Raw genomic sequence first — 62487 nt, forward strand, 5'->3', positions numbered from 1 at the left:
AGTACCTATTATATTCTTAGCATAATTTATTGGATATATTTTCTATAGTATTTTTTATTTGAATTGTGCATCAATGGATGACAACAAAACTAACAACAAACCTAATTTCACTGGTGTGGTCTGAAAAGAATGAAGTGTACGCAAATTTTATGTTTATATCTTGTAAAGATAAAAATATTATTTCCGTGCATGCTAATGGATGAGGTAGTCGTAAATCCAACAATTACGATTAAGAGTTAGTCCCTCCATTTCCTTTTTTGTATTATGAGTTTTTTTCTTTTATTAGTTCATTAAAAAAGGTCATCTTTCTATATTTGGAATTTAAACAACTTGTAAACTTTTCGTTTACCTTTATAGCCACATAAGTCTCGTGTTATGCTCAAGATCACAAGTTCCAACAATCGACTTATTTCTATTTTACAGCTTTTCTGTAGTACTGCTATCTTTCAATTGGATATGTCCCAGTCGAATCGGTAACGACGACAAAACATCCCTGCAGACGTACTACTTTCAATCAGACCTTCACTCCTTTATCTTCTTTATTGATAGATAGCGAGGTCGATTGAGTTCAGTTTTTAGCTCTAGCAAGCTTGTGACTGCCTGAACAGACTAGTCTATTGTATATAGATAAAATCAGGTGCCCTCGATTTTATGTGCTCGAAGGCTCACATCCAGGAACAAAAGGCTCGCGTCGAGGAATAGACTCACTATGGACCGAGTTCGGGCCTGTGGACAGAATACGAGGCTCGAAAATCTAAGTGTTCGAGGAACGACGGAGCCTAGTATGACCAACCCCGAGATAATGCCGTTGTGGGCTTATAACAGAATGAGCAAGATTCCTGCCACGTCCCCAAGATCGTAGCGTAAATCCCGGAATAGATTTTACGAATCCGTACTAGGCGGTTAGACAGCTGTCCCAATAAGATTCTTTACTGTAAATAGAAATGTATCTTATTTAGGGTTTCTCTATTATATAAAGGGGACCCCAATCATTGGCAAAAGAATACCTCTCTTACTTTTTTGTTCATTGTTCATCAGAATTGTCCTTTAACTTGATTGTTCTTACTTTACTGTTCTTGACCCACCTCGAGGCCACCTTTGCTCGAGGTCGAGACTAGCTTGCACATTGATTTGATTTTACTTATTTCCTTCATTTATACTTTTGTTTTCTTGGTTATTAATTTTTTTTGGTAATTAAATTTCTTATTACCAGGGAAAATATTTACAAGTATAGCAAGAACCCTCAAAACTCACATAGATTTGGACATGTAGCCCCAAATCTAGTGCCCTCATATCTACATAACTACTCAACTACAAACTATGGATAAAAATTGAAATTCTGTAAATGTCTCGCTATCTTAGAATTCAACATTCCACGACAGTGCACTTCCTGAATTATCAGTTTGATCATCTCCTTATTGCTTCTTTGTGTTCCTCTGAAGGTTCTCCAGTTTCGTTCCTGCCAAATATAAGAAACAACACAGGCGAGTAACATTCTGTATGTTGCACACATTTGATTCTTTCCTGATTCATGCCTTATTGCCCACTATTTTTCAGCATCCCAACCTTGTACATTCCTTTGTATCCCCACCCATTGTAGTAACTTACTCCATATACTTGTTGAGTATTTGCATTGAAAAAACAAGTGTTCATGGCTTTCTTCTACCTTTTCACATAATGAGCATGCTGAACTTATTGCTATGCCCCATCCTAGTACTCTGTCTCTCGTATACAACCTTTCCAGAATTGCCAAGTACAAAATGAATCTCCATTTAGGACTGCTCCAGTTATTACACAATAATCTCATCCACTCCACTTTAGGTAGATCACCTCTCAACTTGTTATATATCAATCTGATGGAGTATTCCTTCATGCTCAACACTTCTTCAATTGCTATGTTGACCTCAGTTAGGTTTTTACCAGCTCCCAAAATATTTTGCACTAACCATGAGGCTTGTTTAGCTTTCATTTTCCATATTACTTGTTGCTTGATACAGTAAGTATGAATCCACTGTATCCACAATCTATCCTTCTTCTTGTTTAGATTCCACAGTTTCTTGATTAGTGCAGCTCTATTCCATATAACCATATATGTGATATTCAAACCCCCTGCAGATTTTGGCCAACATAGTTGTCTCCAAGCTACTAAAGCTTTAGCTTTGGTTTCTGTTTCACCTGTCCACAGAAATCTCTTGCAAATTGTCTCAATTCCTTGTCGGATCTTCTTAGGTAAAGGAAATATCTGTGACCAAAATGATTGAATAGATAATAAAACACTCTTGCTCAGCTGCAACCTGCCTACATAAGACAGAAACTTTGCTGTCCAGTTTTTGATTCTGCCTAACATTTTATCCAGTAAAGGTTGACATTGATTAATAGATAACCTTTTACTACTCAATGGGACTCCCAAGTATCTAAAAGGCAAAGAGCCTTTAGACTAAACCACATATCTTTAAAACTATAACTCAAGTTTAATTGTTACTCGTATTTTCGAGGTAAACAGTTTGGCGCCCATCGTGGGTCTAAAGATAATAGTGATTATTTCAGTACTGATTCTGATAACACACGTTATTTTTACACTTTTTCTTGTCAAGAATTTTTGTTCTCAGGTTAAAACATGTCAAACTCACAAAATGCACCTGTACACGATAATGATGGTCTTGGATTTCATGGGGAAAACAAAAATGTAGGGATTGATGTACCACCGATAAACCCTGGGGAAGTGCCAAATGTGGAACCAGTTGATGTTAGTTCACATATTGCTTTAAATGCGGATCTAGGCGCAGACCCCGGAGGAAGTGTATGTAGGGAAGTCAGGTCTAGTGGCCAAGGAACACAGGGTATAAGAGATGGGGGATTCAGCCTCCAAGTGATATTCGAGATGTTATAGGCTCAACAGATTGCTATTGCTCAGCTTCAAAGTCAGCATAAAACTCCAAGTATATTCGAACCAGGAAACACTCGACGTATTGAGCCGATATCGGAAAGATCAAACGATAAGGGCTCGGGGACTGATCCCACAATTATGAGGATGCTCGAGGAACTCACCAAAAGAATCGAGTCCGGGGAAAAGAAAATTGAGGATAATGACAAAAAAATGGAGATTTATAACTCCCGTGTTGATCAAATCCGGGAGCACCCCCGATCTTGAAAGGTTTGGATGCCTCATACAAAAGCCATTCCCTCCGAGTGCGGCTTTGAAGCCCATTCCTAAAAAATTTCGCATGCCTGATATACCTAAATACAACGGAACAACCGATCCTAATGAACATATTACCTCATACACTTACGGGATTAAAGGAAACAACTTGAATGACGATGAGATCGAATCAGTATTGTTGAAAAAAATTGGGGAAACTTTGTCAAAGGTAGCCATGATTTAGTATCACAACTTGCCCCCGAACTCTATCGATTCATTTGCTATGTTAGCAGACGCCTTCGTTAAAGCACATGCTGGGACCATAAAGGTGGCAATAAGGAAATCAGACGTTTTTAAGATAAGACAGAGGAATGATGAGATGCTAAGGGAGTTCGTACCCCGATTTCAAATGGAGCGAATGGAATTACCACCGGTTTCGGATGATTGGGCAGTACAAGATTTTATGCAAGGTTTGAACAAGCGGAGTTCGATCGCATCATGACAATTGAAGCAAAATCTGATCGAGTACCCAGCTGTAACTTGGTCAGACGTACATAATCGTTACCAGTCAAAGATCAGGGTCGAGGACGGCCAGTTGGGAGCCCCCTCAGGTTCAGTTCATCGTAATAGATTGGCAGTTAAGTCCCGAGGGATATGGATAGGGAGCCAAGATCAAACAAGGAAGGTATCAACCATATGTCGATCAGAGAAACAATGGTTCGAGACGTAACATTCCTCGAAACAATCGAAGAAATGATCGAGGTCAAAGCTCTCGGGTAATTATGAGTAAGAATGGTTTTGATAAACATACCGACCCCGCTGAAACACCTTGATTATCGAAGTATAATGTCAGCGTAGATGCATCGGGGATCGTGTTGGCTATTGGAAGAATCAAAGACACTAGGTGGCCCAAGCCAATACAAACCGATCCTTCTCAAAGGAATCCGAACTTGATGTGTAAATATCATGGCACACATGGCCATAGGACTGAAGACTGTAGGCAGTTGAGGGAGGAAATAGCTCGATTGTTCAACAAGGGTCATCTTCGAGAATTTCTCAGTGATCGAGTTAAGAACCACTTCAGGGAAAGAGATGCAAACAAAAAAAATCAAGCAAGAATAACCACAACATGTGATTCATATGATCGTTGGCGGTGTCGATGTCCCTCAAGGGCCTATATTCAAATGCACCAAGGTGTTGAGTTATGTGCCCGAGGGCGTCATATCATTCAATGACGAGGAAGTGGAAGGCATATCCCAGCTACACAATGAGGCCCTGGTAATTTCTATTTTGTTAAATAAAGTTCATGTTAAACTTGTTCTAGTAGATCCAGGTAGCTCAGCAAACATAATCAGATCAAGGGTCTTAGAGCAGCTCGGCCTACAGGACCAGATTGTACCTACATCTCGAGTCCTAACTGGCTTCAACATGGCAAGAGAAACAACGAAGGGGGAGATAATTGATAGTTTATAAGAGTCCACCAAACTATAGAGTACCAGGTCCTCTATGAGTTTCCACTAAGAACGTTAATGAAAACAGTAAGTAAATAAGACAGGGAGTTTTACGTGGAAAAAGCCCTGCTCAAGGGGATAAAAAATCATGACCTACACTGGTAGGATTTCAACTTCACTACTGAGAAATCTTCAGATTACAACCTATACAATCTAGGAATTAAACTCTTAATCCCTCACTAACTTGTAATACACCTATTACAAGCCACTTTGCAATACACATATTACAAAGACTTTAACTCATGACTAACTCTAGTCACGACACAAATACAAAGGGTTTATGGTTTTACAAAGGGGTTCCTAAGCACTACTTCTAGCTAAGCAAATTAGGAATTACAATGAAGAACAATTACAAAGTTACAACTCAACTAAGGACAACAAATACTAGATTTAGGAACTGCTCCATAGTAGCGTTAAACTTTGTTCTTGATGCACTTGAGAATTGAATGCACAAATCTCAGAAGGCTTGAATACTTGAAGTGAATTCTCAAGTGTTCAAGTGATGTTCTATTGTAATACTCTTGTTAATACACATTTGATGACATCACTTGAACGATATAAGCATTTGGTTGGTCAAAGGACAAGTGACTGCATAACTATGCTGCACTGTGTGCACTGTTTCTGTGGCAGTCACTTTCCAGCTATACACAGTTGACTTCCGTACTGCTGTCAGGGAAACACAAGGGATCAGGTCCCTGTGTTGGTTCTCTATCTTCTACAATTGTAGCAGTTCACATTAGCTGGAGTCCATTGATTAGCAATGTATACCAAGTGTATCAGGTTCCCTCTCGGGTTATTGACAGTAAGTTTGTTAGATCATTAAAACATAAGGCTAAGACATTGAAAACCCATCAATTTTCCCCTTTTTAATGATGACAAACTTAGACATTGATAACATATTTTTAGAGCAGAAATAACCAGATGAAGCAACAGGAACTTCACAAGTTCCCCCTGTCTTTATGCTTCCCCTTTAATCAGATCCCTATTTCAATTATACTTCCCCCTTTTGGCATAATTAAAAATATACAAGCATGCAAACAACATAAAGAAGTCTAGCCTAACTAACTCATGCCACATATGTGCACACAATATGATAAAAAAGAGAAACAAAGAACATAATCATTTAGATAGCAAAAGAGGAGAGTTTTTATATATAAAACATACGCCTTTGCTATACAGCAAGGGCAATGACTGGACTGTTGTCATCGGGAACAGTACAGATACATCCCATCCACATCAAAATAAAAAGAAAAAAAACAACTGCCAAGTCATTAAAACAGGAACAGATAATCCAGAAACTGGTCACTGAAAGGGGTTGCTTAGGGGGCACTAGCAGTAGAGGGCTTGGAAGCTACAACACAAGTTTAAAGAACAAGGTCTATTCGGGCATTCATCGATGTTTGCTCGGTGAACAGTTTCTCTTTCAGGTTCTCCACTTGTGCCCTGAGATCAACATTTTCTTTTGTCAAATGAGCTATCTCCTCATTTGACCCTGGGGCCCCGTGGGCCTGCTGACCTTCCAGGATAGCGTTCCTCGCCTTTAACTTTTGAATCTCCTCAGTTGCGCTATTTTGAGCATTGATGAGCTGAGAGATAGTTGATGTACTGCATAACCCCCCCATTCTTCTCGATGCACTCGCGTTCCTTCAAAGTTATGTGAGAGAAAGTCTGCTTCTTGGTCCCTACTTGCATTGTCCCAGTGGCACTTTGAAGAACTTAAACACATGCGTAAGAAGAAACCCATACGGAAGACCATGATTGTCATCCTTGAAAGTTGCTACTTTCTGCATATGTTAAATCATGATGGCAGGAAAACTCACAAGTGTAAGTCTATCCAATTGCTCCATTAGATACAAGTCAGACCTGGAAGTCATGGACCTCCTCTCAGCACGGGGTAGAAGAACCTTGTTCACCAGCTCGAAGAGCAACTGATAAACAGGGAGCAAGGCTTTCTTGTGAACCCGTTCCCCTTTCTGGTTTGCATTATCCTTCACGATAGCATTTCTGAAGTTTGACCCACACACATCCTTCACTGTAGATACACCAACCATAAGGACTTTTACAATATCCCCAAGCAGACCTACATCAAACACAATATCCACCCCATTAACCAAGGCACAAATATGGTCGGTATCAACAAGAAAGAGGTCGTCATAGAAGCTTTGAACTCATAACTCATACACCTTGAGTGCATCCATTTGGAATAAATTCCCCCACCGTTGAAACTTAACCATTTCAATTACTTGTCTCATGCCAGCCATATCAGAAATTGCTGGGTCAAAAGTGCGACCCAACAAGACCTTTTGATGCCTCAATAGTTCTGTAGCAGACTTAGTCTCACTTCTCACTTTCTTTGCCAAACCAGGTTCCTTTACAGGTTCCAACTTTCTCTTGCCAAAACTCACAACACTTGAGCTTGCTTTTCCACTAGACTTGACCAAAACTTCCTCATCACAAACTGATGGTTCACTCACAACATCTTTCAACTTTGAACTGGGGGTTGTTTTCTCCATTGAAGCTGATTGCTTCTTCTTCTGGGACCTTTTCGCCAAGGAACTAGGTTCCTCTATTGCTTCCTCATCCACTTCCACCACAGGGACATTCTTATCATATACTACCTCACCATTTTTCACCAACCTCTTCTTTTTCTTCTTACTGCTCTTTTTGTTCTTTTGAGGGCAGACACATAATCCTCTTTTGCTTTCAACCTAGTAGTAGGTCGCTTGGTAAAGGACTCAGGAGTGATTACTAGCCTTCGCTTGACAATAAATGCATCTAGAGTAATGTTGTCTTGATCTTCCTCATCACTAGACCTCATCTCAGGAACCAGAATTTCCAAGGGCTCAATAGCAAAGTGTGGAGAAGATGCAAGAGCAGAACTGACCTGGGAGGAAGATCCTTGACCTATTTCCTCTGAAGGGGGTCAGGTTCTCCATGAGGAGTCCCAGTAGTTTCTACTGGTGCAGAGCTTCCAACCAGCACCATGGCTCCTTCTTCCACTAACTCATATGTCTCATTCCTTTGAGACTTGGATACACCAGAAACTACCTCATGCACTATGCCATCTGTAGGTACAACAAAAATGGTTGTGACGATTTCCTCCTCTAGAGACTCCATGGACACCACAGAATCTGAAGCAATAATGGCGGAAGGTTGATTAACCCTAGCCCCTGAAACTTCTGCAAACTTTGGAGCTTTACCCTATTTTCCACTTTTGCCTTGGTCGGTGAGAATCTCAGACGATAGAGACGAAAGATCATCGATTTTTTGGGTTTCTGAGTTCTCATCATTTGGAGGGAGAGGGAGGTATGAGATAGTCGCATTAGAACTTGATAGTGAAGGGAGATTTGGGTTGGAGGTGGTTTCAGTGGTTAAGACTGGAATGGTGACATAGGATTCATCAAGGATGGATGACTCAAGGGTTTTCTCTGGGTTAGTATCGACTGAAGAAGGGATTTTGGAGTGATTGTCAGCCATTGAAGAGATAGAGTTGAGAATTTTTTGGAGAAGGTCTGATGAGGGAATATGATCGGTGAAGAGAAGAGAGGGTTTTAATGAGAGAAGATAATTATGAGGGTGAGAGATAGGAACCAGTTCAGAAATGACGGTAGTGCGTGGGAAGTTACAACGTTTCATAAGGAGATGAAAGGATTTGAAATGAAAAGACGTGACAATAGTCTGAAAAGGTAGATTACATGGCAGTTGATATTTGCACCTTTTTAAAGATTTGTATTAAAGAATGCACAGGACTACTAACCTTTGGTACAAGAACCAGGTTCTTGACTTGTCTTTGAAAATTTCAATCCTCTTTTACCACTCATGCAATGCATCTACAACTTCTATAATCATCATGCGTGTCTACCTGCAATGATATTGAAGTGAGTTAGACTTGGCCATAAAATACTTTAGCTAATATTACCTAAAGGTGACTTTCATAGCCACTGATGGGAATCAGGTTCTCAATTAGGCTTCAATAGCCCCAGCTTCACCCTATTTCTTTCAAAATACTCCCTACCCAATGTTTTGGTGAATATATCTACAATTTAGTCTTTTGTACTGCATAACTTCATACAGATAAGCCCTTTCTCCACTTGTCCCTCAGAAAATGATGTCTCACATCAATGTACTTGGTTCTTTTTTGTTGAACTGGATTTTTGGCCATGTTGAGTGCACTGGTGTAATCACATAGAAGAGGCACACAGTCAGTGTATACACCAAAATCTTCCAACTATTGTTTGATCCATAGGAGCTAAGCATAGCAAGAAGTTGCAACTATATATTCTGCTTCAGCTATTGAAAAAGCCATTGAGTTTTGCTTCCTTATGTCCCATGAGATGAGACATGATCCTAGAAAGTGAGCCATTCCAGAAGTACTTTTCTTGTCCACAAAATAACCTGCATAGTCAACATCAGCATACCCAATAAGATCAAAACTGTCACCTGAGGGATAGTACAGGGCCAAGTCCCGTGTTCCCTTAAGATATCTCAAAATTCTTTTGGCAGCCTTCAGATGAGATTCCTTGGGATTTGATTAAAATCTTGCACATATCCCTACACTAAAGACAATATTAGGTCTGTTGGCAGTGAGGTAGAGGAGAGACCCAATAATGCCTCTATACTTAGTCTGATTCACAGGAGATCCAGACTCATCCATGTCTAGTCGAGTATCCGTTGCAATGTGAGTGTCTATCACTTTTGATGCTTCCATATCAAACATCTTCAAGAGCTCCTTGATGTATTTCTGCTGGCAAATGAATGTACCCTTTGTGAACTGCTTCACTTGAAGACCCAAGAAGAAATTCAACTCACCCATCATGCTCATTTCAAACTCACTTCCCATGAGTTTTGCAAATTCTTCACACAATGAATCAACTGTTGCCCCAAAAATGATATCATCAACATATACCTGAACAACGAGCAGGTTCCTCCCCCGTTTCTTCCGGAACAAGGTGTTGTTAATTTTTCCTCTTGTAAAACCATTTTCTAAGAGGAACTTTGACAACCTTTCATACCAAGCTCGAGGAGCCTGCTTCAACCCATACAATGCCTTGTATAGTTTAAACAAATATTCAGGGTGTTCATGACATTCAAACCCTGGAGGTTGCTTTACATATACTTCTTCCTTAAAAAATCCATTCAGAAATACACTTTTGACATCCATTTGGAACATAGTGAATTTCATATATGATGCAAAAACAATTAGGGTTCTAATAGCTTCCATGCGAGCAGTTAGAGCAAACGTCTCATCATAGTCAATCCCTTCCTCTTGATTGTAGCCTTGAACCACTAGACTGACCTTGTTCCTTGTGGTATTTCCATGTTCATCAAGCTTATTCCTGAATACCCACCTAGTTCCTATAATGGTTCGATCTGAGGGTCTGGGTACCAGGTGCCATACCTTGTTCCTTTTGAACTGATGTAACTCATCTTACATGGCTATAATCAAGTCTGTACCTTTAAGGCTTCCTTGATATTTTTGGGTTCTATTTGGGAAAGCAAGGCCGAGAAGGCAAGTGAATTTTTGGCTTTTGATCGGGTTTGCACACCTGAAACTAGAGGGGTAATTATGTTGTCAATAGGATGTGAGCTTTTGTATTTCCAGTTGGATACTTGAACCTCATTGGTAGATAAGCTAGGAGGATCTACTAGTTCCCTTGTGTTCTTCTCTCAGCTATTTGAGGAGTACCTTGCACTGCATCAACCACTCTTTCTTCAGCTTCACTAGTTGTAATTGTGGTACCTGGTTCCCTTGAGGAAGAAGCTGCATTGTCTCCACTTGGCTCCTTCACTTGACTCATCATGTCTGCCTTTCCATTTGTCATGTCGATGACTTCACCTGGAACCAGTAAAGGTTCACCATCTTGATCATCCTTGTTGATTTTCTCACAGGAGGGATATGACTCGTCAAAGATTACGTGAACACTTTCCTCAACATACTGAGTTCGCTTGTTGTATATCTTTTAAGCTTTGCTTTGAGAATAATATCCCAAAAAGATTCCTTCATCACTCTTGGCATCAAATTTATCAAGTTGATCCTTTCCATTGTTGAGAACATAACATTTGCACCCAAATGTTCTTAGGTGAATCAGCTTGGGTTTCCTTCCATTCAGCAACTCATATGGAGTTTTGTTTAGAAGAGATTTGATCATGCACCTGTTCACCAAGTAGCAGACAGTGTTAACAGCTTCAGCCCAGAAGTTCTTTGCAATTCCATTATCGATCAACATTGTTCTTGCCATTTCCTCAAGAGTTCTATTCTTCCTTTCCACAACTCCATTTTTCTGGGGAGTTCTTAGAGCTGAGAAGTCGTGGGTAATGCCATTTTCATTACAGAACTCATCAAATTTGGCATTGTCAAATTCTGTTCCATGATCTGATCTAATACATGCTACTCTAGACTCCATCTTCACTTGGATTTTCTTCACAAAGGCCACACATACCTCAAAGGTTTCATGTTTTATTCTAAGAAACAGAGTCTAAGTGAATCTGGAGTAGTCATCCACTATCACAAAGATGTATCTTTTACCTCCCATGCATTGCACTCTCATAGGGCCACACAGATCCATATGAAGAAGATCAAGTGGCTTTAAGGTGCTCACATCTTTCTTAGGCTTAAATGAGGACTTCACATGCTTCCCTCTAGCATAGGCATCACAGACTTTCTGTTCTTTGAACTTTGACATGGGCAGACCACAGACCAGGTTCTTCTGAATTAGTTTATTCAGAAGTGAAAAGCTTGTATGCCCTAGTCTTCTATGCTAGAGTTCAACATCATCATCAACAACTTTCAGGCAACTCAGATCACCACTTTGTATAGACTCAAAACCAGCAACATAGATGTTCTTGTATCTCTTGGCCACAAGTACCACTTCACTAGTTACCAGATTAGTAACTGTGCATATCTTAGACAAGAACTTCACCTTGTTTCTTTTGTCATAAATATGATAAACACTCAAGAAACTATACTTAAGACCATTGACATAGTACACATTCTCAATTGAGTGAGTCAGAGACTTCCCGACTTTTCCAACTCCGAGAATGTACCCTTTTTTCCCACTACCAAAGGATACACTCCCTCCTTGTAGGGCTTTTAGTGAAAGAAAGTTCATGGTGTTCCCAGTCATGTGCTTTGAACATCCACTATCAATGAACCATTGTTGACTGCCTCCTTTCACTGTTCCCTGCACAAGGAGATCAAGAGTTAGTTTTAGGAACCCAAATAAGTTTGGGTCCCTTGTAATAGGCAAAAGGATAAATAAGATCTATCTTAGTCTATGCAGGTAACATGCATTTTTTATAGGTGGCACCTGGTCCCTTTTTAGTAGTTACCTTTTCAGCAAACACTTTATTTTTCTGAATAGACTGGACCCTGGCTTGGCAATTTTCCTTGAAATGCCCATTGTTCCCACAGTGGATACACAACCAGTTATTCGGTTTAGTAACATACTTGCTATGGGGGTTGTAAGGAGTTCTCTTCCTTTGAAACCCTATTCCCTGCTTGTTTCCACCATTATTAACATACATGGCAGTAATAGTTTTCGAGGACCAGGTCAACTTAAGAGACTTTTTAAGATCATTTTTTACTCTTTCTAGTTCAGCTTGGAGATGCTTGTTTTTTTCAGTTTCAACACACATGCTAGTTTTCACAGCTTTCAACTCGTTTTCAAGCCTAATGTGTGCCTCACTTTCCACCTCTTTTCCTTTCTCAGAATTTCCAGGTCTAGACTCAGTTCCTAGTCCTTCTATAGTTTCCCTCAGGTCTAGAATCACTATTAAGAGATCATCTCTCTCCTCCTCAATTTCATTCACTCTCTTCATAATGCCTCTTTTTCTTTAATAAAATTCTCAATGATTTCCTTATAGTCAATAGCTACAACCACCAAGTCATATCTTTCATGTTCTATACTAGCAATATTTTCAGTTAAAACAATTTTTTCATTTTCTAAATCGCTTATGGTTTCCTTCAGATCAACTACACACACTACCAGATCATATCTAGTTTGTTCAGCTTCTCCTAGTTCTAAGGTCAAGGCATCTTTATCCTCCACTAGACTATGATAGGAATCAATTAATACATTTGCTAATGACATCAGTTTCTTAGGGGTGTAGGATTTCAGATTTATTTGAACATCCCTGAAGTTTACCTCATCATTGTCATCTTCTTCATCATTGTCATCTTCTTCATCATCATTTGATTGGGCCATCAATGCAAATATAGAATCATATTCATTTCCTTCACTTTCAACTGCCATCATGGAACTGTCACCTGCATAAGTTTCTTCTTCAGACTCACTGGAGGAATCTCCCCATGCTGCAAGAGCTTGTTTCACCACTTTGTCAGCAAATCTCTTCCTTTTGAAGTGCTTGTCAGGAACCGGGTTCCTCTTTACTGCTTTATCAGGGTTGTATTTGGAGTGTTCTTGCTTCATGAGAGGACAATCTTTGATAAAATGCCGCGACTTTCCACATTTGTGGCAGAGATCATAATTCTTTAGTCTGCTGGAGTTGCCCCTTTTTAGTATTCCTCCATTTCTTCTGACCATCTTTTGAAACCTTTTGGTTAAGTAAGCCATGTCACTGTTCTCCTCACTTTAATCATTGCTTTCAGCTTTGAGTACCAAGTTTTTTTCCTTCTTTGGTTCTCTTCTTTCACTATCTATCTTCCTCTTCATCTCGTAGGTTTTTAGATTTCCAACCAGCTCCTCTATCGTCAGCTCCTGCAAATCCTATGATTCAGTAATAACATTCACTTTACTCTCCCATGAACTAGACAGAATACTATGAATTTCCCTCATGAGCTTGTTCCTGGGAATGACTTCACCAAGTGAGTGTAGCTCATTTATGATGGAAGTGAACCTTGTGTGCATATCTTGAATAGATTCATCGTCTTTCATCCTAAAGAGTTCATACTCGGTGGTGAGCATATCAATCTTGGATTGCTTTACTTGAGTGGTTCCCTCATGTGTTGTTTGCAAAACTTCCCATATCTCCTTGGCAGTTTCACAAGCAAAGATCCTATTGTATTCATCAGGTCCTATTACACACACCAAAATTTTTCTTGGCATGAAATTTTTTCTCCACAGCTTTTTTGTCTGCGTCAGTGTATTCTTTTCTGGTCTTTGGCATCGTCAGTGGAAGATCTCCGACATTCTTCGTTGGGATTTAAGGACCATCATATATGACATCCCACAACACAGAATCTTCAGCCATGATAAAATCATGCATTCTTGTCTTCCACCACCTATAGTATTGCCCATTGAACCAGGGTAGTCTATACGTAGATTGACCTTCTTCAAATTTGGTGGAGCAGCCATATGAATCCTTTCTAGGTGTTAGCCTGATAGGAGGAACCCACTCTGATACCAATTGATGGTTTATATGAGTCCACCAAACTATAGAGTACCAAGTCCTCTATGAGTTTTCACTAAGAACGTTAATAAAATAGTAAGTAAATAAGACAGGGAGTTGTACGTGGAAAAATCCCTGCTCAAGAGGATAAAAACCATCACCTACAATGGTAGGATTTCAACTTTACTACTAAGCAATCTTCAGATTACAACTTATGCAATCTAGGAATTAAATTCTTAATCCCTCACTAACTTGTAATATACCTATTACAAGTCACTTTGCAATACGCCTATTACAAAGACTTCAATTCATGACTAACTCTAGTCACGACATAAACACAAAGGGTTTATGGTTTTACAAAGGGGTTCCTAAGCAACGCTTCTAGCTAAGCAAATTAGGAATTACAATGAAGAATAATTATAAAGTTACAACTCAACTAAGGACAACAAAATACTATATTTAGGAACTGGTCTGTAGTAGCGTTAAACTTTGTTCTTGATGCACTTGAGAATTGCATGCACAAATCTCAGAAGGCTTGAATGCTTGAAGTGAATTCTCAAGTGTTCAAGTGATGTTTTGTCGTAATACTCTTGTTAATACACCTTTGATGACATCACTTGAATGATGTAAGCACTTGGTTGGTCAAAGAACAAGTGACTGCAAAACTGTGCTGCACTATGTGCACTGTTTCTGTGGTAATCACTTTCCAGCTGTACACAGTCGACTTCCGTACTGCTGTTAGGGAAACACAAGGGATCAGGTCCTTGTGTTGGTTCTCTATCTTCTACAGCTGTAGCAGTTCACATTAGCTGGAGTCCGTTAATTATCAATGCATACCAAGTGTGTCAGGTTCCCTATTTGGTTCTTGACAGTAAGTTTGTTAGATCATCAAAATATAAGGCTAAGACATTGAAAACCCATCAATAATCTTACCAGTGAACGTGGACGGAACCATCCAAGATACAAAATTCTATGTCATCGAAGGTGACATGAGATACAATGCACTACTCGGGAGGCCATGAATTCACAACATGAGGGTAGTACCTTCAACCCTTCATCAGATGATGAAATTCTCAACAGTGGATGGTGTGAAAACGGTTTATGGAGAATAATACGCTGCAAAGGAGATTTTGTAGTCGAGGAGGTAACTCCGGCACCGGTGTCTTCGGCCTCGAAAAAATCGAGCACCAAAGATAAGCTGGAAGGCAAATAGTAATCACCGCCCCCAGCCTCGACCAAATCGAGTGAACAGGTAATCGAAAAAGAAGAAGAGGATTTTCTTACTCCTCGAACTTTCGTCATTCCCGAACAATCAGATGCAACCAAGTCAACGGTCGAGGAACTGGAATAGGTCATACTGATCGAGTACATGCCCGAGAAAAAGGTATACCTGGGAACGAGTTTAACCCCCGAACTCAGGAAAAAACTCATTCAATTTCTTATTGATAACATGGATTATTTTGCTTGGTCCCATTTAAACATGACAGGGATCCCTCCGGAAATAACAACACACCGGCTAAGCCTCGACCCCAGGTTCAAACCAATAAAGCAAAAAGGAAGGCCACAGTCCGAGGTGAAGCATGCATTCATAAAGGATACGGAAATTAAACTTCTTAGAATAGGGTCTATTCGGGAGGTAAAATACCCCGAATGGTTAGCCAACATAGTTGTAGTCCCTAAAAAGGGGAACAAACTTAGAATTTGCGTAGATTATAAGGATTTAAACAAGGCATGCACTAAAGTCTCTTTTCCACTGCTTAACATCGATCGCATGATCAATGCCATGACCGTCCACGAGATCCTTACCTTTCTCGACACCTACTCCGGGTACAATCAAATTCAGATGAACCCGAAGGACCAGGAGAAGACCTCGTTTATCACTAAGTTTGGAATATACTGTTACAATGTAATGCCCTTCGGGCTAAAAAATGGTGGAGCTACATACCAATACCTAGTTAACAAAATGTTCGAGGAACAAAGAGGTAAATCAATGGAAGTTTACATTGACGGTATGTTGGTTAAGTCCCTGCGCGCAGATGACCATTTAACTCATTTGCAGGAAATATTCAAAATCTTAAGGAAGTACAACATGAAGCTTAACCCAGAAAAATGTGCCTTCGAGGTCGGTTCAGGCAAGTTCCTCGGCTTCATGGTATCGAATCGAGGGATAGAAATCAACCCTGAAAAGATCAAGGCCATATAAGATATCACTATCGTAGATAGTGTGAAAGTTGTACAAAGGTTAACAGGATGGATAACTGCCTTGGGTCGATTCATTTCGAGGTTGTCTGATTGAAGCCACAAGTTCTTTTCCTTGCTTAAAAGGAAAAGAATTTTGCATAGACCCCGGAATGCCAACAAGCATTGGAGGAATTGAAGTGATATTTATTGATCCCACCTTTGCCTCACACTCCGAAAGTGGACGAAAAGCTCTACTTATATTTGGTAGTGTCCGAGATAGCGGTAACTGAGGTACTAGTTTGAGAAGAGCAAGGTACACAATTTCCTGTTTATTAAGTAAGTCGTACTTTAGGAGATGTTAAAACTAGATACCCACACTTAGAAAAATTAGCACTTGCATTAATAAGCGCATCTAGAAAACTAAAGCCATATTTCCAATGTCACCCAATATGTGTGTTAACCACCTATCCTCTTCGAATGTTTTGCATAAGCCTGAACTATCAGGCCGATTGGACAAATGGGCAGTCGAACTTGGCGGATACGATATCGAATATCAACCCCGAACAACTATCAAATCTCAAATCTTAGCTGACTTCGTAGCCGATTTTACACCGACCCTCGTACCCGAAGTAGAAAAAGAACTTCTGCTAAAATCAGGTACATCATTGGGGGTATGGACCCTCTTCACGGATGGTGCCTCGAATGTGAAAGGGTCCGAGCTTGGCATCGTTTTGAAGCCGCCTTCATGCAGCACTATTAGACAATCTATCAAAACTTCTAGGTTAACTAAGAGGTCGAGTATGAGGCCATGATTGCAGGTCTCGAGCTAGCGAAAAGCCTGGGGGCAGAAGTCATTGAAGCCAAGTACGATTCCCTGTTGGTTGTCAATCAAGTAAACAAAAGCTTTGAAGTTCGAGAGAATAGGATGCAAAGATATTTGGACGAATTACAAGTAACCTTGCATCACTTCAAGGAGTGAACTCTAGATCACGTGCCTCAAGAACAAAATAGTGAGGCTAATGCACTTGCCAACTTGGGGTCATCAGTTGAAGACGATGATATTGTCCTAGGGACCGTCGTCCAGTTATCGAGATCTATGGTCGAAGAGGGTCATGCCGAGATAAATTCTACAAGTTTGACTTGGGATTGGAGGAATAAGTATATCGAATATTTGAAAAATGGAAACCTCCCATCGGATCACAAAGAGTCAAGGGCTCTACGAACCAAGGCTGCTAGGTTCACATTAGATGAAGATGGAACATATATAGAAGGATGTTCAATGGACCATTAGTGGTATGTTTAGGTCTGGGGGACACCGACTATGTTCTATGAAAAGTCCACAAAGGCACTTGTGGGAATAACTCCGGCACCGAGTCTTTGATTCACAAAATTATTAGAGCAGGGTATTACTGGGATAACATGGAAAAAGACAATAAGGAGTTAGTCAAAAATGTGATAAATGTCAAAGGTTTGCACCGATGATTCACCAGCCTGGAGAACAACTTCACTCAGTTCTGTCCCCATGACCTTTCATAAAATGGGGAATGGATATCGTTGGCCCCCTACCAATGGCCCCAGGTAAAGCTAAGTTCATTTTGCTTATGACTAAATACTTCTCTAAATGGGTGGAAGCACATGCCTTCGAGAAGGTCAGTGAAAAAGAAGTTATTAACTTCATTTGGGACTATATCGTGTATCGATTCGGGATACCTGCCGAAATCGTATGCGACAACGACAAGCAATTCATCGGCAACAAGGTAATAGAGTTCCTCGAAGCACACAAAATAAAAATGATTTTATCAACACCATATCATCAGACCGGGAACGGATAGGCCGAGTCAACAAACAAAACTATCATTCAAAACTTAAAGAAGAGGTTGGACGATGCAAAAGAAAAATGGTGAGAAGTTTTACCTGAGGTTCTTTGGGCGTATCGAACAACATCAAAGTCCAGTATGGGGGCGACCCCGTTCTCATTAGTATACGGCTCTGAGGCCTTGATTCCGGTCGAGGTCGGGGAACCCAACGCCAGATTTTGACATGCATCGGAGGAGTCAAATTATGAGGCTATGAATACCAGCCTCGAACTACTAGATGAAAAATGAGAAGTCGCACTCGTACGGATGGCAATGCAGAAACAAAGAATCGAGAGATATTATAATAGAAGGACTAACCTTCGACACTTTGGAATCGGGGATTTAGTTCTACTGAAAATCACCCTCAGTACGAGACCCGAATGATGGGAAACTAGGCCCGAATTGGGAAGGACTGTACCGAGTCATCAGAGTTGTCGGTAAAAGATCTTACAAGCTCGGCACGATGGAATGCGGACAGTTGCCGAATAATTGGAATGTATCACTACTCAAATGATATTATTGCTAAGGTATGACTTTCTCCTTTTTTCCATTTGAATTCAAGTCTAACTCGTTGCAAGTGTTCTATCGAAGACATCGAGGGCACTTTTCTACATGAAGACCTTAGGTTTTAAAGCATGCATTGCACTATTTTTTCCTTAGATCGGATTTTGTCCCAAGTGGGTTTTTCCGGCGAGGTTCTTAACGAGGCAATAACTATGTGCTACCTAAGAAGAATCCAACAGTATCCAAGGCTTCTTTACAATCAACCTCGAATACTGGGGGCATCACCCTCGGGGGTTATATCTTCAAGGAAAATACTTCATGCCAAAGAAGGCCTCAGTAGGAAAATATTGTAATGGGCCAAACGGTCGGATGAACCACGTCCATATAAAATAGTCGAGCCCCGATGGCAAAATATGTACGCATGTATCAAATTATTCAAAGAAGCATTCTTTCTATATCAAAACATTTTGTGTCTCAAAGAAGTCTACTATTATACGAGCTACATATTTGTAATTTTATAAGAAATGGCTCAAGGGCCAAAAACACAAATACACCTCGAATACTCGGGGATTTACATCGATAGTCAACATACTTGAGTCATCTAAACTTGAATTCATAAGACCTCAAAGAGGCATCCCCTCGACATAAAGGCCAAGGCCATCATACTTGGGGACTAACCTTTCGAACAAACCCAAGTCCAAGAGACATACCTGAAGGCTACGACCATATTAAAGACTACAGTCATATAAAAAGGCTACGGACAAAATAATGCGGCTCGGAGACGTCCGACTTCCGCCATAAGTTAAAGGCCTTCAAATACTTTGAAAAACGGGTTAAATAAGGCTACCCTCAGCAAAAGCAAATAAAAAAGGGCTTCGATAAAATTGTCCCTCGAATAATTTAAAGGCTTCGATAATGCCAGCCTTCGGAAAGGCCTCAAGAGGTACTAACACGGATGGGTTCTGATCGATTGAACCCTCGATAAATCCAACGGGTACAAAAAACACATGCTAAGGCATAAAGAAATTTTCACTAAGTCTTTTAGCTGAAAAGAGGGAAAATTTATAGCCGTCTTAGAGGCCGAATTGGCCCAACTTAAATATCCTAAGGGCCAATATAAAAGAGCCTAAGGGCCGAAGCATGTAGAGTTCGAGAACTTGCTCTCACTCAACTCGGACTCAAAAGTCCCATCATCCCGAGCTCGTATCAAATCGACTTAAGCATAGCTCGAGGATTAACAAAAACCTTAAGAGGTATTCTATCATAAGTTCAAAGATTGTCCATTGATCACTAAAAAACCTAAGGGTTTGTTCTATTCTAAGTCCGAACCAGTGTTCACTTGATCATTGAAGTTATAACATCAAAATTTTTCACAAAGTGAAGGCAAAGTAGAATTCAATAAGAATCGGAGATGAAGCAAAAGCAATTCCTTATATTTATAAAGGGTATTTACAATACCTATAAGGGGCCTTACAAAAAACAAAGCAACAAAAAACAAAATCCTAAGGGTCTAATCTACTCTAGGAGTCACATCTTCGGGAACCTCCTCCTCACAGACTCCATCCTCATTTCCCCCGCTCTCGGAGCCACTAACAGAATCTTCATCATCAGAGGAAATGAGAAACCTGGCATTGGTTTCCATCGCCCTTGCTTGAGCTATCTCTTCTATGAGTTCGAAACCTCGGGCATGGATTTCTTCAAGGGTCTCCCTCCGAGATTGGCACTTGGCCAAATCATTACTCTATTTTTCCCGGTCGGAGGCCTCCCTTAGCTCTGCTTGTATAGCCTCAACATCTTTTAAGTACACGACGATAGTCTTATCAGCCGTCGCCTTCGTCCTCTCCACTTTGTCACTGACTTCAGCAACCTCGGCCCCAATTTCAGCGAGTTTGACTTCGAGCTTCTTGGCTTGTGCCAAATTTTTCACTTTAATACCCCAGAGCTGGGTCTCAGCCGAGGCCAGTTGGGCTAGAGCAGCCTCTTTATCAGAAGTAAGCCAATCCATGTTCCCCTTCCATAGGGAGCAGTCAGTCGTAACCTAATCGACCTCGCCCTGAAGCTGCCCGATCAACTATAATTTCTACTGCAATTGAGACAGTGAAGTGTTAGTCTCCACAGTAAGGCCAAGAAGACCATACTCTTTCAAAATCACGGTTACCTGCTTGTCTAGCTCGGCCTCATTTTTACGAGCTTTGGCCAAATCAGCTCGAAGGTCTTTGAGCTCATCCTTCTTTTGGCTACAAAGGAGCCTCAGGGCCTTCTCCTCATCCGAAGACTTCTTGAGCTCGGCCTCACATTGGCTCAGCTCGGCCCTGAACTTGGTAATGGCCTACATAAAAAGCAAAAAGATATCAGTTAACACAGAAGGAGAAGAAAACAAAAAGGTTTTGCAACAATAAAAGTTATTGCTTACCCGAGAGAAGAGGCGATGAGCCTCTTCAAAGAGGGTATATGCTCTATTGAGGTCGGCGGCATTATCGACCCAGTAAAACTATCCTGAAAAGGATCTTCTTCGAGGACCTTGCTCGGGTCGGGCGTGCTCATAGCTTGAGCGTCCTTTATTGCCTCCTCGGAATAAGATGGCAGAGAAGGGGAGTGACCTATTGTCATGGACCCGAGCTCGTCGCTCGGGGCGCTCTGATTAATCTCGGGATTCTCGGTACCTGCCCCCTCCGGTGTACTTGTCGAAGGCGTGGGAATAATCTTGATCTCAGGGGATTTGGGGGCCTTGCCCAAGTGTTTCTTTGACGTTTCCTCACCGCGAGGCAAGGTCTCCGGCTCGGAGAGTTTGGCGGCCTCAACCGGTTTCCTTGTTCGGGTCACCAACGCCAATTCTTCGCCCTCATTTTCATCATCATCCAGGAACTAGTGGGCTGAATCTACGTCCACGTGAATGAGCTTCCTCCTTGGCTTTCGAGTAGGAGCCTCCTTATCCTGGGGGTCTCCGGGTTTCGAAGCCCGTTTTCTCTTGTTATCTTTCCCCAATTTTGGAACCAGGGACTCGGTCTCTTCCCCTGGTAGGGTTGGCCTCATTTCGGAGACATATCTGAAGCCTGCACAAATAGGCATAAGTGAGATGACATCTCCAATAAAAGTAAAGCATCAAAAAACCTAGAAAGTGAACTTACCATGGTGTTTGGCCATCCATTTGCCTTTCGATAATTCACGCCATTTGCGCTCGTTATATAAGGAGGTCGCGGCCAGTTTTCGAACCCAATCCTCGAGGTCAAGGATCGCATGGGGCATCCAAGCGATAGATGCAAAAAGGCAAAGGCATTACTAAAGGCAGGAGCAGAGTTTATGAAGATACTGGTAAAGGAACTCCACTTACGCTCGAAATTCCACTCCTCCGGGAACGACATTTTTTCCCAAGGGATGATGTCTGAGGTCCTCACTCTGACGAACCGGCTCATCCAACCTCGGTCTTTGTCCTCGTCGTTACTAGCAAAGAAGGCTTTGCTTGATAAATGTTGAATCTTGATCAACCCTCGAAAAAATTGAGGACGATACAACCGAATGTGATGGTTGAGGGTAAAATCTAATCCCTCGACCTTGCTAGAGAAGTAGCGCAACATAATCACGATGACCCAAAAGGAGGGATGGATATGGCCAAGAGTAACCTTATACCTTTTGCAAAAGTCGATCACTATTGGATCAAGGGGACCCAACATGAAGGGGTAAGTGTAAACACTTAAGAACCCCTCCACATAAGTAGTGATGCTCTCCTCGGGGTCGGGGATCTGTACAACAACCTCGTTCCCCCATCCAGAGTCCTTCTTCATGGCCTTGAGATGCTTTTTCGATATCGAACTAATATATCGAGATACATGTTCGCATCAGCCTGGGATAGTGGGAGGATTTTCAATGTTGAAATCTTTCTTTATCACACAGGGGCGGGGAATGATCTCATGAAGGGCCGGCGCCACAACTTTGGCCGGCTGGGAAGAGGAAGAAGAGGCCTTCTCTTTTTGAGAAATTATTTTAGAGGTTTTTGCCATGATTTTAAGTCAAGAGATGCAGAAGGTGGCGGAGCTTGGCGCTTTCCGGTATTAAAAGGGCGAAGCTTGGCATTTTCCGGTACTAAAAGGGCGAAGGAAGCAAGTGATGAGATAAGAAGATGAAGAGAAAGAAGGGATTAGAGAGATTGCAAGGAAGAAGTAGAGTTCTTGATTCAAAAAAGGAGCCCCATATTTATGGATAAGCGGCGACGGTTCGGCGGCACTAGTGGCCGACCATTACTGGCACACATTTAATGTTTTGGGGAAGCGAACCGACGGGACGTTTCGGTCACTTCGAGCGCCTACATCACGGGAATGATGTCATCATCAGAGACTTCGGAAAATTGAGGTTCAAATCTTTTCTTATCATTTTACTCTTAGACACGCGGAGTTTATCTGTATACGGATAAAATCAGGTGCTGTCGATTTTATGGGCTCGAAGGCTCACATCGAGGAACAAAAGGCTCGCGTCGAGGAATAGACTCACTATGGACCGAGTTCGAGCCCGAGGACAGAATACAAGGCTCAAAAATCTAAGTGTTCGAGGAACGACGGAGCCTAGTATGACCAACCCCGAGATAATGCCATTGTGAGCTATTAACAGAATGAGCAAGATTCCTGCCACGTCCCCAAGATCGTGGCATAAATCTCGGAATAGATTTGTACGAATCCGTACTAGGCGGTTAGACAACTGTCCCAATAAGATTCTTTACTGTAAATAGAAATGTACCTTATTTAGGGTTCCCCTATTATATAAAGGGGACCCCAATTATTTGTAACCATGACCAATCATTGGCAAAAGAATATACTTTCTTACTTTCTTGTTCATTGTTCATCAGAATTATCCTTTAACTTGATTGTTCTTACTTTACTATTCTTGACCCACCTCGAGACCACCTTTGCTCGAGGTCGAGACTGGCTTGCATACTGGTTTGATTTTACTTATTTCCTTTATTTATACTTTAGTTTTCTTGGTTATTAATTGATATTGAACTAAATCACATATCCTTAAAACCATAAATCAAGTTTAATTGTTACTCGTATTTTCGAGGTAAACATCTATATTCAATCAAAATACTTGTTTCGTTAATTTTAACTCGAGTCCAGTCAAATAAGCTGCTTAAAATATATAATATTGAAAATCGATAGGTTGATAGTATGAGCTAGGTGTGTCTTTTACTAATGATGATTGAAGTGTAACAAAATACCTTATAATCTAAACATGGTTAGTGAAATTAAAACATCTAGCTAACCAATAATCTGTTTTCTGCTGCAGAGATACTTTAGTAACTATAGTATGTCAGTGATTAAGAATTGAAGTGGTCAAACAAGAATATTAATTTGGTGTACCAACTCGTAATTAAGTAAACTAATCCCACTAATAAATATTGAAAACCTGAACAGCCACCTAATATGACCATGTAAATTTTTAATGGAAAATATTCTCAGGTCAAAGTAAACGTCATTTTACTGAACTTATTCCTATCTGTAACGTATTATTGATGTTCGTACTTAGGGGTGTTCATAATTCGGTTTGGATCAGTTTTTCCCAAAAAAAGACCAAATCAAGTAAGTCGGTTTTTCAAATATTAGAACAAAACCAAACCAATTAAGTCGGTTTTTCTCGATTCGGTTTATGTCGGTTTTTCGATTTTTTCGGTTATTTGTCGATTTTTTCTTAAATATAAGACATACACTACCAAACACATATTCCGGCGACCATTTTTTCAATGTAACACTATCAAATCAATTGCCCTTTGAGAAATCTATTATTTATCAAAATATATTGATGATAATTGAATCAAATAGTGATGAATAATTTAAGGACTCAATTAAACATATGTTATTTTTAACACGAAATGAATTCTTACATAAACAAAAGAAAACTACCAATCAAACTAGAATGTAAAGGTAAAGAACTATATTAAAAGTACAAACTATTAACATTTACCATAAATTTTTTGAAACTTTGTATAATAATATACATATATATAGATGTAATAATAAATTTGAAATAGCTACTTCTATAGTTGGTTTGGTTTGGTTTTTTCTGATTAAAACCAAAACCAAACCAAATTTGATTGGTTTTTAAAATTCAAAACCAAAACCAAACCAAACCAAAAAGTATCGATTTTTTTGGTCAGTTTGATTTAGGGGTGTTTAACGGGTCGGGTCAACCCGGTTCCGGACCGGTTAAAGGGGCTGGGTTGGGCCGGGTTAGAGGGACATGCGGGTTAGTCCGTTTACCATTAAAATACCGGTTACCCGGACCGGTCCAACCCGTTAGGTGAACAGTGCCCGTAAACCGGTTAACCGGCCCGACCCGGTTTAACGGTAAAAAAAAAATATTTTTTTTTAATTTTTAATTTGGGCCAGATCTGACCATTGGCAACGATCCATTTCAGAAAATGGTCGTTGCCCAACGGGTGAATTGCACAAATAGCCCAATTTTGGTTTTTTTTTTAAAAATTAACCCCCTTTCAAAATCTATAAAAACTATAAATATCCTCTTCTTCCTCATTTCTTCACTCATCTCTCAATTCTCAATCTCAATTCTCATATTCTCTCATTCTTCAATCTTCATTCTTCACCTATTAAAGTGCAATCAACTATTTGGCTATTTTTTTTTTGGAATTTAATTTATCGTAGTAATTATTTTTTGAAGTTTGAACAATTGAACTTCAAAATTGGAAGAATTGACGTTTCTTCGTGGTAACATTTGAGTTGCGGAATCATCAAGTGCTCAATTTATTGCCGAATTCGGTGCACTCCCTTCAATTCTTTCTCTTATTTACTATTTTACTTGCATACTTATTTGTTTTGTTGCTAGTAGTTAAATTTTTACAATATGTTTAATGCTGCAAAAAGAGTTTGTAACAAGGTTACTAATCGGGGAAATAAAAAAAGAGGTAGTACTTCAGGTTCAGCATCTGGTATTAATTTAAATATCTCTCCAAATATTCCTGAAACATTACCTGATAATAATATAGACTATGAACAATTGCAGGAAGATTTTGGTATAGATGATAATGAATTAGAAATGGAAGATGAGATACCACTTACACCTAGTAGTGTTGGAGCTGCTAGCAGGGGTGGTGGTCGTGTTGCTAGTAGTAGACCACCTGTGGCTCCGACTAGTAATCGTAGAAAAAGAAGGTTTGGAAATTCTTTGAGGAAATAGAAGGTACTGATAGAGTTAAATGTAAAATTTGTAATGATACTTTCAAACATAAGATTGGGGGTCAATTAGGGGGGACTGAGATACTTAGTAGACATATGAGAATTTAGCATCCTATAGAATGGGGATCTGATGGAGATGGAAATCAATCAACTCTAAACCCTACTACTGGTGGTCTTGTGAAATATGATAAAATGAAGGATCGTGAGGAGTTAGCAAAAATGATTGCTTTGGGTTGTCTACCTTTTTATTTTACTTCTTCACCATATCTTATTATGTATATTCAAAGGATTTACAATCCTTTATTTAAAGGTATCCCTAGAAGTATTTGTAGAGCTGATATCTTTAGACTTCATGGACAATATCAAACATATATACGTTATTTGTTTAGCCACCTTCCTTGTAGAGTTTCTCTAACTTCTGATATTGGCCATGTTGTTAATGGAAATGATTATTTGACAATTACATGTCATTGAATAGATGATAGTACTTGTATGCAAAAACGTATTATCGCTTTTAGATATGATAAAAATTAGAGTCATACTGCTATGTTTATAAGTAGTACTATTTGTGAAGTTGTTGAATTTTATAATCTAAAGCAAAAGTATTGTGTATGTCTTTTGATAATGTTTCTAACAATAATGCCGCAATTTCAATATTAAAACTGCATTTGCAACCACCTCTTGATGAAATTTTTCATGTTAGGTGTGCATGTCATGTTTATAATTTAATTGTTAAAAGTGGCCTTGATTTATTTTCAACTGAGATTACTCATGTTAGAAGAGAAGTTGGTGTTATTCAAGGAAATAATAGACAATCTAGAATAAAGGAATTTAAGAATAAGTGTATCCAGTATAACCTTAAACCCGTATTCATGCCAGACGAAATTGTTAGTAGATGAAATTATACATATATATTTTTAAAATATTGCTACAAATATAGATTCCCAATAACTGAAATTGCTAATGCGCATTGTACTTGTCACACCTCCTTTTTTCAGCACCCGCGGGGGTACAAGGGAGTTTTTCCAATTAAAGAACAATCGAAACGGGATTTGTTTATTTTATTCAGAGTCGCCACTTGGGAGATTTATGGTGTCTCAAGTCACCGGTTGAATCCCGAATCGAGGAAAAGAATGACTCTGTTTAACAGTCTGCGCGCCAGAAATCCGGATAAGGAATTCTGTTAACCTGGGAGAAGGTGTTAGGCATTCCCGAGTTCCGTAGTTCTAGCACGGTCGCTCAACTGTTATATTCGGCTTATTTATCTGATTTTTAACAATTAAGAACTTATATGTAAATTTTAACATTGAACCGCTTTTATCAATTTTATTATTATTGTTATTATTTTACGGAGAATTGCAACATTGTGGAAATGCATCTCGAACCACATCACAACCAGTGTACACGTGGTCGTCGACACATTTCGACTCTGTCGAGATTTGGATTTGGGTTGCATAAATGCACACCCGAGTTTAGGAAGGTAAGATTAATTAAAGCGCGTCCTAAAGAGACTATCGTATCGTTTTTTTTTTGGGAAAAGGTCGTGAAAATTCACTAGACGGCCAACTCCAAAGTCCATCCGGTTATTGAGTCTTTTTATTGAGATCCCCGCAATTTGTGATTTATTGTGGCGAGGCACATCTCCTTTATTTTAAGGACAATCCTAAAGTGACTACATTTTCTATTTTTAGTTTGTCTCTAAAATAAAAGAAGAAAAATCCTAGTTAATTACATGCTTGAAAAGGCCATCACTTATTTATCGGATTAAAGCAAAACGCAACCGAAAAATTGCAATCAAACTTGCGTAAAAGGAGATTATTTCATACCCTATTCTATAAGCCAATACTACTGAAATTGAAATTATAAATAAAGACGGAATTGACAAACAATATATTTTAAAAAAAAACTAATCATCCTATAACTAATTTAAACCCACCTTGTTAGATGAAATGAACCGATGGAACTAATTGTTTTCAAATACTTGAAACTAAACCAACTTTAATTACTAATGATTACGAAAGTTTGCTTAAGCCTGATCATTAATTTAAATAACCTATGGGATTAGTGTTCTTAGCCTTACTATATTGAATCGCGCTTCAAATATATTAAGCCTACGGATTATACGAAATTACTAACCAATTATATTTGCCTAATACTTATGGATCTTTATTACTAACAAGATTCAAAAATCACAAACTTCAAGTTACTTCTATTCCTATATTCGCGAGTTCAAAGCTAGATTTTACCAACCAATTAAATCGATGCACTACATTAACTAATTACCAATTTAGAGTTGGATGTGATTCCGAAGCTACATTATTTTAAACATATGAATTAACCAAACTGAAACTGATAACTATGCAATTCCTACGGAAATACGTCCAATAGTTCAACAATCTAACAAATCTGCTCAAATTAAACAGGCATACTGTATTGACATATATTCACGTCATTTTAAGGATCTTAGGTCCGTAATCTAACGTTATGCCCTATCTAGCTGCTAATCAACAATCTTACAAAAACAGTCTTAATACAACATGCCTCTACCCTTCATATAATTGGAAACACATAACTAATATCTAACTAAAATACAATTATTCTATAATTAAATACAGAAATCTTCTGTCCATTTTATTTCAACTTTAATAATCAAACGTCGAGGTGATTCAAAGTAGTGTACCTGATAATAGAACAGAAGAAGAAGGTGAGGATTAGTAGATCAGTAGCAGACAACAGCAACAATAACCAGCAACAACCAACAAACGGAACACCCAGTGACAGATTTGAAAACCAAAATAAAAATCCAGCAATAACCAGTGAAGTAGTAGCAAATAACCAACCAAACTCAAAGAACAGACCACATGAAAATCCAGAAACACCAACAATAATTAACGGGCAAAAACAAAGTGAACCTTTTTTTTTAGATTGAAAGACCAGTTAATGTTTAACCCTTAATTCTCTCTTAATGTTCAGAAAATTCTTTCTGTTAAACTCTCTTCAAATTCGAATCCTCAAAAATCTTTCAATATTTCCGAATTCTTCTCCTAATATTCCCTCCTTATCTGTCTATAACTGACTTTATTTATATCCCAACACTGGCCCTACCCCCTTACCTTATCAGATCCTGCCCATCATTTTCCTTTACAGCCCATTATCAAGTGTTTTGTGCCCAAATGGTATGGCAGCTTACAATAATCAATTAATCCCCCATGCTTCTATGTTTTGTTCCCCACTAATACTAATTAATTCATTAGTTTAATGGTTTTTTAATAATTAGTGGACAGAGCACTCAAACCACCCATTTCTTCCTGTTTTCAATTCCCAGATTACCCCCTAAAGTCCTAAAATTACTGCAATCTAACCTAATGAACTTAAGGTTCAAAAGTGATCCTAGGTCCAATTCACATCAGATCCTAACCTGTTATGCAACCCAGCCAATTCCAACAAACACTGAACTTAAGCAAGATCAAAAAATAAGAGATTCAGTGATTCAGGGAAACAAATACACACATATTGAAAGCCTTTGAATTACTACCATCAGAACAACTCATAGGAGAATTACTGATATTGAAATAACTTCGAATTTTCTCAACTAAGCAGAAGAAAGCAGAATCCCAAACAGGCTTAAACATACAAGACGAACTAACTGATGAAGTTATTTCGAATGATTCACAAAGTTAGTAGTGATAATCGACAACAACAAACAAAAATTCTACTGAAAGTGGACCAAATAAACGGTCTGATGAGAAGGAGAAAAACAAAGTAACCAAGCAATCAAAAGATTAATTAAGCAAAACAACACTAAACCTAAAACAGGTAGCAACAACTAAGAACAGAGGATGAAGAAACTAATTAACCCAACGTGAATTACAACCAGATAAAACAGGTCAAGAACAACAACAAAAATGAATGGAAAATAAAAATAGAAAAGATACCCGGAATTAAACCACAAGGACCCTGCTCCGTCAACCTTGACTTCGAGTTTTTGGGGTCAAACGGACCTTAATCGAGTGTTCTCGACTGAGAACACTCGACTAAGGTCAGTCGAGACCTCAAGTTTTCCCCCAATCTAGACGAGCTCCGACTTCTTGGCATCTAGGGTTCCTTTTTGTTTGATTCAGTATTCGAGCGGTTCTCATGAGATTCGAGCGGGATTAATGGTGGTTTAAGCACGAGGGAGCTCAGGTGGGTGGTTGGTGTGATTTTGGGACTCATTAGGTGATTTAGGGTTTTGGCTCGAATCTTCGATTGAATATTTGAGAACACTGGGGATGATTCGAAGTTAAGTGACAAGGGATTCGTGTTCAGGGTGGTGTGGAGGTTCAGTGGTGTGGCTATGGCAGCCGGCGGCGTTGTTACCTCCGGGTTTCAGGTGGGAGGATTTGGTAGCGGCTAGGGTTATCGAGGGAGGAGTTTGGTTGGTCTCTGAGAGGTTAGAGACGAAAGGGGTAATGGCTACGGGGGGGGGGGCGGGTAGTGATTTTAGGTTTATATAGTGGAGTGGCTGAGGAATCTTGGCCGTTAGATCAATCATGATCAACGGCCTAGATCATTTTAACAAGAGAAAACGTCGTCGTTTGGTCTAACAGGGGGTCCGGTTTGACCGGGTAATGGGTCGGGTACAGGGGACGGGTATGAAAGATGTGATCTTGGCCGTTGATCTATTTGAGATCAACGGCCCCACTCAACTGTGACAAAAACGGTGCCGTTCGGGCACCTCTGAGGAGACGAACCGGTTTACCCCTTGGGCCAGCTCGTTTGGGCCTGCTTTCATTTTAATTTTTTTGCCCAAACCGAGTTTTCTTTATTTTTTTTCAACTCTTTTTCTTTTTCTACTTTTAATTATAATCAATAAAATTCTAAAAATAATTTGTAAAACCAAAATTAGCCTACAAAAATGTTAATTAAACCTTAACAACAATTAACACACAAGGTCAAACAGTTAATTAAAAAATAAAATTACACAACGGCACACATAAATGACAAAATGCAACAAATACATATTTTTGTGATTTTCTTTCTTTTAAAATAAAACATGGTTTAATTAATTCCAAAATGCACAATTAAATCTTGAATGTGCATGCAACATGTATTTTTGTACTTTAATTAATCACAACAAGGGTAAACATTTACGGACAAAATAATTATCAAAATGTCACGCAAATTCTCAAAATTGTACACAGATGAAATTTGTTTTATTTTTGATTTCTTTTGGAGTAGTTTTCGTGAAGCAAAAAATCACGTGCTCACAGCTGCCCCTCTTTATCTGAAAACACGAAGAGTTTTCGTGCAAAGATAAAGTGAGCGATTTTTGCCCATCCGAGTACTCTGTGTGAAACATTTTTTTGAAAAAGATTTAACCGAACCTTTGCTTCAAAGGTTTTCTACATATCCCTGGCTAGAAGGGAATCAGGTTAATGTAGTTCGGGAAGTTGTGGTAGCTGGGACTACCATGGAACTACAATTTTGCCGTTACTGCTGTTGCTACTGCTTTTCGATCTCCTTATTACACCGTGCCAAAAGAAAACAAGAAGTTAGACTAAACTAGGAATTACAAAATCTTATCTATCTTCCACTTGCTCTAGTTGCCTTACTTTCTGGTCGGCTTGTGTTCCCTCTGGTGCTTTTCTTTCGAAAACTGCTGGGGATGATACTGGCCTTTTGCCTTTCTGAACACAAGTTTTATTATTCCGCTCTGTCTGCTGGGGACACTGCTTCCTACATTAGAGCTTGTTATGCTGGGGATTTTTTGTTGTAACCTTCCTCATTACTGACTTCTGATTTGATCTTGAAATGTATTCCTCTGTTCTGCAGGCGGGCTCCTGACTCCAACTTGACTTTTGAAAGATGACACAACCTCTATTCTACAGGCGGGCTCCTGACTTCTCCAACTTTTTAAATGTAACAACCTCCGTTCTTCAGGCGGGCTACTGACTTCTCCAACTTAAAACTTAACAACCTCCGGTCTACAGGCGGGCTCCTGACTTCAACAAATTCTTCAAAATAATTCAGCCTCCATTCTCCAAGCGGGCTCCTGACTTCTCCAATTTCTTAAAAATAATTCAGCCTCCATTCTCCAGGCGGGCTCCTGACTTCTCCAACTTTTTAAAAATAACACCTCTATTCTCCAGGCGGGCTCCTGACTTCAACAACTTCTTCAAAATAATTCGGCCTCCATTATCCAGGCGGGCTCCTTACTTCTCCAACTTCTTCAAAATAATTCAGCCTCCATTCTCCAGGCGGGCTCCTGACTTCTCCAACTTTTTAAAAATAACACCTCCATTCTCCAGGCAGGCTCCTGACTTCAACAACTTCTTCAAAATAATTCGGCCTCCATTATCCAGGCGGGCTCCTAACTTCTCCAACTTCTAAAAAATAATTCAGCCACCATTCTCCAGGCGGGCTCCTGACTTCTCCAACTTTTTTAAAAATAACACCTTCATTCTCCAGGCGGGCTCCTGACTTCAACAACAACTTAAATGTAACACCTCCATTCTCCAGGCGGGCTCCTGACTTATTCAACTGCTTCCTTCAAAACTGGTGTTTTATTCCTCTGAAAAACTGTTAGGGATAACACCGATATTTTATTTCATTAATATGTCATTTTCCTCTTTCAAAGACTATTTCCTATAAAGCTGGTGCTTTCACTTCCCTGAAACCTGTCGGGAATAACACTGTTGGAGAATTATCTTCCTCCTTTTAACAATGGTGGGGATGATATTGATTCAAAGGTCATTTTTTTTTTACACCTTTGGGTTATCTTGCTACTTCCAAGATTGCTTTTCTTTTAAAACTTGTATCTCCCTTCTCGTATACTGCTGGGGATTTTACTTCCTTCAAAACTTGTGTTATCTTTTCTCTTTCCCAAATGGCTATCTGATTTCAAGAAGATTTTCGTAATGAGAGAAAATTTTCTGCCCCAGTTTGATAATCTTCTTTGTGACCCTGTCTTCCTGCTGTCAATAATTTCCTTTCCCTGCTTAAAATCAAAGAGAAATTTGTTAGTTTAAAACGTGGTGAGTGGTCGTGCCACTTCTGCTGGGGATGGTTTTCCCTTTTTCCTTTCCCTGTTTTGCTACAAAACTTGCTGGGGATGATATTATTTGCTGAGGATGATATTCCTGCTGGGGATGGTTTTTCTTTTCTCTTCCTTCCCCGCTCTGTGTTGTCCGACCATTGTGGAGCTTGGTCGAGAATCTGTCGGAGTTGTTCCTGTATCTCGCAAATCTGCTGGGGATCCTCTTGGAATTTGATCCATAACTTTTAAACTGTCATTTTTCCGTTTTTCTCCGACTTCCCCTGGAAATTTGGTCCTCTTGGGATCTAGACCCATTCGTCATTTGGTCTTGCGACAAACTTCTTTTCGCTTTGTCGCCTTATCTTTGGCCGGTCCTATTCGCATTTTGCTTTGCACCATTTTGGCCATTGGTAGTAAGCTCTGAAAATCCTTTTCAAAAACAAACTGCTAGGGAAGTAAAGTCTTTAAACCAAGAAATAATAAAGTGATGATTTCAAAAATAGAAAAAAGAAGAAGTTTTCCTGAACAAATGCTGAGGAAAAAGAAAGAAAAGAACTTATCTGAGATATAACCGATCCCAACGATCATGTCGTGCATTTCGGATTGATCAACCCAGTCTATTCGTATCAATCAATCTTTCGGATGGCCTCATCTTGCTGGGGATAAACAGGCACTCAACTCTTTGCCAAATGCGGATCCTTTCCGCCAATCTTGTCTTGTCGCCTCATAGTGCTCTTCGAGGGGTTTCCACTAATAAGACTCTCTCATTTCTCTCAACTCCCGTCGCCTTATGGTGCCTGTGAAGGTTTTCACCGATAAGACTCTCTCATTTTATTTCTCTCAACTTCCGTCGCCTTATGGTGCCTGTGAAGGTTTTCACCGATAAGACTCTCTCATTTTATTTTATTTTTCAGCTAGGGATTGGAGTGCTGCCGATATGACTCTCTCTGCTGGGGATTCTTTCGGCTATCAATTCATTTCTAGTTTATGATCCTCTTCTCTGCTGGGGATCAGAGTGTTATTCCCGACTTCCGTTTGCATGACTTTGCACTTCTCGGATACTGATCGGGAGGTCTTTTTTGGACATCAATATGGGTTTTTATGTATGGCAAAAAGAAAAGGGGTATCAAGAGGGTTCAAAATCATTTTGATGGGTAAAACATTACAACTCTTGAAATCGAACTTTCTTCCCAAAATTACAAACACAACTTCTGCCCCAGTTTTCTTGCTTGGGGATTTTTTTATTTTTTGTTACACTATGATCGAGCCGTGAGGCGCCTACGTATCCTTCTTTGAGAAATCAGGTCAAACGTAGTTCTCAATTCCTTTGTTTTTCTTGTGACTTTTCTTTTGTCTTTATTATCATTATTTTTCTCTTTTTCCTTTTCTTTCATTTTAATTACTGATTCCAAAAGAGGGATATGAAAGAATAAATAAGGCTCAAAAGGGGAAGCAAAGGTTAAAGTGTTTGTATAGAAGAAAGAATTGCCTCCGTCATTTCATTCTCCGATAAATGCCAACCACAAACAAACAACAATTACAATCAAAAGAAATCATACATAATATCTCTTAACTGCGTCAGAATTGATATCCATGTCGACGCATTTCCCGTCGATATCTGTTAAACATAAAGCGCCATTGGACAATGCTCTGGTTATAATGAACGGTCCTTGCCAATTCGGGGCGAACTTGCCTTTTGCTTCTGCCTGATGTGGCAGGATTCGTTTTAACACTTGCTGCCCCACCTCAAATTTTCTGGGGCGCACCTTCTTGTTGTAGGCTCTCTCCATTCTCTTTTGATATAACTGGCCATGACACACAGCTGCCAATTTCTTTTCATCAATCAAGTTCAACTGCTCCAAACGGGTTTTGACCCACTCATCATCATCAATCTCAGCCTCAGCGACAATCCGAAGGGATGGAATTTCAACTTCCGTCGGTATTACTGCTTCAGTTCCATATACCAACAAATAAGGGGTTGCGCCTACTGAAGTCCGGACAGTGGTGCGATAACCCAACAATGCAAATGGTAATTTTTCATGCCATTGTCTGGATCCTTCTACCATCTTCCTCAGTATCTTCTTGATGTTCTTGTTGGCTGCTTCAACTGTTCCATTCTCCTTGGGACGATATGGTGTGGAATTATGGTGTGTAATCTTAAACTGTTGACATACTTCTTTCATCAAATTGCTGTTAAGATTAGCACCATTATCCGTGATGATCACTTTTGGGACCCCAAATCTACAGATGATATGGGAGTGAACAAAATCCACTACTGCCTTCTTAGTTACCGACTTGAAAGTTTTAGCTTCAACCCACTTAGTGAAATAGTCGATGGCCACCAGAATGGACCTATGACCGTTGGTAGCTGCCAGCTCAATAGGTCCAATCACATCCATGCCCCAGGCAACAAATGGCCATGGTGCTGACATTGTATGCAATTTTGTCGGCGAAGAATGAATCAAATCTCCATGTATCTGACATTGATGGCATTTCCACACGAAACTAATACAATCACGCTCCATAGTGAGCCAATAATACCCCGTTCGAAGAATCTTCTTCGCCAATACATATCCGCTCATATGTGGCCCACAAACTCCAGCATGTACCTCTGTCATAACTGTCGTGGCTTGACTAACATCTATACATCTCAACAATCCCAAATCTGGGGTTCTTTTGTACAGCACTCCTCCACTGAGGAAGAAACCATTTGACAATCACCGAATGACTCTTTTTTTATCTCCGGTGGCCTGCTCCGGGTATATCCCCATCCTGAGGTACTCCTTGACGTCATAAAACCATGGTTCGCCATCCACTTCTTCCTCTATCATGTTGCAATAGGCATGCTGATCACGAACCTGAATGTGCAATGGGTCAACATGAATTTTGTCTGGGTGGTGCAACATCGATGCTAAAGTGGCCAATGCATCGGCAACCTCATTGTGAACTCTTGGGATGTGTCTGAACTCCACTGATCGAAATCGCTTGCTCAGATCGTGCAAACATTGTCGATATGGTATGAGCTTCAAATCCCGTGTTTCCCATTCACCCTGAATCTGATGCACCAGGAGGTCCGAGTCTCCCAAGACCAAAACGTCCTGGACATCCATGTCTACAGCTAACCATAAGCCTAAAATGCATGCCTCATACTCAGCCATGTTGGTACAATAGAAACGCAGCTGAGCTATAACAGGATAATGACGTCTTGTTTCAGAAATAAGTACCGCTCCTATTCCAACACCCTTCGCATTTGCGGCTCCATCAAAGAAAAGCTTCCAACCTGGTTCCTCAGGTAATTCCAACTCATCTATATGCATTACTTCCTCGTCAGGAAAATACGTTCTCAACGGCTCGTATTCTTCATCAACAGGATTCTCAGCCAAGTGATCGGCCAGCGCTTGGGCCTTCATGGTTGTCCTCGTCATATAGACGATGTCAAACTCCGTGAGTAATATTTGTCATTTTGCTAACCTCCATGTGGGCATAGGTTTCTGGAAAATATACTTTAGTGGATCCAAGCGGGAAATGAGATAAGTAGTATATGAGGACAAATAATGCTTCAATTTCTGGGCCACCCAAGTTAGGGCGCAACATGTCTTCTTGAGTTAAGTGTACTTAACCTCATATACTGTAAACTTCTTGCTGAGATAATAGATGGCTTGCTCCTTCCTTCCTGTAATGTCGTGTTGTCCCAACACGTAGCCAAACGAATTCTCCAGGACCGTTAGATAAAGAATTAACGGTCTCCCTGGCTCAGGTGGAACCAACACAGGTGGATTTGATAAATATCCTTTGATCTGGTCAAATGCCTCCTGACATTCTGCTGTCCATTCTATCGCAACATCCTTCTTCAGTAGCCGAAAAATGGGTTCACAGGTTGCTGTGAGTTGAGCAATAAATTTGCTGATGTAATTCAACCTTCCCAATAGACTCATTACTTCTATCTTGTTCTTCGGCGGTGGCAAATCTTGGATAGATTTGATCTTTGATGGGTCCAACTCAATACCTCGCCGACTGACGATGAATCCCAACAGCTTTCCAGATGGAACACCAAAGGCGCATTTGGCCGGGTTGAGAATATCATACCTTCGAAGTCTTTGAAAAAACTTCCTTAGGTCTACTACGTGGTCTTCCTCATGCTTGGACTTTATGATCACATCGTCCACGTACACCTCAATCTCTTTGTGGATCATGTCATGTAACACAGTAGTCATTGCTCTCATGTAAGTTGCCCAGCATTCTTTAAACCAAATGGCATTACTCGGTAGCAATACGTTCCCCACGACGTAATGAATGCCGTCTTTTCCGCATCTTCTTCATCCATCAGAATCTGATGATACCCAGCATAGCAATCTACAAAAGATCCGATCTCACGTCCGGCACAATTGTCGATCAAGTGGGTAAAGGAAAGTTGTCCTTTGGGCTTGCCCTGTTCAGATTGCGATAATTGACACACACCCTGATCTTCCCATCTTTCTTCGGTACCGGAACCATATTAGCCAACCAATCAGGATATCGAGTGACCATGAATAACCTTTGCTTGTAGCTGCTTGGTTACTTCTTCTTTAATCTTCACACTCATGTCTGTTTTGAACTTCCTCAATTTCTGCTTGACGGGAGGGCATGCCGGGTCAGTGGGCAATTTATGAACCACTAAATCTGTGCTTAACCCCGGCATGTCATCATACGACCATGCAAAAACATCTTTGAACTCAATAAGTGTTTTGATTAATTCTTCCCTGATATTTGGTGCAATGTGGATGCTTATTTTAGTTTCCCTGATATCGACTGCATCCCCTATATTGATGGCTTCTGTGTCATTTAAGTTGGCCTGGATTTTTCTTCCAACTGGCTTAGCTCTCTGTTTATTTCTTCGAAGGCTTCATCTTCATCGTATTCCGATTCATTATCATAATCGACCTCTTGTATGGTTAGTTCGGAATCAGATTGATCTTTTAGACTAGGTTGAAGATCCGTTGTGCATGCCATGTCATTAAGACCAGTATAAAGAGAACTGTTCAGAAAAAGAAAAGAAGAAAACAAAATTAAAAATAAAAAATAAAATAAGGAATGAAGAAGAAACTTTTTTATTTTATTGAATTATGGGATAACAAGGTTTCACACTTTGATGAACGCAATAAAAATAAAAAAGAATCTGGATTACAACCCTGGAATAATCCAGAAAACAAGAAGGAAAATCATAGCCAACTACCAGGACTCTTTCCAAGTAGGAAGAGGAGTAGATGTCCAATTGTTGACATTGGCCCTAGGCCCCACAAACTGTATGTCTGCCTTACTAGATCCCTCTCCAGCTTCTATCATGTTGACATCAACGAACATTCTTTCAAAGCCCTCATTCAAATCTCCATCTGGCCCGATCAGAGGTCCGAGAACTTTCGGGACCGGCAACTTTCTGAACCCTGCTTTGACAAATGATCTAGATAGGCGCGGGATTGGCTTAGGAAGGACCCAGACTCTTTTCTTCAACTTGCGGGCCCGCTTTACATCCGTTGTGGTAGGCTTGAATCCCAACCCAAAAGTATCCAGATTCTTGGGCAAAGAAACTGGCTGGACCATTCCCTGCAGATCAACCCCCAGACCTTTTCCTGGTACAAACCCGCTGTTCAACATCTCTGAGGCTATCATGAAGGTTGCAGCTGTGATTCTGGGAAGTGGAAGGCCCCCATCCTCAGGGACTTTATCTACTGAGACTGCGTCAAAAATCTGATAAACCTATGGGCCCTTGTCATCGTCGGTTTCTATGAAGGGCACAATAGCATCACTGACGGCATGTGTGCCGTCATCCCCGTGTACCACAATCTCTTGTCTTTCCCATTCAAATTTGACCATCTAATGCAGTGTAGAAGGCACTGCTTTGGCTGCGTGGATCCAGGGTCGTCCCAACAAAAGATTGTACGACACCGCTATATCTATCACTTGAAATTCCATGATGAACTCGACTGGACCAATGGTTAATTCCAGTACGATATCACCCACTGTGTCAGTACCGCCCCCATCAAAACCTCAGACGCAGACGCTGTTCTTGTGGATCCTATCATCAGTAACCTTTAGTTTGTTCAGAGTGGCCAAAGGACAGATATTGGCACTTGACCCATTATCAATTAGTACTCGAGTGACCACCGAGTCTTCGCATTTCACAGTCAGGTAGAGTGCTCTATTGTGTTTTGTGCCCTCTACCGGTAACTCATCGTCAGAGAATGTCACTCAGTTTACCTCGAAGATCTTGTGTACTATTTTCTCCAAATGGTTCACTGAGAGCTTGTCCAGGACATGGGCTTCGTTCAGAATCTTCATTAAGGCCTGACAATGATCGCTTGAATGGATCAACAAGGATAGCAACGAAATCTGGGCTGGGGTCTTCCTCAACTGCTCGATAATTGAGGAGTTCTGTGCTTTCATCTTCTTCAAAAACTCCTCTGCTTCTTCCTCCGTTACTGGCTTCTTTATTGTTACAGGATTGGCCCTTCTCAATTCTGCGGGAACAAAACACCTTCCCGAACGAGTTAACCCCTGAGCCTCGCATACTTCTTCCACAACCTCCTTCCCCTTATGCATCACTGCCACTTGACTGTAGCTCCATGGCACAACTTTCTCATTTGTTATCGGCAACTGCATTACTGGCCCGATAACAACTGGTTCCACGTGAACCCCCTTCACCACCAACACTGGTTTGCTTGATACTCCCTGCAGCACTGCCCTGACTGACTTTGGCTTCTTCGCAGCAACAGACGAACCTTTCCCCACTACCACAAATGGCTTGTCATCTACCTTTCCCGACTGTACCACTGCCTTTCCACTGGTCGACTTTTCGTTAGGACTGGCGCGAATCATCATTACCGTTTGTGAGGGTGTTTTAGGTTTCCCTCCTTCGTGCACTAGTTCGATCATGTGGGCCTCGTGGTGCACTGGTAATAGGTTTTCATTGATGTTGGGTGCCTCTGGTGCCTGAACCTCGATCTTATTTGTGTCAATAAGATCTTGTATGGCAGTCTTCAACTTCCAACACTTCTCAGTATCATGCCCGGGAGCCCCCGAACAATATTCACAGCTTACTGGGTGGTCCAGATTTCTGGGAAGGGGATTTTGCAATTTGGGTTCAATAGGACTTAATAGGCCTATCTGTCTCAACTTGAGGAACAGAGTAGTATAGGTTTCTCCCAACGGAGTGAATGTTCTGGGCTTCTGTATCCTTTCATTCCTCAAAGCCTGATTTCTGCGGAAGCTTGGCCCTGAAGGATTCCTATAGGCCCTTGGTGGTGGATATGTGTTTTTGGGAGGTGGATATGTATGTTGGGGAGCTGGCGCACGCCATTGCGGGCGAGCCGGAGGCTGGGTGTAAGTTTGGGCGTGATGGACGGAGAAATACGGCTCTTGTGGTGGATAATAGGGTTGTGGAGGGTTGTATAGAGTGAGTGGATAGTTTGGGTAATGGGGTCTGGATTGGTAGCGAGGGGAAGGACCTCTTGATCTGGACCAAGTACCTGCTTCGACTATTGCGACCTCCTCTCTCTTCTTTTTCCCGAGCGCACCTCCCGTGCCATTTTGGATAGCCTGAGTTGTGGCCTTGATCGCCGAATAACTCATTATCTTGTTGGACCTGAGTCCCTCTTCAACCATGTCACCCATTTTTACTACTTCATTGAAAGATTTACCAACTAACGTCACCAGGTGACCAAAGTAAGTTGGCTCCAACGTTTGTAAGAAGTAGTCCACCATTTCACCTTCCCTCATTGGCGGATCGACTCTTGCCGCTTGTTCTCTCCAACGGAATCAGAATTCCCTGAAGCTCTCCCTAGGCTTTTTCTCAAGTTTTAACAGTGTGAGACGGTCGGGGACGATCTCAAGGTTATACTGGAAATGACCTGCAAACGGTTGTGCTAGATCATCCCAGGTATACCACCTGCTAGGATCCTGCCTCGTGTACCACTCTAATGTGGAACCGATTAAACTTTGACCGAAATAGGCTATCAACAACTCATACTTTCCACCTGACCCTCTCATCTTACTACAGAAACCTCATAGATGCGCCATGGGATCACCATGTCCTTCATATAGATCAAACTTTGGCATCTTAAAACCTGCTGGAAACTGAACATCGGGGAAGGGACATAGATCTTTATAGGACACACTGACTTGGCTGCCCAATCCATGCATATTCCTGAAGGATTGCTCCAGGCTTTTCACTTTACGAAGCACTTCGTCCTGCTCCGGATTCTTAGCTGGCCTCTCAGTTTCTGTCTGGAGCTGAAGGTGAGGGGTGTAAGTGTATGGCTCGGGTGCTTTGAAGGTGAGTTCAGGAGGATAGTATTGATTGTCGTGAACCTGAAACACTGGTTCATCGAGTGATTTTTGCAATGCGGCGGGTGGAGGTGCCACGAAAACAGGAACAACTGGTAAAGGAGGATTTTGTTTGGGTGGTGAAGCTTGGGGATTATAGGAAGTTTCCCCTTGATAGTATTGGGCAATGGGGAAGCTCGTTGATGGACCAGTGGAAGGGTGTTCCGGAGTCCAAGCTGGTGAAAGGGTAGGAGTAGGGGAAAGTATTGGTGGTGTTTGTCCCTTAGCCCAGGCTAGGTGCATCCCAGCTATCTCTTGTCTCAACCTGTCTACTTCCTCCTTCATCATTTGCATCTATGTCTTTTCCTCCTCAGCACTTTTGTCCGAACCAGACATACTTTCCGGAATGGGCCCTTTTGATCTTGTGTGGTAATGGTAATCTGCCAGAACGTTTTAACGAGCTAACTGTTTTGAAATTTCTTTCTCTGATATAAACAACAAACTTGTTAGCGTTAGAGTTTAACACGTATTGCACTTTCACATTGGGGAATGCAATGTTCCTAGGCAGTTTAACCATTTCTAACATGTTTTTGCTTTGACTGTATGCGTCATTCCGGCTTATGTCCTTTCTTTATTCACTTTGCCTTTTCTTTTTATCTTTTAGTGGTGGTCAAATCTTATGTAGATTGCCTATGTATCATGTCCCCGCATGAATCAGACCGGGCGTAGTTCTGACATAAGTAAAATAAAGACACAATTTTGCATTTTATTACCAAAATATGCTATTACAAGCTATTATTTGAAAAAAAACTCCACACTATTAACATTGTTTGATATGAAAAGAGAACAGAAGGGTAGACAACAGACTTTTAAAAACAAACAAGTGCAGACTTGAACTAGGGATACATTAAAGCCTTGATTTTTGGTTCCCGCGAGGCATCGTTCGGCCTTTCCGCGGGCTTTGGTGCCAGGCCTCTTTGCAAGCTTTTTAATTCCTCCATGATCCGGTGGACATAACCCATGACTGAGGCAAAAAGGGTATCACAGGGCATTTCCTCACATGTTAGGCATTTCGTGGTGATGTAGCGCCCAATCTCATCGATCCTACCCCTGATTCTGTCCCTTTCCATACACAGCTGTTCTATTCGTTGATTCTTTAATCCCAATACTTGAGTGTTGTCAACGAGCTGATCTTGGAACCTCTTCATTTGTTCTTCCATTCGGGCTATTGAATCATAGCAGCGATCCCTGTCCGTTCTAGCATCTCGGGCTTGTTTAAAGACTCGATCTCTAAGAGTGGAATTTGTTTCTCTTAATATTGCGATGCTCCCTTCATAATCCCTTCTCACTTGCCATAGGTGCTTTTTCTGTGCTGCTGTACCTTTTACCCATCTGGCCCGCATTCTTGTTATGCTAACCTCAGATCGTTCCAAGTCTTTTCGGCTTTCAATGATCTGATTCCTTAACCCTGCTATCAACCTTTTATCGGACCAGCTTCTCCGTTGGTTGTCGGTATCCATTATGACTCGTCGGTTTTGAGCTCTAAGGGAGTCATTTTCTTGGGCTGATTTCTTTCTGTCCCCTTCATCGGCCGCGGTCTGAATTCTCTTTCAAATTGAAGATCTATGACCTACTGCTTCAACTTGCCTATTGTGGCCCTGTATTCTTTTTCCTTTTCCAACCAGTCCCAATGCTCTTGTGAGGACTTGGCAAATTCTTGAAGGTGAGGTCTTTTAGCCGGCCTTCTAGACGACACTTCCCCTTTGTACCAAGCCTGATATCCGGGTGAAACGTCCCCTTTTGCCCGATTCAGTACCCAAGTATTTGCCTCCAAGTATTGACATTGGCTCCAAATCTGGCGGACCCTTGCTTCAGGAAACTGGGCATCGAAACTGATCTCAATCACTTGGGTGCTCAGGTCCTCATCTTTCGGCACTATCTGACACCTCCCAAGCTGCCTCAAAACCCGATACGGCGCATAAGGTTGAATGCTCTTAAGCCCCATCAAAAGAAAATGGGGCCTAGCTGCTGGCATATATATGACTTCGTTGATCGGTAACCATCCTAGTGTCCATTGTATTTGACTGGCGCTGAGGGTCCGGAAGTATGAGGTCCATGCCGAGACTCCTTCAGGTAAGCGGACCTCATTAATTCTGGTGTAGAACTCCTCTATGCAGGTTTTCTCAGAAGATCCATGGCTCAGGAACTGGGCTCGGTGACATAGGTGTTCGGTCATCCACATTTGCAATAACAAGTTACACCCTTCGAAAAAGTTCCCTCCGGCTTTGCAGGCCGTGAGAGCTCGGAAGATATCAGATACAATCATGGGCGCAAGCGTGCTGTCATCTTGAGTGAGCAAAGTACTGATGACCCCAACTATTTTTATGTCAATATTCCCGTATTTTCTTGGGAACACTAAAAGCCCTAAGAAGGTTATCATGAAAGCAACCCGTCTATGTTCATCCCACTTTTGACGGTTGCTTTTGCTGCACAACTTGTTTTCTGGCTTGTCGAATCCTCCTACGTGACCGTATCTTTGGTATATGAAGCTAAGAGTGCAAAAACCTTTTGCCAAGTCTGGGTTATGGATCGTTCTGACTATCTTTAATGAGTCCAAAAACCGGTGCACCGCTACGGCTCTTCGAGCAACCAGGCATTTACGCCTCAACGGAACCTCAGCACTGCCGATGTACCCTGCTATTTCCTCTAAAGTCGGGGTGAGTTCAAAGTCCGAGAAGTGGAAGACATTGTGCGCAGGTTCCTAGTAAGTGACCAGTGCCCTTATAATATCCCCTCGAGGCCTGATACCCAACAAACCCGTGAGACCTTTCAGATGTTTTTTGACTTCGTCTCGCCCTTCTTTGCCTAAATCATTCCACCATAGCCGCAACTGGAGGGGGATTTTATTCATGATTGAAAAAGGTTCATTTTGAGTCGTGTTCATTCTGCACATTTATTAATGTGATTAACAAAAGAAAATTTATTTGACTCAAAACGATTTGATTACTTTTCATAAAAGAAAGACCAGATTTTCCGAACACGACATTTCAGCACTTCAGGGACGAAGATTTTAAGGTTGTGCGAGTTAACCGATCAATAATAAAAATGACAGAAGTGGCCGTTTATGCAAAGTCAGCCTTCCGGCGTTCCTTTTGGGAATATTCGGCTATTTTTGATAAAAACGGCATCACCCGACTCTATGACGAAAAATTAAAAAATCTTGACATTTTTTGGCTATTTTTGCAAAATGGGAGGTTGGACCCGACGAGGGTTGCCTACGTATCTCACGCCCTGTGAGAATCAAACTGGCGTAGTTCGCCCCATATAAACTAAACATTGTAAACAATACTCCTTTCTTTTCCAACAAATCAAACTAATTTTTTTTTTTTTAAAATTTCGGCAAGGTTTTGACACTACTTGGACATTGGTTTTATTTTTCTAAAAAAAATAAGTGGTTATCTCCCTACACTGCTATATTTTTTTTTCTCTTTTTTTCAATTTTTTTTCCAAAAGTTCCTGATTTCAGAAGCCGGTCAGCATGCAGATCTGAAGCAAATAAATGTGCAAAACAAACAAGATGCAGCAGGATGATCTTTTTCATTTCAGGTTGCTTGTCCTAGACGGACCCAACCCCTGTGTTGAGTCCCCTAAGCCAAATGCAACATGATGAAAATAAACGTTCCTACTAGGGTCCGGCATGAAGTCAAGTTATTCTAGGTTCAACCTGGGTATATGTTCTAGATAGTGTACCCGAGCGGACAACTCAAGTTGAGGAAGGAGCTCCTTTTCGGGAACCAAAAGGCCAGCCGGCTTAGAAACTTTTCGAGCCTCTTTTATTTAGGGTATGACACTAACAGAATAGGGAGTCTCAACCAGTAAGCACATCCCCGGAGGTAAGAAGAGAAGGTTTCGGCACAGTTTATATGTACAGTTCAAATAATATCAAAGTAGTAAAAAGCATCATTTTGCACATTTTAGGCTAAAACATGTAATAAGATCAAATAATAAATAAAACCAAATATAACAATTCATCTAAGCTCGAATTCTGAACCCTGAACCAGAGATTCTGAGTGCTCTTATCCCCAGCAGAGTCACCAGAGCTGTCACACCTCATTTTTTCAGCACCCGCGAGGGTACAAGGGGGTTTTTCCAATTAAAGAACAATCGAAACGGGATTTGTTTATTTTATTCAGAGTCGCCACTTGGGAGATTTATGGTGTCTCAAGTCACCGGTTGAATCTCGAATCGAGGAAAAGAATGACTATGTTTAACAGTCTGCGCGCCAGAAATCCGGATAAGGAATTCTATTAACTCGGGAGAAGGTATTAGGCATTCCCGAGTTCCGTGGTTCTAGCACGGTCGCTCAACTGTTATATTCGGCTTATTTATCTGATTTTTAACAATTAAGAACTTATATGCAAATTTTAACTTTGAACCGCTTTTATCAATTTTATTATTATTGTTATTATTTTACGGAGAATTGCAACGTTGTGGAAATCCATCTCGAACCACATCACAACCAGTGTACACCTGGTCGTCGACACATTTCGACTCTGTCGAGATTTGAATTTGGGTTGCATAAATGCACACCCGAGTTTAGGAAGGTAAGACTAATTAAGGCGCGTCCTAAAGAGACTATCGTATCATTTTTTTTTTTGGGAAAAGGCCGTGAAAATTCACTAGACGGCCAACTCCAAAGTCCATCCGGTTATTGAGTCTTTTTATTGAGAGCCCCGTAATTTGTGATTTACTGTGGCGAGACACACCTCCTTTATTTTAAGGACAATCCTAAAGTGGGTACATTTTCTATTTTTAGTTTGTCTCTAAAATAAAAGAAGAAAAATCCTAGTTAATTACATGCTTGAAAAGGCCATCACTTATTTATCGGATTAAAGCAAAACGCAACCGGAAAATTGCAATCAAACTTGCGTAAAAGGAGATTATTTCATACCCTATTCTATAAGCCAATACTACTGAAATTGAAATTATAAATAAAGACGGAATTGACAAACAATATATTTTCAAAAAAAAATTAATCATCCTATAACTAATTTAAACCTACCTTGTTAGATGAAATGAACCGATGGAACTAATTGTTTTCAAATACTTGAAACTAAACCAACTTTAATTACTAATGATTACGAAAGTTTGCTTAAGCCTGATCATTAATTTAAATAACCTATGGGATTAGTGTTCTTAGCCTTACTATATTGAATCGCGCTTCAAATATATTAAGCCTACGGATTATACGAAATTACTAACAAATTATATTTGCCTAATACTTACGGATCTTTATTACTAACAAGATTCAAAAATCACAAACTTCAAGTTACTTCTATTCCTATATTCGCGAGTTCAAAGCTAGATTTTACCAACCAATTAAATCGATGCACCACATTAACTAATTACCAATTTAGAGTTGGATGTGATTCCGAAGCTACATTATTTTAAACATATGAATTAACCAAACTGAAACTGATAACTATGCAATTTCTACGGAAATACGTCCAATAGTTCAACAATCTAACAAATCTGCTCAAATTAAACATGCATACTGTATTGACATATATTCACGTCATTTTAAGGATCTTAGGTCCGTAATCTAACGTTATGCCCTATCTAGCTGCTAATCAACGATCTTACAAAAATAGTCTTAATACAACATGCCTCTACCCTTCATATAATTGGAAACACATAACTAATATCTAACTAAAATACAATTATTCTATAATTAAATACAGAAATATTCTGTCCATTTTATTTCAACTTTAATAATCAAACGTCGAGGTGATTCAAAGTAGTGTACCTGATAATAGAACAGAAGAAGAAGGTGAGGATTAGTAGATCGGTAGCAGACAACAACAACAATAACCAGCAACAACCAACAAACGGAACACCCAGTGACAGATTTGAAAACCAAAAAAAAATCCAGCAATAACCAGTGAAGTAGTAGCAAATAACCAACCAAACTCAAAGAACAGACCACATGAAAATCCAGAAACACCAACAATAATCAACGGGCAAAAACAAAATGAACCCTTTTTTTTAGATTGAAAGACCAGTTAATGTTTAACCCTTAATTCTCTCTTAATGTTCAGAAAATTCTTTCTTTTAAACTCTCTTCAAATTCGAATCCTCAAAAATCTTTCAATATTTCCGAATTCTTCTCCTAATATTCCCTCCTTCTCTGTCTATAACTGACTCTATTTATATCCCAACACTGGCCCTGCCCCCTTACCTTATCAGATCCTGCCCATCATTTTCCTTTACAACCCATTATCAAGTGTTTTGTGCCCAAATGGTATGGCAGCTTACAATAATCAATTAATCCCCCATGTTTCTATGTTTTGTTCCCCACTAATACTAATCAATTCATTAGTTTAATGGTTTTTTAATAATTAGTGGACAGAGCACTCAAACCACCCATTTCTTCCTGTTTTCAATTCCGAGATTACCCCCTAAAGTCCTGAAATTACTGCAATCTAACCTAATGAACTTAAGGTTCAAAAGTGATCCTAGGTTCAATTCACATCAGATCCTAACCTGTTATGCAACCCAGCCAATTCCAACAAACACTGAACTTAAGCAAGATCAAAAAATGAGAGATTTAGTGATTCAGGGAAACAAATACACACATATTGAAAGCCTTTGAATTACTACTATCAGAACAACTCATAGGAGAATTACTGATATTGAAATAACTTCGAATTTTCTCAACTAAGCAGAAGAAAGCAAAATCCCAAACAGGCTTAAACATACAAGACGAACTAACTGATGAAGTTATTTCGAATGATTCACACAGTCAGTAGTGACAATCGACAACAACAAACAAAAATTCTACTGAAAGTGGACCAAATAAACGGTCTGATGAGAAGGAGAAAAACAAAGTAACCAAGCAATCAAAAGATTAATTAAGCAAACAACACTGAACCTAAAACACCAGCAACAACTAAGAACAGAGGATGAAGAAACTAATTGACCCAACGTGAATTACAACCAGATAAAACAGGTCAAGAACAACAACAAAAATGAATGGAAAATAAAAATAGAAAAGATACCCGGAATTAAACCACACGGACCCTGCTCCGTCAACCTTGACTTCGAGTTTTTGGGGTCAAACGGACCTTAATCGAGTGTTATCGACTGAGAACAATCGACTAAGGTCAGTCGAGACCTCAAGTTTTTCCCCCAATCTAGACGAGCTCCGACTTCTTGGCATCTAGGGTTCTTCTTTGTTCGATTTGGGATTCGAGCAGTTCTCATGAGATTCGAACGGGACTAATGGTGGTTTAAGCATGAGGGAGGTCAGGTGGGTAGTTGGTGTGATTTTGGGACTCATTAGGTGATTTAGGGTTTTGGCTCGAATCTTTGATTGAAGATTCGAGAACACTGGGGATGATTCGAAGTTAAGTGACCAGGGATTCGTGTTCAGGGTGGTGTGGAGGTTCAGTGGTGTGGCTATGGCGGGCGGCGGCGTTGTTGCCGCCGGGTTTGAGGTGGGAGGATTTGGTGGCGGCTAGGGTTATCGAGGGAGGAGTTTGGTTGGTCTCTGACAGGTTAGAGACGGAAGGGGCAATGGCTATGGGGGGCGGGTAGTGATTTTAGGTTTATATAGTGGAGTGGCTAAGGAATCCTGGCCGTTGGATCAATCATGATCTACGGCCTGGATCATTTTAACAGGAGAAAACACCGTCGTTTGGTCTAACAGGGGGTCCGGTTTGACCGGGTAATGGGTCGGGTACAGGGGACGGGTATGAAAGATGTGATCTTGGCCGTTGATCTATTTGAGATCAACGGCCCCGCTCAACTATGACAAAAACGGTGCCGTTCAGGCACCTCTAAGGAGACAGACCGGTTTACGCCTTGGGCCAGCTCGTTTGGGCCTGCTTTCATTTTAATTTTTTTGCCCAAACCGAGTTTTTTTATTTTTTTCAACTCTTTTTCTTTTTCTACTTTTAATTAACAATCAATAAAATTCTAAAAATAATTTGTAAAACCAAAATTAGCCTACAAAAATGTTAATTAAACCTTAACAACAATTAACACACAAGGTTAAACATTTAATTAAAAAATAAAATTACACAACGGCACACATAAATGACAAAATGCAACAAATACATATTTTTGTGATTTTCTTTCTTTTAAAATAAAACATGGTTTAATTAATTCCAAAATGCACAATTAAATCTTGAATGTGTATGCAACATGTATTTTGTATTTTTTTAATTAATCACAACAAGGGTAAACATTTACGGACAAAATAATTACCAAAATGTCACGCAAATTCTCAAAATTGTACACAGATGAAATTTGTTTTATTTTTTATTTCTTTTGGAGTAGTTTTCGTGAAGCAAAAAATCACGTGCTCACAGTACTGATCCAAATCGTATGTTAACAACTACTACTTGGGAGGTCATTAATGATGTTGTTAAATTTTTACATAAATTTTATACAGCTACTGTTGAGTTTTCTGGAGCATATTACCCTATTGTTACTATGGCTTTAGTACATATAGCTGAAATTTCTTTTCTACTCTTTGAATTTAAGAAGAAAGAAAAATATAGGGATATTGTTGAAAAAATGCAAGCAAAATTCAAAAAATATTTCTTTCCAATTCCTCCGATTTACTTAATTGGTGCTGTTTTAAATCCTTCTATTAAGATGTGTGATTGTCACCAATTAATGAATGCTTTATATACTTATATGGAGATTGGACCAACTGAAACCCCAGATTTATATACTTGTATGAACAAGCTAAATGAATATTTACAATAATTATACAATTATTATGCAAATGTAATTGATGATGATGCTCTTAATGTAGGCAATGTTAATCCCATTATGCATTGTACCACTTCTGCTACTGTGGATGATGAAGAAGACCTTGATAGTTTTAATATTTTTTCTACATTTTCTAACACTCAAACCAGTATCATGAAGATTGATGAACTTCAATTCTACTTGCAGAAGCAAAAAGAGCCTCGCACAAAGGAATTTTCACTGTTGGGATGGTGGCATGAGAATGGAAAGCAATTTCATGTTCTTTTCGCTATGGCTCGGGACGTGCTGAATGTGCCAATTTCAACTGTTGCATCAGAGAGTGCATTTAGCCAAGCAAGACAACAACTTGGAGACACCCGTCACTCATTGGGAAGCAATGCTTTGGAAGTTTTAGTATGTTTCAGAGATTGGATTAGATCGGAACGAAGAAATCAAGGACGTGAAGATGTTGATAGCCCAGAAGACGAGGAACTTGGAGATATATTAACACATGGTAACCCATCCGAATTTAACACTCCAGAAGAAGGTCACTCAGTTCATATTGATTATGAAGAACTTACTAAGGCAATGCAAAACCTTTGAATTTATTCTTTTTTGGTTAATTTACTTGTTAAATGTAAACCTTTCAATTTGTAAGTTTGAATTTTGAAATAAATGTAGCACTTGAAATTTATAAGTGCAATTTTTTTCCATCTTACTTGTATTCTTTATATTAATATAACTTACAATAGTTATACAAAATACAATAAAATTTTTAAAAATACACTAAATCCGGCCCGGCCCCCTCAACCCGTAACCCGTACGGTTCAATTTTTACCCGGATGATCCCGAACCCGTTAAACCCGTTAAGAATCAACCCAGAACTGGCCCGGATCGTAACCCGTACGGGTCCCAAAAAAGCGGCCCGGCCTGCCCCACCCGTTTAACACCTATAATTTGGTTTGGTTTTCGGTTTGTTTCGATTTTTCGGGTTTTATGAACACCCCTGTTCGTAGTTACTAGATAACGTGAATTGGTATCTGAGAGCATAATCTCTTCCACTTGTGTGTCTGGGGTGAAGAAAAATGAAATAATTAATTATACGAAAAAAATTAGTTGATGTTTGGCTTTTTAGTGAAAAGTGTTCCCGAAAGAAAATATATAAAAAGTATATAATAATATTAGTAAATCGAAGAGTGTTTTGATGATATTTTGAGTACCAAAAATAAGTAATGTATAGGTATTATATTAGAGCAAGTAATATGAAGTGAGAGATTAGTTCAAAAGATAATGTAAATTGATTTTTCTTCTTGAACTCATTTTTGGGCAGAAGCCATTTTCCTTATAAGCTATAACTATACGGGACAATTGATTTTGTATTTTTTTGCAATTTATTCTTTTAGTTTTATATTTTTGTTACAAGATATATTTATTTTTACACATAAAAAATCTAAAAATAGCACACTAAGAAATCTTTACAGTTGTTTTCTTCTATCAAATTGTAAATGGGCATAGGAGAATAGGGGCGGATGTAGAATGATACCAATGAGTTAAATGAACCCATAATTTTCGACAGCGGAGTAAAAATTAATATGTAAAAATTCATTAAAATTGCTACAAATAGATATGAACCTATAACTTTAAAAATATAATATGTTCAGTACTAAAAAACTTAAAAGTTGAACTCATAAAATTTAAATCCTAGATCTGCCTCTAAACGGAAACACATATCATATTGTTTGGTTAAAGAAACTTAATTGTATAGTAATATCAAATACGCATTCAAGTCTTGAAGATATACTTTGGGAATAAGAAACAAAGAAGATGGGTTACATGATAGCAATCACCTATTAGTGCAACCAAAAAAAAATTAGTATAATCCCACGGGTAGGACTTGAGAAGGGTAATTAATATGTAGGCATACCTTATATAATCGATTTTTGTGTATGCGATATACTATGCATTGAGTAATGAGTTACATATCTTGTTTAGTATGAGATGTTCTGGAGTCAAAGAAATCTAGCTTACTTGTTGTGCTTTCTTCATATGTTTGTCCTTAATGTTGATCACACAATTACTAAGTACACTTAAGATTATAAGTTTGAAAGTTATGTGGAATTAATCAATTAACATTCCTTGAATTGGGCCAGCAATTATTTCACAATTCTCTTATCAAATTTTTAGTTAAGACATAGGTGATGTGCAAGTTCATTAATGATAAATTTTCATAAAGAACTATCTTTTAGTAGTAATTAGTCATCTATAGATACCATTTGCTATATTACGGGTTATAGATACCTTTTATGTGGCTATATGATGTATTTGATGCATTTAAGCTATTGTATTCATGAATACAGTAGCAAAAATAGGCGTGAATCAGAGAAGTCCAGCTAATCAGTTGTTGTATTCGAGTGTATTCGACTGTATTTATGGCGTGGAACATAGGATTACAGCTGGACAGATTACTGTATTCGACTGCACTCACGGCTTGAAACAGGGGATTACACTGTTTTAAAACGGAAAGTGTATCAATTAACATAAAAGATTACTAATATAACTCAACAAACTCAATTATAACACACAAAATTTATATTTTCGGTTATAAAAAATTTTCTCAACTGGAAAAACCCCCAAAAACATAGCAATCTTCAGATAAGTTATATAATACATCTGAATACATAAATTATATTAATTGAAAAAACATATGTCACACTACAAAACTTCACTAACCTTCTTAAATTAATAAAAAGATTTCGCAAAGCTTGAAAAGGGTTTTCCAATACTGAAAGTGACAAAAATTCGTTTTAAAAGGATTAACTCAGAGTCGCCACCTGACATTGATTTCGGTGTGCGAGGTCACCGTTTTTAAAATGATTTTTCCTTTCAAAACACTTTGAACTCTAAAACTAGGTCAACATCAGAGATTTCGGTAAAGGGGTTCATTTGGCTCGGGGAGAAGTGTTAGGCACTCCCAAGTCCCGTGAAAGTCACGGTTGCGTACTCGATCTAGTTGGCTTTTAAAATATTCGATTTGAGGTAATAGCACAGAAAAGGAAAATAAATATAAAAAGGCTCGAGGTCGTCCCCACCTAATAAAAGAAAAATAAAAATAAAAGCTAGCCTACATTATACTTCCTCCACTATGTTCGTCACGGCCTCCAAATACATGTACTACGGGGCATATCCCGGATAAATATATACAAATCCTTCGGGGTATTCCCCGGATAAATTTAACTAAAGGAACGACCTCTCACCTCAAAACTAACAAAAATCTTAAAGCTCGCCTGCCCAAGTGTGGTCGGCCTAAACATACTACTACCATTTTAAAAGTCCAATCAATAAGCAAGATCTAAACGATATGCAACTCAAAACGTCACATACCAAACAAAAATCCAATTGAAATTGTCACAGAACCCAATGTCATTTTGGCCTAATATACTTTCATTTTTATGTACAAAATCCACGATCTATAGCTCTTCTTAAGTTTGATGGCACAAATTAATTCACTATAACTCTCAACTATTCTTGTTACTTAACATACAATATCCAGGATATTCAAAAGAACGACAAAGAACAAATTTAAACAAAGAAAAGAACATTACTAAATCATCTAAAACAAGGCAAATAATCTGCAAAACAAAACAAGCCAACAAGGAATTTCAAGATTCAACAAGAAAAATGTACCCAAGCACGGAAGCAACAGAGAAGGGTTAGAGTGAACCTCAATACGTTTTCAAATGTCGAAAAATTCCAGCAACTACCACAGATAGGATTGCGCGGCTAACAACGATTTTGAACAAGACCAACAGACCGCACCTCGAACGGAACCTCGGATTTACAAACGGACAGCTCGTCAACTCGACTCGAATCTATGGTGGCGTTTTGGGCGTTGTTGCAGCAGATTTCAGATGCGATTCGAGAGCTATTTCGGACAAGGCTTCGGCTACGTTTTGACTGATTTTTGGTGAGTTTTGGGGCTGAAGTTTGCTGCGTTTCAACTGAGTTTTTTAGAGCTGATTTGACGGATTTTGGTGCTGGTTTGCGGCGGGTGGCGGCGATGGAGGTCTCGCCGGAGATGGAAGCCTTCTCTTTTTAGTTCCTGGAGCTTCTACGGTTGAAGATGAAGAAGCATGAACAGCCGAAGCTTTTGGAGATCGGGCCTTTTCCACTGGGAGATGGGGTTGTCTTGTTTGTTCTTGAAGATGAAGTTTAGGGTGTTGTTTTTGGTGAGGGTAACGGCTGGATGGCTGCTTGTGGCGTGGAGAAGATGGTCGTTGATGGAGTTCGTTTTAGAGTTAGCGGCCGAGAGGGGTCGTCGAGTTCTGTCGTTGATGTTCATAAAAAGAAGAAGGTTCCCCTAGGGTTTTGGTCTTGTGTCCGTGAAAGAGAACGGCTCATTCTCAAAATGTCCAGGTCTAGGTTTTTTTGATTTTTTTTCTTGTATATTATCTTAAATGGGTTGGGTGTCTAGGTTTGGGCTTTTGAGTTAATGGGCTAAGGGATTAGTTTAATTGGGCTACAAGCAAGACTAAATTGGTCCAAAAACTAATTATATTCTCTCCTCCTTTTGTATGTAAAAATAATAGAGCAAACAAGATAACTATTAAAAATACTACTTAATCTTACTTAAGAAAATAACTATTAAAATAATACTAATCGTTTAAAACAAACTTATTTTTGGGTATTTTTTCAAGATTAAAAATGACTACAAAACTTTAATGAAACTATTTTCGTAATTTTTATTTATGTGATAAAAATAATGTAAAAGAGTCAAAATTAGTTGAAATAACTATATTAGGCCTAAACTAAGTATTTAAGTGCTAAAATATGTAAAATCTTGGGGAGGGTCAAAAATCACATGTCTACACATAGTGAAATAATAACTCATATTTATGGCAAAGCACAAAGGTTGACACGATATAAACGATTGAAATACATGAAGCCACTCCGGCGAATCTGTGGCGGCCTAAGAGGAGAATTGGTTCGAAAGTTTTGTAACGGAGGATTTCAGGCTGGACTACTTGATCGGAACGCCGTCGATTTTGATGAGGCCTTTCCACTCTTAGGGCTTGATTTCCATGGCTGTTGCTTTGATTTCGATGGTCGTTGCTTTGATTTCGAACCTCCATCAGAAAGAATGAGAGATTTAAACAATACATTCCATAGGGATAAAGAACTCATGATTATACAATAGTCCTCGGCCACAAATTTGGCACTGACCAATCTGTCTAGAAACACCTTGTACCTTACATTGTCAGTGAATATCGACACATCGACGGCGAATCTGTGGCGATCTTACCTCGATTTTGATGAGGCCTTTCAAATCAGACACTTGCACTTCAAATCAGTTGTTGTATGCTATATCCTTTTGGAGAAGCTTCAAATTAGTTAGGAGCTTCGATTTTGATCGGCGTTTTTGCTTCCATATTTCGTCCTCACCTCTTCTCCAAACTCATCCTTGTTTCAATAGGGTTTGAATGGCAGAACTGATCCGCATAAATTCTGGAGGGTATTAAGATAAAGGGTTATGTTTTACAATGGGATGTATCAAAGTAGAGATAGAAAGAAAATAGTGTAACTGATTAGCGTATTTAGTGGCTTAGGGCTAGGAGGTAACCAAAATTAAATATTTTGCTATAAACCTTAAAAGGTATCTATAGAATAGAATTTTTTTTAAATGGCATTTATTTAGCATAAATAAGATGTTAATCTTTGCTATAGTAGGTAAAAAATGCTTCATTAATTTGACAAAGATGATGCATTTTGTTGGGCTCAGGACTATGGCCCATTATTCATATATAAATATTACAGAATTTAGTCACTTTTTTTTCCAAAGAAATTTCTCATTAGAGCTATCAATTATTAGTTCCAATTGATTTCCTAAGTGCAAAATAGATTTTTACCACCTTTCTAAGTATTGTTTAATATGTGGACAGAAAGCTCTTGATTGTTTTAAGGCCTTTGATATCTTGCATAAATACATTAATATCAAAATTCACAACATTTATGTATTGTGAACTCTGTAATTTCACAACCTAATGCTTGATTTTTTTTTCTTTTAACGGATTGAGGGCAAGGGCGGATTTACATGGTAGTTTATGAGGCACGTGAACACATGAACTCTCTACTAAATTAGGTATTTTATGTATGTATTTTTCAGAATTAATCTAATATTATTTTTGGTACTATGCTCCACAAAGGCTGAATGATGCACTTGTTTAAATATTGAGGTATTTACCCAAAGGGACATGGATCAATTCCCACCTAATATTTTTCTTCTCCTTTCTGTAGTGGTGTATTAATATTTTAAAAATTTTAGATCCGCCTCTGACTGAGGGTCAGTTCGCTTGATGATCGCTTTCATAACATGTATAGGTGGAAATCTTTGTACTTAGCAATGGAATATGAAATAGAAACTAAAATTTGAACACAAAGCTCAGAAATATTTAAACTAGCCTAATACTAAATGAGGCATAGATACACATTAAATATAAGCAACTTGGGAATCACTTAATGCAGATCCACTCAATTGTTTATGTAAATTTAAGTTGCATATGACAAACATGTATATAGGAATATTTCCAGCAATAACGAAATTATGCATCTTTCTTGTCAATATAGTAGTTTGCTATTAGTGTATTGGTTAGTGATTGTGAAGCTAAATAGTAACGCAAGCAAGATTTTGTAATAGTTGTGTTGGCCTATATGACAATTCATTTTATAAAGGTCATACATTCAAGCCGTAAAAGTAGCCATGTTATAGAAGACACTCTTCTAGTGCTTGCTTTTAAGAAGATGATGGGTGTGTTTGGCATGAAGGAAAATATTTTACGAAAAATATTTTTTAATTTTCTCATGTTTGGTTGGTTTAAATATTTTGGAAAACATTTTCCTTATGAACTCATTAAAATATTTTCCTTATCAAGAGAAGGGAAAAAATATTTTCCAAAACTCCTTCTCAACTTTTCCTACCCTCACCAACCCACCCCACCCCACCCCACCCCCTCTCTTCAAAAAAGTTTTTTTTTTCTTTTCAAATTTCAGTTTTTCCTTACCACCCCCTCTACCCCCCCACCCCCCACCCCACCCGCAAAAAAAATATTTTTTTACCTTAATTTTTTTTTTTTGCAATTTCAAATTTCTATTTTTTCATTTTTCTGCACCACCCACCCCAACTCCTCCTCCCCCCACCTACCACCCGCACCGGCACAATTTAAAATTATTTTCGTTTTATTAATCGGTTTAAAGGTTCAAAATTTTACAAGCTCCAATTATGGGTTCAGAGGTTTATGTATTTGGAAGTTTACGGGTTCGAAATTTCGCGGTTTTGAAAGTTTAGCGGTTCGAAAGTTTACGAAATTTGTGGGTCCGGAAGGTTGTTGGTTTGAAAGTTTATGACTTCATGTTTATTATATCTAAATTTTTTATGAATACTCTTAAGAATTCATTTTCCTTAATTTGCGTATCAAACACCGAAAAATGAATAAGATTACTACTTGTTTTCCAAGAAAACATTTTCTTGAAAAATATTTTTTACGGAAAACATTTTCCGTTATACCAAACACACCCGATGTGAAAAAGACATTTAAATCTTTTTTCTTGTGAAACATAATAGATGGACCAAAAATTTCCTAAGTTGGAAGTTGTCTTGTGTTTTGGAGGGCCGAATCATTGTCCAAGAGTAACACTGTTACTTCTTGTGTCATTGGGTACAAGTTTAATGTTGCCAACACCGGTTGTTCAGCACTTATATTGACACATGCTTAAAACGAAGCCACTTGGTATCTACACAGAGGCAGATCGATCCAGGAATTTAATGCGACGGGATCATAATATTTTATTCAATCAGTACCTTCTAAAGACTTTTAGCATTAAAGAAGCGAAATGATTTAAATTAATCATTTTCAAGGTATACACATATACATATACAAAATTTCTGCCGAAGTTTACGAAATTCAGTAACCCCTCAACCTAAACTATAGTTCCGCCTCTGTATCCACAGTGGAGCCAGAAATTCTAACAAGGAAATTCCCGAAAATACAAGAATGCCAATCTATAACTTGAACGTGCAGTGTAAATCAATTTTTGAACCAATTCGTGAGTACAATAAAGGCTTTAAAAGCTTCACTTATGTTAAAAGAAATTCAGTAATAAAGCGCAGCTCGATGCACTAAGCTCAATGTATTAGGTCCAGAGAAAGGTCAGACTACGAGACCAAACCACATTAATTAGGTCTTATGTATGCAGCCTTTGCAGTGACCTCTTGGTCACACAATGACAACTTTATTGTTGCTCGTCCCTGTTGGGAATAAACCCCTTACCAAAATAATATTCACGGTAATAAAGCGGAATAATAATGTAGCACCGAGATACGGTAATTAACAAGAATAAAAGAGTAACAATGACACCAAGATTTTTACGTGGAAAACCCTTCTGAATAAGGGAAAAAAAACCACGACCCCGAGAGGAGCAACTGATATCACTATAGTAAGGAATTTTACACTTTGTAGGTCGGAGGTAAATACTCCAAAGACCACTACAACACTCAAAAGAAATAACCCTCTTTTGATATTCCCACCTCACTACAATATCGCTCACTCTCTATTTTCCTCACAGACTATTTTCTTATACCTTGTCTGTGAAACCTCACTCTTTCTTTCTCTCTTTGTTGGTGTGAAGAAATGAGAGTTGAAGCTCTCCTTTTATAGCCAAAGCTTCACCCTCTAAAGCCTACAATATTTGACAATTTACACACATTTTTCACAATTCAACAAAGTTGGCTACCAAACCAAAGAAATTCAACAAGGTTGGCTACCAACCAAACCAAGTCAACAAGGTTGGCTACCAAACCAAAGAAAACTCTTATTAGGCACATGCCTAATACTTCTTCAATGAGATGGACATCATCAATCTCCCCTCCAGTCTCATTCATCCAGAGGAGGTAGCACTGTCTTCTAGTTTGAATGCATGCCGACAAGTTCTTTGCATAGCTCGAACTTGTTCCTTGGTACCACCTTGGTCAGCATATCTGCGGGATTCTCATTTGTAGAAATCTTCAAGACTTTTAGAGATTCATCATCTACCATTTCTCGAATCCAATGATATCTCACATCAATGTGTTTGGTCCTTGCATGGTACATAGAGTTCTTGCTAAGGTCTATTGCACTTTGACTGTCACAATAGACGACATACTCCTTCTGATGCAATCCAAGCTCTTGAAGGAATCGCTTGAGCCATATCATCTCCTTGCCAGTTTCTGTAGCAGCAATGTACTCTGCTTCAGTTGTTGAAAGTGCAACGCACTTTTGCAACTTAGACTGCCATGATATAGCTCCCCCTGAAAATGTAAACAAATATCCAGTACTGGATTTTCTATTGTCAATGTCACCTGCCATATCAGCATCTGTATAGCCCTTCAAGATTGGATCAGATCCTCCAAAGCACAAACAATCTCCCGTGGTACCTCTCAGGTACCTGAGTATCCACTTGACTGCTTCCCAATGTTCCTTTCCAGGATTTTCAAGAAACCTGCTGACAACACCAACTGCGTGAGCAATATCAGGTCTAGTACATACCATTGCATACATCAAGCTTCCGACTGCTGAAGAATAAGGAACTTTAGCCATGTTCCCTTTCTCTTCCACTGTTGTAGGACACATCTTTTTACTCAATATTAGATGACCAGCAAGAGGTGTGCTGACTGGCTTAGCATTCTTCATGTTGAAGCGTTCTAGTACACGTTCAATGTACTTCTCCTGAGATAGCCACAACTTTCTACTTGTTCTCTCTCGAACTATCTTCATCCCTAGAATTTGTTGTGCTGGGCCCAAGTCCTTCATATCAAATGACTTGGACAGATCTCCTTTCAACTTTGCTATCAACCCCTTGTCTTTTCCTACAATTAGCATGTCATCCACATACAACAACAATATAATAAAGTTATTCTCAGAAAATCTTTTGAAGTATACACATGGATCAGAATAGGTCTTTAGGTATGTTTGACTTTTCATGAATGAATCAAACTTCATGTACCACTGCTTTGGTGCCTGCTTCAATCCATAAAGACTCTTATTCAATTTGCACACCATGTGTTTCTTTCCAGCTACTTCAAATCCTTCTGGTTGCTCCATATAAATCTCCTCTTCCAAATCTCCATGAAGAAATGCAGTTTTCACATCCAACTGCTCCACTTCAAGATCTAGGCTAGCTGCTAAGCTCAAAATTGTTCGAATAGAAGTCATTTTAACAACGGGGGAGAAAATTTAGTCAAAATCAATACCTTTCTTCTGTTCGAAGCCTTTAACCACCAATCGAGCTTTGTATCTGACCAGCTTGCCATCTCCATCTTTCTTGAGTTTAAAGACCCATTTGCATTTGAGTGGTCTTTTACCCTTTGGAAGTTCAACCAGCTTGTATGTGCCATTTTTCTGGAGAGATTCCATCTCTTCTTGCATAGCTTTCATCCACTGGTTCTTTTCTGGATGGGACAACACCTCCTTAAGACTTTCTGGCTCCCCCTCATCACTGATGAGGACATACTCTGTGGAAGGGTACCTGCGTGACTCTACCCTTGGCCTCTCTGATCTCCTCAGAGGTTGATGTTGTTCTTCTCCCTGAGTGGGGTGCTCCACTTCCTCGACACCTTCATCAAGTTGCTCCCCCTGCTCAATAACCTCACCAGGTTGCTCCCCCTGCTCGGCAACCTCGTCGGTCGTACTTTCTGCACTTGTGGGATTGTTAGAAGTAGAAGGAATAGTAACAAAGTTAGGAATTATACCATTCTTCGCCTTTTCTGACATATCAGCAGCAGTTCCAACTTCACTTTCTCGGAAGACTACATCTCTACTTCTGATGACCTTCTTCTTTACAGGATCCCACAGTCTGTACCCGAACTCTTCATCTCCATATCCGATAAATATGCAGGGAATAGATTTATCATCCAGCTTTGTTCTCTGCTCTTTTGGTACATGTGCAAAAGCTCTGCAACCGAACACCTTCAAATGCGAGTAGGACACCTCCTTGTTGGTCCAGACTCTCTCTGGGATTTCAAACGCCAACGGAACTGATGGACTCCTATTGATCAGGTAACAGGCTGTCTGAACTGCTTCACCCCAGAATGACTTAGGCAGTTTAGCCATTCTGAGCATGCTTCTCACCTTCTCCACAATGGTGCGGTTCATCCTCTCGGCTACGCCATTGTGCTGTGGGGTTCCAGGAACTGTCTTTTCATGTCTGATCCCATGACTTGAACAATACTCTTCAAATTCCCTTGAAGTGTACTCACCTCCATTGTCACTTCGGAGACGCTTTAGCTTTCGACCCGTCTCCCTTTCTACTAGAGCATGAAACTTCTGGAAAACTTGAAACACCTGATCTTTGGTTTTCAAAATATAAACCCATAATTTTCGTGAAGCATCATCAATAAAAGTAACAAAATATTTGTTACCGCCCATTGATTCAATTTCCATTGGGCCGCAAACATCAGAATATACTAAATCAAGTATATTCAATTTTCTTTCAGACGATGTCTGAAATGAGACTCTATGCTGCTTACCAAATAAACAGTAGTCACAAGGTTTTACAGTTGTACCTTTGGCATAAGAAATGAGTGATTTCTTGGCAAGAATCTGCAATCCCTTCTCGCTCATATGACCCATTCTTTTGTGCCATAAATCTACAGAAATCTCATCTTGTGCCGCGTTCAATTCACCTTGGCATATTTCTGCATTTGTCCTGTACAATGTGCCACGAGCAACTCCCTTTGCAATCACCAATGATCCCTTAGTGAGTCTCCACTTTTGATTTGCAAAATAGCTCTCGTATCCATCTCGGTCTAAAGCAATTCCCGAGATCAAGTTCATCCGCAAATCAGGTACATGCCGCACATCCTTTAGAACCAATGTGCATCCGACATTTGTCTTGATACAAATGTCACCAATCCCCGCAATCTTTGAGTAACTTGTGTTACCCATTTTCACTGTGCCGAAATCATCTGCTACATATCTGCAAAAAAGATCTCTTACCGGTGTGGCATGGTGAGATGCCGCTGTGTCAACCACCCATTCCGACTCTGGACCTGACAGGTGCATGCATTCCTCTTCCTCATTTATAAAGAGGACAACATTATCATTATTTTGCACCATGGCGGCTGTGTTGTCGTCATTCTTCTGGCCACTGGTTTCACCTTTGCCCTTCCTTAGATTTGGGCAATCTCTTTTGAAGTGACCTGGTTGATTACAGTTGTAGCAATTTCTGACTCTTGATTTGGATCGGTTCTTTGACTTCCCACGAGCTCCGGATCTACCATAGTTGTTCGAACTCCTTTGATAACTCCTGCCTCTACCTTCTGTGATGAGAGCCTGTCCTTGATTTTCAGGCTTCTTTCTCATCTTCTCATTGAGTAGAAGAGCCGATGTGACATCTTTCAACTCAATAGTAGTCTTACCGTGCAGGATGGTTGTTGCCAAATTATCGTACGAAGATGGCAACGAGTTCAATAGCAAGATGGCTTTATCTTCTTCCTCGATTTTCACTCCGAGGTTGGCAAGCTGTGTGATTAGTCCGTTAAACACATTTAAATGTGACAAAAAATTCGTACCTTCACTCATGTGTAGGGCGTATAACTGCTTCTTCAGGTACAATTTATTTGTCAGCGTTTTGGACATGTATAGGCTTTCCAACCTTGTCCAAATTC

General features: G+C 39.6%; 1 protein-coding gene and 1 long non-coding RNA gene across 2 annotated transcripts; both read right to left on the bottom strand.

Moving 5' to 3' along the window:
* Window positions 1-1546: 1546 nt before the first annotated feature.
* LOC142166077 (uncharacterized) lies at window positions 1547-2347 on the bottom strand. Its single transcript, XM_075224493.1, has one exon. It carries the CDS (start codon window positions 2345-2347, stop codon window positions 1547-1549), a length of 801 nt encoding a protein of 266 aa, XP_075080594.1.
* Window positions 2348-46535: 44188 nt separating this feature from the next.
* LOC107768987 (uncharacterized) lies at window positions 46536-54352 on the bottom strand. The gene is made up of 2 exons (XR_001644288.2): window positions 53515-54352; window positions 46536-46839 (listed from the first exon to the last, which is right to left on the bottom strand). It is a non-coding gene; the product is annotated as an uncharacterized LOC107768987 (long non-coding RNA).
* Between the last annotated feature and the right edge of the window lie 8135 nt (window positions 54353-62487).

This window comes from Nicotiana tabacum, chromosome 11 (genome assembly GCF_000715075.1).
Source record: "Nicotiana tabacum cultivar K326 chromosome 11, ASM71507v2, whole genome shotgun sequence".
NCBI classification, from domain to species: domain Eukaryota; kingdom Viridiplantae; phylum Streptophyta; class Magnoliopsida; order Solanales; family Solanaceae; genus Nicotiana; species Nicotiana tabacum.

Coding starts and splice junctions, on each gene's coding strand:
- LOC142166077 (XM_075224493.1), bottom strand. CDS start 2,347: ATGTTAGGCAGAATCAAAAACTGGACAGCAAAGTTTCTGTCTTATGTA.